General features: G+C 45.1%; 1 protein-coding gene and 1 pseudogene across 1 annotated transcript; both read left to right on the top strand.

Moving 5' to 3' along the window:
• Window positions 1-17,540: 17,540 nt before the first annotated feature.
• On the top strand, window positions 17,541-19,340 carry LOC141026804 (uncharacterized). Its single transcript, XM_073503660.1, has 2 exons — window positions 17,541-17,637; window positions 18,256-19,340. Exons 1-2 carry the CDS (start codon window positions 17,541-17,543, stop codon window positions 19,338-19,340), a joined length of 1,182 nt encoding a protein of 393 aa, XP_073359761.1.
• Window positions 19,341-37,535: 18,195 nt separating this feature from the next.
• LOC141026803 (PHD finger protein ALFIN-LIKE 3-like) lies at window positions 37,536-61,306 on the top strand (annotated as a pseudogene).
• Window positions 61,307-61,817: the final 511 nt, after the last annotated feature.

The raw sequence follows: 61,817 nt of genomic DNA, 5'->3' as shown, positions 1-61,817 counted from the left end.
CCTTGAAGATCAAACTCTTCATGTGGCAATTGTTTCGCAATAAGTTCCCGACTTCCTTAAATGTGGCCAAACGCAATGGGCCGGCCACTGGCCCCTGCGCGCTGTGTGGGGAGCCTGAGGACGCCAGCCATGCGTTCTTCAGATGTCCCCTTGCTAGATTTGCTTGGAGCGCGGTCCGGGCGGCGGCTGGTGTTCAGTGGGATCCCAGATCGGCCGCAGAGCTTACTCACCTTTTAGATACGATACACGGGAGTGCTAAACGGGTGATGTGGAGATGTGTCGGGGCACTTCTCTGGTCTATATGGCTTACTAGAAACAAATTTACTATTGAGGGTTGCTTCCCTTCGCATCCGGCTAACATCCTCTTCAAATGTAACCTTCTATTGCAGCAGTGGAGTCCGTTGGGGAGGCGCAGGGATACTGAGTTGACCAACACCGCTCAACAACGTTTGCTGCAAGTCTATGTGATGGCTAGGGAGCCTTGACTATGGTGATGTCCATGGTCCCTTTTGTTGCTTGACGAGCCTGCGTGCTCTGTACGGGCTATGCCCTGTAATGTCTTTGGTTTGGTTGAGCTGCGCATGGAACTTCCGATGATCCTTTGGCGCTGGCCGGATAGGCCTGTGGGGTTGTGTTATGACTTGTTTCACGCTGCCGTTGTGGCTTTATTAATTTAAAGCCGGACGCGTCCATGCGTCTTCGTTCTAAAAAAAAGGTCTACGTAGAGTTTTTTAGGGCTACGTAGAGTTGTTGTTTTTTTTCTTAGAATAGCTACGTGGAGCAGATTTGTTTTTTGAGAAATTCTACGTGGAGCAGATAGAAGGGGCCTGTGTACAACCGTAAAAGCATTGTTGACATGTTCAATTGGCTGGCTTTGTAATCAAAATATCTTGGGCCGAACTGAGCTGACCTCTATTTTCTAAAGCCGTGCATGTCATGCCTTCGGTGCATTTTTTTTGCTCGCAAGAATTATATGGTTAATCTAATCTGCACCATAATAACTCACAGGGCCCATCAGATTAACGGCTCATAATTACTGATTAACGTGATAATTTCTTGGGAGTCTGAAATTAGTATAGGTAGGTATAGATATAGATAGATAGATAGATAGATTAGTCAACATATTATTCAATACCAATTCAGCTTGATCAACTGTTCTTTCCCTGAAAACACAACGAGCACAACTATCCAGGTGATCTCTGGAAGCATCAGTTAGTCCATTATAGAAGATATGTAGCGACCCGACCTCAGATGGTCAAGTCTCTGTGCTTCAGTGTCATCCCTGGATCGATAATGCTGACACACACAGTACTCGAAGGATTTATAGCAGAGTGGCAATCACACACTTATTATATCGAATGTCTCAAGAAAAGAGAACTTATTACAATAAATATGGCTTAAGGCCATCTAACACGATAACAGCGGAAGGCTCGGAAGATAAAGTGAGTCCATCAACTCCAACGGCATAGCTGAGTGCATGACAACAACCTATAGCACCTTTACTCGTCGTCTGAAAAGTCTGCAACATAATACGTTGCAGCGCGAAAACGGGTCAGCACATGGAATATGCTGGCAATGTAACACAGTAGAGCAATGAACAGATAAAAGCTATCACTACATGCATATATGGCTAGTGGATGCTCTATGGTTATATGTTTTTGCGAAAAGCCAATTTTTCCCTACAACAAAGGAATAGATTTTATTTAACTATCATGGTAGTTGAAACATTGAAAATGGTACCCCCGTCTCAATCCCAATTAAAGTAATCATTAATAACCCAATATATTAAATTAGAGTGATGAGATATGATAGGATAATCCAAGTACTAGATACTTAAGATGTCCATAACCGGGGACACGGCTAACCATTATTAGATTGTACACTCTGCAGAGGTTTGCGCACTTTTCCCCACAAGACTCGATCTCCTCCGTTGGATTTCTCGCACTACATGGTGTTTGAGAAACGGATGACTAAGACACAGTCTTTCACAAGCATTAACTCTAACCCCGGGTAGACAGTACCAACCTACATCCCTCTACATCTGCTAGCCTACCACTCTTTCACAAGCATTAACTCTAATCCCGGGTAGACAGTACCAACCTACATCCCTCTACATCTGCTATCCTACCACTAGAAGAGGTCATGCAACATACTCAACTATGCTAGAGCCCGTAATAGCTTGTGGCTGCACACGGAAGTTTCTAGCATGAAATATCTCACGATCCCTTTGAGCCTGGGTGGCGGACCGTAGGATGATCACACGGATACCCCGTGATCTCCTAGGACAACACTGGATTCCCTAGGTGCCCAAACAAGCAATCCACCCAGATGTGTATTGAAGTAGCCACCTTAAGTTGAACCATTAATTAACAATCTCACATCTGTCATGGATTCACTCACCAAACGACGTCTACGAGCATAGCATTGCCATAAGCATAACGTAAAAGTGACTCCCAAGGGTTTGATAATAAAACAGGTAATAGGTTCTACCTCATCAACTACTTCCCAAAAACCCACAAGTTAATCACATCCTAATCATGCAGTGTTTGAGGATTGGAACTAATGCATAAAAACTGGGTATGAAAAGAGTATGTTCAATGTGTTACTTGCCTTGCTGACCATCCGCAAAACCTAGTGACTCGTAGTAGCACGCTTCGCACTTCGGGAATTCTATCGCAAACAAACAATAACATACATAAGCAGTCAAGAAAAGATGCACGGGTAAAACTCAAATAACAAGATCTAACCAGAAAGTTCAACTTAAGAACTCCGGTTTGCAAAAAGAATCAAATCAAACGGAGCAACGAAACACAAACTGCGAAAGAAACAAGATCCGTTTATTAATTTGGACTAAAGTCAAATTTTACAGTACCAACATCTTGTTCAAGTTGCTTAAGCGGAAAGAGGGCTTCGAGATGAAGATCTAGGCGCTTGAATCGCCTGATTCCGATAAACGAGCGAAAAGATACGCTAAAACGAAAATCGGATCAGAAATTGCGATCGGAAATAATCGCGAAAAAACCGAGAAAAAGAAAACTGACGAACAGACTAACAAACGAACGTTCACTATCTGTGACTAACGAGTGAACGGCGTTCGTTTAAACAAACGAACGTCCACAAAATAAATAAACCGTCGGAAAAACCGATCTATCGAAAATAAACCGAAGAAAAATAAAAAAACCGGGGTTATCCGTAGAAAACCGACCGGTCAACGGCGAGATCCGGCGAGATCCAGCGCGGCGGCGGCGGCAGGCAGCGGTGGGGGCGGCGCGCGACGGCTAGGGCTGACGGGATGGCGGCTGGGGTGGGCTGCGGGGTGGGGCGGCTTATAAAGGGCCGGCCCGAGGTCTCCTGGCCGGGTACAGCCCGAAGTCGGTTCCTTTTTTTTTTAAATAATTTCGGTGTGCAAAAAAAGAAAGAAAAAGAGTACTAAACAGACTTCAAAAATTCCGCAATAAATTTTCCCCGTCTTCTAAAAATAAGCCGGAGAAGGTGAACATTTATTTGGGCCTATAATGCAATTTTGAAAAACACATATTTTTCCTATGCCACTAAAATAGCAATAAAATCCAAATAAAATCAAATATTTGATTTTAATAATTTTCCTCCAATATTTCAGTTATTTTTGAGAAATCATATTATCTCCTCGCATATATTTTAATATGAAATATTTTCGGAGAGAAAAATAATTAAAACAAATGATCCTCGTTTCGATATTTGATAAAATTCAAATATGAAAACGGTGAAATCCCCGACTCTCTCCGTGGGTCCTTGAGTTGCTTAGAATTTTGAGGATCGCAAATCAAAATGCAATAAAACATGATATGCATGAATGATCTATGTATACATTCCAAATTGGAAATTTGGGATGTTACAAACCTACCCCCTTAAGATGAATCTTGCCCTCAAGATTCGGGTTGGCTAGGAAATAGGTGTGGATGGTCTTTGCGAAGATCATCCTCTCGTTCCCAAGTGGCTTCATCCTCGGCATGGTGGCTCCACTAAACTTTACAAAACTTGATAACCTTGCAGCGAGTAACTCGGCTGGCAAACTCAAGAATCTTGACAGGTTTCTCCTCATATGTCAAATCACTGTCCAACTGAATCGCTTCAGGGGCACTGTATCTCTCAGAGGTATACCGGCCATCTCTGCATGGCACTTCTTCAACTGGGAAACGTGAAACACATCATGTACTCCTGACAGTCCTTCAGGTAACTCCAACTTGGAGGCAACTTCTCCCATGCGTTCCAAGACACGGTAAGGTCCTACAAACCTCGGGGCTAACTTTCCCTTAATCCCGATTTCATAGACTACCTCCTTACGTTTTGAATCTGCATAACTCTTCTGTCGGGACTGGGCTACCTTCAGTCTATCTCGAATTAGCTTAACCTTCTCTTCAGATTCCTTAAGCAAATCCGGTCCAAACAACTGGCGGTCTCCAACTTCATCCCACATCAACGGTGTTCGGCATCTCCTTCCATACAGGGCTTCAAACGGTGCCATCTTCAAACTGGCCTGGTAGCTATTGTTGTATGAGAACTCCGTGTAGGGTAAATTTTCATCCCAACTAGATCCATAATCCAATGCACAAGCTCTCAACATGTCCTCCAGAATCTGATTGACTCTCTCGGTCTGTCCATCTGTCTGCGGGTGAAAAGCTGTACTGAACTCTAGCCTGGTTGCCAAAGTCTGGTGTAACTGATGCCAAAACTTTGAAGTAAACTGTGTTCCTCTATCCGATAGGATGGTCCTCGGAACTCCCTGCAGACATACGATCCTGGTCATGTATATCTTGGCCAACTTCGCACTCGTATAAGTGGTCTTCACTGGGATAAAGTGGGCTACTTTGGTCAAGCGATCCACTACTACCCAGATAGAATCATATCCTGATCGGGTCCTGGGCAATCCGGTGATAAAATCCATGCCAAGTTTATCCCACTTCCATTCGGGTATCGACATAGGTTGCAGTAATCCTGCTGGCTTCTGATATTCTGCCTTTACTCTCTGACATACATCACATATGGCTACATACTGGGCAATATCCTTCTTCATTCCGGTCCACCAGAAACGCTCCTTCAAATCCAAATACATCTTGGTGTTCCCGGGGTGTATCGAGTATGGCGAGTCGTGAGCCTCCTGAAGTATCAACTTCCTGATCTCCGCATTATTTGGCACATAAACGCTGTCCTCAAACCATAAGGTGTCGTGCTCATCCTCACGAAAACCTTTGGCCTTTCCTTTGCTCATTCTCTCTTTGATCTCGGCGATCTCCTTATCATCCTTCTGCACTTCTCGAATCTTTCCCAACAATGTAGACTGAACTTCCATTGCTGCAACAAAACCTCTGGGGACTATCTCCAAACGAAGTTCCCTGAGATCCTCGGCTAACTCGTTTGGCATCCCTCCACTTACGAGGGTGTTTACATAACTCTTTCGGCTCAAAGCGTCTGCTACGACATTAATTGGCCTTTCCTGGATGATAATGCAGCTGCATGTCATAATCCTTTATAAGCTCCAACCATCTCCTCTGCCTGAGGTTCAGCTCCTTCTGTGTGAAAATGTACTTCAAACTCTTATGATCCGTGTACACATCACAACGGTTTCCAATAAGGTAATGTCTCCAAGTCTTGAGCGCATGCACTACAGCTGCTAACTCTAAATCATGAGTAGCATAATTCAACTCATGCGGTCGAAGCTGTCGGGATGCATACGAAACAGCTCTTCCATCCTGCATAAGTACACCTCCAAGTCCTGAGCGTGAAGCATCGCAATACACTTGGAAGTCCTTGCGTATATCCGGCAGAATCAGCACTGGGGCTGTAGTCAAACGTTTCTTCAACTCCTGAAAACTTGCCTCACATTCTTCCGTCCATTTGAATTTGGTATCTTTCTTCAATAACTCCGTCATGGGTTTCACAATCTTGGAAAAATTCTCAATGAATCTCCGATAGTATCCCGTGAGTCCAAGGAAACTGCGGATCTCACTAACTGAGGTGGGTGCCAACCACTGAGTGACTGACTGAACCTTGGTGGGGTCTACTGTTATACCTTCTCCTGATATAACATGTCCAAGGAATCCAACTTCCTTCAACCAGAACTCACATTTGCTGAACTTGGCATACAACTGATGTTCCCTGAGTTTCTCGAGAACTAAACGCAAATGCTCCTTGTGCTCCTCTTCATTCTTCGAGTATAGCATTATATCATCAATGAACACCACAACGAACTTATGCAAAAATTCCATGAACACCTTATTCATCATACTCATGAAATAGGCAGGGGCGTTAGTCAGTCCAAATGACATGACCGTATACTCATATAACCCGTACCTTGTGGTGAATGCTGTTTTTGGTATATCCTTCTCTCGAATCTTCAGCTGGTGATATCCTGATCGCAGATCGATCTTGGAAAACACTTTAGCTCCTTGCAGTTGGTCAAACAAATCATTGATCATCGGCAATGGGTATTTGTTCTTGATCGTCACTTCATTCAACGCACGATAATCAACAACCATCCTTAAGGATCCATCCTTCTTCTCAACCAAGAGCACTAGTGCTCCCCATGGTGATGAACTTCTTCAAATGTAACCTTTCTCCAATAACTCCTTAATCTTCTTCTTGATCTCTAGATCATTTGCGGCCATCCCGTATGGTCTCTTTGATATTGGCCCAGTGCCTGGCAACAACTCTATTAAAAATTCCATATCTCGATCTGGTGGCATGCCTGGCGACTCCTCCGGAAATACATCCGGGTAATCCTTCACTACCGGCACTTCCTCCTGAACAACTCCCGTGAGAGAATTTACTTGGGTCCTCCTTGACGCATGCCTGGATACATACTTGATCCTTTTTCCCTCCGGGGTAGTGAGCAGAATTGACTTACTAGCACAATCAATTCTTCCTCCATATTTTGACATCCAGTCCATGCCTAATATCACATCCCATCCTTGTGACTCCAAAATTATCAAGTCTGACGGAAAAACATGGCTACCAATGGTTAAGGGTATCTGGTCGCACCATCGGCTGGCCATATACTCTGCTCCAGGTGAACTTACTAACAGGGGTGTCCTAAGGGCTAGGGTTGGCAACTTAAACTTGTCCACAAATCCCCTTGATATGTATGAATGTGATGCACCAGTATCGAAAAGAACAAGAGCGGTAAAAGACTTAACCAAAAACTTACCAACAACTGTGTCAGGCTGCTCCTCAACCTCCTCCACGTTCACGTGGTTCACTTGTCCCTTATTGAAAGGGTTGGGCTTCTTCCCAGCGCTTCCATTGCCATTGCTGTTCTTCAATTCCGGACAATCGTTGGTGTAGTGCCCAGTCTTCCCGCACTTGAAACAAGTAATGTGACTTTGATCCTTCTTGGCGGGTGTGGATGGGTTAGAATGGTTCTGATTGCTGCCTGCTCCATTCCCGATTCCATTCTTGGGGCCATTATGGTTGTGAGAACTTCCTCCATTGTGGTTGTGGCCTCCATGATTATGGACAAGTCCTCCCAAATTCGGGGTGAAACGAGGCTTCTGTTGGGATCCAGAATTGTACTTTCCTTGTCCATACTTCCTCTTGTGGCTCTCAATCTGTTGCTACTTCCCTTCAATCATAGGAGCCTTGTCTACCCACTCCTGGTAATTGTTGAATGTTTCCACCATCAACTGCATGCTCATCTCATCATTCAGCCCTTCCATAAACTTCTCCTGCTTCGCGGCATCTGTGGCCACATCATCAGGGGCATAACGAGATAGCTTACTAAACTCATCCACGTACTGAGCTACAGTATGGTTTCCCTGGCGTAAGTTGCGGAACTCACGCTTCTTCATGCTCATAGCTCCAGTTGGGACATGGGCTGTGCGGAATGCTTGCTGAGACTGGTCCCATGTCACGTTGGCTATGGGAAAAGTGGTTGTGTAATTCTCCCACCATGAGGCTGCTGGTCCATCCAACTGATGTGCGGCAAAACGCACCTTCTCTGCATCTGTGCAACCTGCGGTGGTCAACTCTCTTCCAATCCTGCGTAGCCAGTCATCCGCAACTATCGGCTCGGTGCTACTGGAAAACAACGGCGGCTATAACCTCAGAAAGCGGGCTAAGTTGTCAACCGGAGGCGGGTTGTTGTTGTTGTTGTTGTTGTTGCTGTTTCCTTGGTTCTGGACTAGTATCTGCATCAAGGCATTCTGTTGCTGGATCAACTGGGTGATCTCCGGTGGGAAGACAAATCCAATGTCACGTCTCGGAGGCATCTGATGGGTTTAGAGGGGAGAGATTAGAATAGAAATGAGGTCTAGTGAGAAAACACTACCCATATGCACATGAGACAAACACAAACATATCACACCAATCAATCAAGCAAGGGCATACAAACGGTCTAGAACTTATCGTCAAAAGTGCTCAGACTACTACTATATACATGGGGAAATACAACTAATCATATGGTGGTCTACTAGAAATTTTGATCGGTGGAAGACTCCATGATGTCTGCTCCAGCTTCGTCTTCAAAGTCATCATCACTGTCGTTGGGGTCGGAGTCGGTGTCGTCGATGATGATGTAGTTCTCCGGGCAAGTGGAATCGTCGTCATCTCCTCCTGGCGCGGGGTCTCCCATGAATACTCCGATCTTCTTTATCAGGTCGTCGTTCTTATCTAATAGTGTCGCGATTTCCTCCTCATATCCATCGCGTGTAGACTTGAGTTCCTCTTCTAGCTCGGTGATCCTTGTCATCGCCTTCTTCAAATTTATCATGTCTGCACACATCTGTTCTCCTAGCGTCAAATGTGCTGGTTTATCTCCTGGATGAAAGCTGCAATGGACCTGTCCTTCCTGGTGCTGATCATCTCCCATTGCTCATCTCGGCGTCCGCATATCTGGTAGATAGTATCTTTGAGATCCTTGTGGTAAACTTCGCCGATGCGTCCCATGGTGATGTGGGCTGCCATGCTCTTGCCTAGACTCCAGGTTGGGGCATCAAAGGAAAACTCTATTGGCTCAGTGACTGGCGTGAAAGTCCTTCCTGGAATTTGAACTTGAATCATCCAGCGCTCCTCTTCTGGTAAGGTGGCGTTGAAGGTCCCGGTGAAGCTTGGTATTCCTATGTTCAGGTATCTAGTAACTTCCTTATAGTGTCGTCCAAAAGGTGTATCTTCATCCGGTTGAGTGAAATTGTTCCTTGAATCTGCCATCCTAAAGAGTAGAAAGTGGAGAGAAGTCAGAAATGAGTAGAGAAAGTGATCTATGGCTTTTCTTAGTGGTCGTGTCCTACATTCAACGTGTGCTCTGATACCATCTTGTAGCAACCGGACCTCAGATGGTCAAGTCTCTGTGCTTCAGTGTCATCCCTAGATCGGTAATGCTGACACACACAGTACTCGAAGGATTTATAGCAGAGTGGCAAAATCACACACTTATTACATCGAATGTCTCAAGAAAAGAGAACTTATTACAACAAATATGGCTTAAGGCCATCTAACACGATAACAGCGGAAGGCTCGGAAGATAAAGTGAGTCCATCAACTCCAATGGCATAGACGAGTGCATGAAACGACCTATCGCACCTTTACTCCTCGTCTGAAAAGTCTGCAACATAATACGTTGCAGCCCGAAAATGGGTCAGCACATGGAATATGCTGGCAATGTAACAGAATAGAGCAATGAACAGATAAAAGCTATCACTACATGCATATATGGCTGGTGGATGCTCTATGGTTATATGTTTTTGCGAAAAGCCAATTTTTTCCTACAACAAAGGAATATATTTTATTTAACTATCATGGTAGTTGAAACATTGAGAATGGTACCCCCATCTCAATCCCAATTAAAGTAATCATTAATAACCCAACATATTAATTTAGAGTGATGAGATACGATAGGATAATCCAAGTACTAGATACTCAAGATGTCCATAACCGGGGACACGGCTAACCATGATTAGATTGTACACTCTGCAGAGGTTTGCGCACTTTTCCCCACAAGACTCGATCTCCTCCATTGGATTTCTCGCACTACATGGTGTTTGAGAAACGGATAACCGAGACACAGTCTTTCAGAAGCATTAACTCTAACCCTGGGTAGACAGTACGAACCTACATCCCTCTACATCTACTAGCCTACCACTGGAAGAGGTCATGCAACATACTCAACTATGCTAGAGCCCATAATAGCTTGTGGCTGCACACGGAAGTTTCTAGCATGAAATATCTCACGATCCCTTTGAGCCTGGGTGGCGGACCGTAGGATGATCACACAGATACCCCGGGATCTCCTAGGACAACACTGGATTCCCTAGGTGCCCAAACAAGCAATCCAACCAGATGTGTATTTAAGTAGCCACCTTAAGTTGAACCATTAATTAACAATCTCACATTTTAAGTAGCCACCTTAAGTTGAACCATTAATTAACAATCTCACATCTGTCATGGATTCACTCACCAAACCACGTCTACGAGCATAGCATGGCCACAAGCATAACGTAAAAGTAACTCCCAAGGGTTTGATAATAAAACAGGTAATAGGGTTCTACCTCATCAACTACTTCCCTAAAACCCACATGTTAATCACATCCTAATCATGCAGTGTTTGAGGATTGGAACTAATGCATAAAAAATGGGTATGAAAAGAGTATGTTCAATCTGTTACTTGCCTTGCTGACGATCCGCAAAACCTAGTGACTCGTAGTAGCACGCTTCGCACTCCGGGAATTCTATAGCAAACAAACAATAACATACATAATCAATCAAGCAAAGATGCACGGGTAAAACTCAAATAACAAGATCTAACCAGAAAGTTCAACTTAAGAAATCCGGTTTGCAAAAAGAATCAAATCAAACGGAGCAACGAAACACAAACTGCGAAAGAAAAAAGATCCGTTTACTAATCTGGACTAAAGTCAAATTTTACAGTACCAAAATCTTGTTCAAGTTGGTTAAGCAGAAATAGGGCTTCGAGACGAAGATCTGGGTGCTTGAATCGCCTGATTCCGATAAACGAGCGAAAAGATACGCTAAAACGAAAATCGGATCAGAAATCGCGATCGGAAATAATCGTGAAAAAACCGAGAAAAAGAAAACTGACGAACAGGCTAACGAACGAACGTTCGCTGTCTGTGACTAACGAGTGAACGGCGTTCGTTTAAATGAATGGACGAACGTCCGCAAAATAAATAAACCGTCAAAAAAACCGATCTATCGAAAATAAACCGAAGAAAAATAAAAAAAACCGGGGTTATCCGAAGAAAACCGACCGGTCAACGGCGAGATCCGGCGCGGCGGCGGTGGCTCCGGCTCCGGCGGGCGGAGGGGCGGCGGCGGCGGCTAGGGCGGACGGGGCGGGCGGCTGGTGTGGGCTGCGTGGTGGGGCGGCTTATAAAGGGCCGGCCGGAGGTCTCCTTGCCGGGTACGGCCCGAAGTCGGTTCCTTTTTAAAAAATAATAATTCAGGCGTGCAGAAAAACAAAGAAAAAGAGTACTAAACGGACTCCAAAAATTCCAAAATAAGTTTTCCCCGTCCTCTAAAAATAAGCCGGACAAGGTGAACATTTATTTGGGCTTATAATGCAATTTTGAAAAAAGCATATTTTTCCTATGCAAATAAAATAGCAATAAAATCCGAATAAAATCAAATATTTGATTTTAATATTTTTCCTCCAATATTTCAGTTATTTTGGAGAAGTCATATTATCTCCTCTCATATATTTTAATATGAAATATTTTCGGAGAGAAAAATGATTAAAACAAATGATCCTCGTTTCGATATTTGATAAAAATCAAATATGAAAACGGTGAAATCCCGAACTCTCTCCGTGTGTCCTTGAGTTGCTTAGAATTCCGAGGATCGCAAATCGAAATGCAATAAAACATGATATGCATGAATGATCTATGTGTAACATTCCAAATTGGAAATTTGGGATGTTACAAGATATCAAGTATTTCATTTTTCTTGAGAGGATGATGAGGCAAAGCATTAAGTAATTGAAGAAGCCTCCCCAAGCTTGTGGGAGACTCTTCTTAAATTTGCACAAAATTATATATTTCCCTTAAGGCAGCTTGTTTCTTATGAGCGGGGAAATATTTAGCAGAGAAGTAATAAATCATATCATGAGGACTAGGCACACAACCAGGATCAAGAGAATTAAACCATGTTTTAGCCTCACCCTTTAATGAGAACGGAAATAACTTAAGGATATAATAGTAGCGAGTTTTCTCATCATTAGTGAATAGGGTGGCTATATCATTTAATTTAGTAAGATGTACCACAACAGTTTCAGATTCATAGCCATAGAAAGGATCAGATTCAACGAAAGTAATTATGTCAGGATCTACAGAGAAATCATAATCCTTATCAGAAATACAGATAGGTGAAGTAGCAAAAGCAGGGTGATATTTCATTCTAGCATTCAAAGATTTTTCTTTAAGCTTAGCTAATAATTTCTTAAGATCATATCTATCATTGCAAGCAAGAAAATCTCTAGCAATTTATTCATCCATAACATAACCCTTAGGAACAACATGCAATTTATATCTAGGGGGAGAATCTTCATCATCACTTTCATCGATATTATCAGTTCCAATAATTTCATTCTCTCTAGCCCTAGCAAGTTGTTCATCAAGAAATTCACCTAATGGCACAGTAGTATCAAGCATAGAAGTAGTTTCATCATAAGCATCATGCATACCAGAAGTGGCATCATCAATAACATGCGACATATCAGAATTAATAGTAGAAGCAGGTTTAGGTGTCGCAAGTTTACTCAAAACAGAAGGTGAATCAAGTGCAGAGCTAGATGACAGTTCCTAACCTCCCCTCGTAGTTGAGGGATAAATTTTGGTTTTCTCGTCTTTCAAGTTCCTCATAGTGATCAACAGATATAAATCCCAAGTGACTCAAAGAATAGAGCTATGCTCCCCGGCAACGGCGCCAGAAAATAGTCTTGATAACCCACAAGTATAGGGGATCGCAACAGTTTTCGAGGGTAGAGTATTCAACCCAAATTTATTGATTCAACACAAGGGGAGCCAAAGAATATTCTCAAGTATTAGCAGTTGAGTTGTCAATTCCACCACACCTGGAAGACTTAATATCTGCAGCAAAATATTTAGTAGCAAAGTAGTATGGAAGTAACGGTAACTGTGACAAAAGTAACAGTAGTAGTTTTTGTAGTAGTTGTAACAGTGGCAATGGAAAAGTAACTAAGGGAAGATCAATATGTGAAAAGATCATAGGCATTGGATCGGTGATGGAGAATTATGTCGGATGCGATTCCTCATGCAACAGTTATAACATAGGGTGACACAGAACTAGCTCCAGTTCATCAATGTAATGTAGGCATGTATTCCGAATATTGTCATACATGCTTATGGAAAAGAACTTGCATGACATCTTTTGTCCTACCCTCCCGTGGCAGCGGGGTCCTATTGGAAACTAAGGGATATTAAGGCCTCCTTTTTATAGAGTACCGGACCAAAGCATTAACACTTAGTGAATACATGAACTCCTCAAACTACGGTCATCACCGGGAGTGGTCCCGATTATTGTCACTTCGGGGTTACCGGATCATAACACATAGTAGGTGACTATTGACCTGCAAGATAGGATCAAGAACTCACATATATTCATGAAAACATAATAGGTTCAGATCTGAAATCATGGCACTCAGGCCCTAGTGACAAGCATTAAGCATAGCAAAGTCATAGTAACATCAATCTCATAACATAATGGATACTAGGGATCAAACCCTAACAAAACTAACTCGATTACATGGTAAATCTCATCCAACCCATCACCGTCCAGCAAGCCTACAATGGAATTACTCACGCACGGCGGTGAGCATCATGAAATTGGTGATGGAGGATGGTTGATGATGGCGACGGCGACGGATTCCCCTCTCCGGAGCCCCGAACGGACTCCAGATCAGCCCCCCGAGAGAGATTAGGGCTTGGCGGTGGCTCCGTATCGTAAAACACGATGAATCCTTCTCTCTGATTTTTTCTCCCCGAACGTGAATATATAGAGTTGGAGTTGAGGTCGGTGGTGCCTCAGGGGCCCCACGAGATAGGGGGCGCGCCCAGGGGGCAGGCGCACCCCCCACCCTCATGGAGATGGTGTGGGCCCCCTGGTATTGATTCTTTCGCCAGTATTTTTTATAAATTCCAAAAATATTCTCCGTGAAGTTTCAGGTCATTCCGAGAACTTTTATTTCTGCACAAAAATAACACCATGGCAATTCTGCTGAAAACAGTGTCAGTCCGGGTTAGTTCCATTCAAATCATGCAAGTTAGAGTCCAAAACAAGGGCAAAAGTGTTTGGAAAAGTAGATACGATGGAGACGTATCAACCATTAAGCGTGTCACAGACGTGCTTGTCCATTATCCCTCTAAGGGCAACATGTAGTATCTGCATCATCATCATATGACAGTCATAGGACTTCATCCCACTGAACCTTTGCTTGTTCGTGTCTAGATATCTTCTTATCTTGCCACAGTAACCGGAACTAACTTTGACTCCGGTATGGCACTTAAAGAATTGATCAATCTCAGCCGGACTTAAGGTGAAGCAAGAAGGGGGGAAATAATCCTCTTCCTTTACTTTTTTGCCCTTCTTCTCCCGCGCCTCTGTCTCCGTCTCTGTCTCGTCTAACTTTATACGGGTCGGCATGTGCAGATCTTCCCTGATTTTCAAATCTTGCAAGTCTTTTCTTGCCTTCGGCCCATCCTTGGTCTTATCCGGCATGTTCATCAATGTCGCGAGCAAGCTCTCAAGGACATTCTTACAGATATGCATTTGATCAATGCAATGAGGTGTGTCGAGTTTGTGCCAGTACTCCAAGTCCCAGAACACAGACCTCGTCTTCCATACCTTCAGCAGCGGCTCCGGCGCCTTTTTCATCGTCTTTCCCGGCACAGGGCACTATTCCCAGTTTCCAATAGCTCATCGATTTCGGCGCTGCTCTGCTTACGTGGAGGTCCTCAATGCTCAGCGTGACCATTGAATACATCTCCACGGTTTCTCCATGGGTCGTCCTGATCGAGCCATCTTCGATGCCCCATGTACACAATATTCCCAGACCCGCCATCTTTCCTCGACGTTAGCTGCTGAGACGTTGTATCATCCATGCACCGCGTGCATCCGCAATATCCATGGCACACCTGGCCTGCGACATATCCATAACCGAGATAGTCGTGCACCGTCGTGATCAGCGCGGCTCTCATGTAGAAATACTCGGCTTTGCTGGCGTCCCATGTCTTGGATGGTGTTTTCCATAACGTGTCTAACTCCTCTTGAAGTAGCCCCAGATACAGATTAATATTATTTCCTGGTTGTTTCGGCCCTTGAATCAGCATGCTCATGTGAATGTACTTCGACTTCATGCACAACCAGGAAGGAGGTTGTACATCCATACAAACACGGGCCATGTGCTATGGTTGGTGTTCCGGTTGCCAAACGGATTCATGCCAACGGTACACGCGCCGAGCACGATGTTCCTTGCATCACATTCGAAATACCAATAGAAGCCGTTCAACGCCCTCCAATGGCTTCCATCCTTGACGTGTCTCAGCTTCGGATCATCTCCATCGTCGAGCTTCTTCCTCACCGCATGCCAATGCATGAGCTTTGCATCGTTGGGATCTACGAAATACCGCTGGAGATGGGGAGTGATCGGTACGTACCATACAACTTTCTGGGGAGATTTCTTCCCGGCCTTCTTGTATCAAGAAGCATTGCACACCGGACAACTTGTTTTTTCCGCGTGCTCCTTCCGATAAATTATGCAATCGTTGATGCATGCATGGTATGTAACGTGCATCAGATCAAGAGGGCACACAATCTTCTTGGCCTCATCCACACTAGTAGGACATAGATTCCCCGCAGGAAGAACATCCTTTAGGTACTTGAGATGATCATCGAGGCTAGTGTCGGTCCATTTGTTTTTAGGCTTCGTCTTCAGGAGTTGGAGCGTGAAACTCAAGCAGGTCACCTCAGGACTGCAACCATCATACAATGGAGTGTTCGAGTCTACCACCAGTTGCTGTAGCTTAGCCTCCTCTCAAGAAGTAGCTCTCTTAGTACTCGTCTCCTTGCGAAGCAGTGCTTGAACATGAGGGTCCCGCACGACTGAACTTAGTACCGACGAACTCTGCGACGTGGATTCCACGTTCTCTCTGCCGCCATGTCCGGCCCCTTCTCCTCCGCCATCTCTGGCCCCTTCTACGCCGCCATGTCCGGCCTCTTCCCCGCCGCCATTATCGATCATCTCTTTGTCTTGCCCCGTGTCGTCATTGCCTGCCCCGTTGGCGTCCTCAACATCATCATCCTCATCTTCAATTATCCACCGAGTATTGCCATCGATGAAACTAGTCATGAGCAGGTGCGCTTCGACATGACCATCGTCATAGGGGTCGAGCCAAACTATTCCTTTGCATCTTCGACACGGACATAAAACCTCTGTCAGGTTATTTTCTTTTATGTCCTGCACCGCCGACCGCAACCACCTGTCCACCATCGTTCCACTGACCATCATGAACGCTTGCACGGTAATAATAAACAAATTGATTATAAAAATGCATGCATGCATCAAAGTTATACCAAAATTCGGCATGACCTTCCCTTAAAATAGGACATACAGATCTAGAGTTTGCCCGGAATTCTCCGAAATGGAAATAAATCGACATTTCAGCAAAACATAGGCAACTCACAAGCACAATTCGGCAGCAAATCATTCCACACACACAATTTCCATCATATCGCCTGATTATGTCATATCGCACACACATACACATATTTCCATTCTTGCAAAAGCATGAATTTTTAATCACCTATCTCTCGAGATCGAGCACACGTGGTGGAGATGATGATGTAGTATGGAGATCAAAAGTGGACAAAGCTCTTCTTGACAAGGCTAGATCTAGTTAGGGGGTACATAGGTCACTTCACTAAATGCTACATCTACCTAGCTAGCTGATGTTGCTTGAAGCTACGTCGGTATTTCCCCAAATAGGAAGGGATGATGCAGCACATCGGCGGTAGGTATTTTCCTCAGATATGAAACCAAGGTTATCGAACCAGTAGGAGAATCAACCAACTATTCGTGAGGTTTGGGAGCGGCCAGTTAGGGACACTAATGCTGCCACGGTCCTTTGTCGAAAACTCAAAGCTCTTCGACACACTCTCAAAATCTGGAGTAAGAATATTTCTCGTCTTTCATTGGCCATCACGAACTGTAACGTTGTCCTTGCGGACTTAGACGAGCTGGAGAATAAACGAAACCTTTCAATCCCAGAAATGAATTTCAGACGAATCCTAAAGTCACACTTGCTGAGACTGCTCAAATATCAAAAACTCTATTGGAAGAAGCGTTGTACTATTCGTTGGATCAAATTTGGAGATGAAAACTCAAAAAATTTCCAAGCAGTGGCCACGGAACGCTATCGCCAAAACAATATCTCTTCCTTCACACTTGAGAATGGCACACTGGTTGACAATCATCCTGCAAAAGAAGCCCTCTTGTTTCAAACCTACAAAAACCGCCTGGGACGGTCTCCCCTTCAGACATGAAATTTGATCTTCCAACCATCATCCCCCGTGCCACCAATCTTGATCAGCTCACCACTCCTTTTACCCATGAGGAAATCGACAATGTGGTCAAAGGTATGCCCCCTGACCGCGCACCCGGCCCAGATGGTTTTAGTGGGGCGTTTTTGAAAGCATGTTGGCCCATCATTCGACACGACTTCTATGCCCTATGTGAGCAGTTCTATGAAGGTACGTTAGATGTGACAAGTATCAATGATGGTCTCATCACACTCATACCTAAGATCAACTCTCCAGAGACGGTCAACGACTTCAGACCCATTACTCTACTTAATTGTTGCCTCAAGTTAATTACCAAACTGCTAGCAGACGGACTTCAACGCGTCATCCTCACCCTTATCCACCGCAATCAATATGGCTTTATTAAAGGGCGCACTATACAGGATTGTCTGGCTTGGGCATATCAATATCTCTATCAATGTCAAAGCTCGGGTCGGCCAATCATTCTTCTTAAGCTTGACTTCTCCAAAGCATTCGATACTATTGCACACGAACCGATGATTCGCATTATGCAACAAATGGATTTTAACGACAAGTGGATTTCCTGGATCAAGTGCCTCTTCTCTTCGGGTCGATCGTCCATCCTTCTTAATGGGGTCCCAGGCCGACAGTTCCTTTGCCGATGCGGTGTGCGGCAAGGTGATCCTCTGTCCCCCCTCATCTTTGTCCTCGCAGCTGAGCTACTTCAAGGTGCGGTCAATGATGCTTTCCGACGTGGTGATATCAGCTTGCCTTTACCCTGCAATGGGCAAAATGACTACCTAGTGATCCAATACGCGGACGACACCCTCCTTGTTTTGCCTGCCTGCCCACAACAAGCTACCCGCGTCAAGAACATCCTTTCTGACTATGCATCCTCAATTGGCCTCAAAATTAACTTTCATAAATCCATGCTCATACCAATCAACCTGGACGCAAGTACAACGACTAGCCTAGCCGCTATTTTCGGCTGCAATGTAGGTACAATGCCTTTCACCTACCTTGGCCTACCGCTCGGCACTACAAAACCAACCATCCAGGAATTCATGCCTCTAGTTTGCAAAATGGAGCATCGCCTCACTGCCACGATTGCCATGATGTCCTATGGTGGTCGTCTCTCCTGGCTCAATGCATCTGTCACATCCCTTCTGGTGTTTGCCATGTGCACGCTCAAGTTCCCTCCGAAACTGATTGAAATTCTAGACAAGATTAGAAGGAGATGTCTCTGGACAAAGAAAACCGATCAAGGCGACAAATGTAATTCGCTAGCTTCCTGGGAGCTGGTGTGCAAGCCCAAGAGTAAAGGTGGGTTAGGAGTGATCAACATTACAATCCACAATGATGCCCTCTTGTTGAAATTTCTGCACAAGTTCTATAACAAACTGGACGTACCGTGGGTTACCATGCTTTGGGATAATCAATATGTCCACCAGGTGCCTCATGCAGTTGATTTTGTCGGATCTTTTTGGTGGAAAGACATTCTCAAGTTAACGCCCATTTACCGGGGAATCACCCGTGTCCAAGTAGTTGACGGCTCGACTACGCTGCTCTGGAAGGACCTGTGGTCAAATGATGTGCTCCAATCATCACACCCGCGTGCCTTATCTTTTGTTCTGCATGAAGACATGACGGTCGCTGAATTCTGGGCCAACACAGAGCTGCATGAAACCTTTCACCTACCACTGTCCGCTCGTGCTCTCAATGAGGTGCAAGATGTCCAACATGCAGCATCCAACATACACCCATCGACAACAATTTCTGATGTCTGGCACTACACTTGAGGTGCCGCTGAGTACAGACCAAAAGACTACTATAACAGCTTCTTTTGTGACGCAACAGCTCATCCCGTTTTTCGGCTCCTTTGGAAATCAAACTGTACGTTGAAAATCAAAGTGTTTGGATGGCTACTGCTACAGGACAGATTGAACACTCATGACATGCTGAGGAGAAGACACTATGACATTGGGGATGATTTCACATGTCTCCTTTGTGGGAAAAATACGGATGAGAATCTCGAGCATATGATCTTCACTTGCCAGTTCAGCGAAAGATGTTGGGCCAAGCTACGTATTGACTGGCCTGATTTTCAAAATAGGTTTGCTGCGTTGCAAAATGCACAACCCAATTGGCCCAATCCTTTCTTCTTTGAAGTATTCTTCACTGCTGCCTGGAGTTTGTGGAAAGAAAGAAACAATAAACACTTCAGAGGTGTCGCCCCAAGCATTGCATCTTGGTTCCATCAATTCAAAGAGGACCTGGGGCTTTTGCAACATAGAGTTAAGGTTGCACGTAGAGCTGCCTTGCTTTATTACTGTGACACACTTTGTTGAGTCCTACTTTGGATTTTTCTTTCTTTAACATATATAGAGACAAGTGTATAACAGTGATCATGGCGTAGTTGCCCACCCACGGTGGTCACACCAGGAGTGTGGTTGGATGTATGTGAGTTGTATGTCTATGTAAACACCTCATTTATATAGATATATGAAATATACAGTGGGAGTTCTCTCCCACTGTCAAGTTCCTCAAAAAAACACAACGTAAACAGCCCCTGCACATAAATAACAACATCTCGCAACGTGACATGTTAAAGGGTTTGTCAATCCCTTTCGGGTAACGGCGCTAGAAATTGCGTGTTGACGGGAGAAAGTTGTAATAGATTGAATATATAGATCGCAAATAAAAGAAAGTGTAGCAACATAGTTTTGTATTTTTGGTTTAACAGATCTGAATAAAAATTGCAAATAAAATAGATCGCAAAGCAAATATATGATAAAGAAGACCCGGGGGCCGTAGATTTCACTAGTGGCTTCTCTTGAGAAAGATAGCAAACGGTGGGTAAACAAATTACTGTTTGGCAATTGATAGAACCTCAAAAATTATGACGATATCCAGGCAATGATCATTACATAGGCATCACATCCAAGATTAGTAGACCGACTCCTGCCTGCATCTACTACTATTACTCCACACATCGACCGCTATCCAGCATGCATCTAGTGTATTAAGTTCATGGAAAAATGGAGTAATGCAATAAGAACGATGACATGATGTAGACAAGATCTATCTATGTAGAGATAGACCTCATCGTTTTATCCTTAGTAGCAACGATACATACGTGTCGCTTCCCTTTCTGTCACTGGGATCAAGCACCGTAAGATCGAACCCACTACCGGGCACCTCTTCCCATTGCAAGATAAATAGATCAAGTTGGCCAAACAAAATCCAAATATTGGAGAAGAAATACGAGGCTATAAGAGATCAAAGAAACTCAAATAACTTTCATGGATATAAAAGGATATGACTGATCATAAACTCAAAGTTCATCAGATCGCAACAAACACACCACAAAAAGAGTTACATCACATGGATCTCTGAGAGACCATTGTATTGACAATTCAGCGAGAGACAGGAAGCCATCTAACTAATAACTACGGACCCGAAGGTCTACAAAGAACTAGTCACGCATCATCGGAGAGGCACCAATGGAGGTGGTGAACCCCATCCGAGATGGTGTCTAGATTGGATCTGGTGGTTCTGGATTCTGCGGCGGCTGGATGAATATTCCGTCGACGTTCCTAGGGTTTCTGGAATATTGGGGTATTCATAGAGCAAAGAGGCGGTCCGGGGGGCACCCGAGGTGGGCACAACCCACCAAGGCGCGCCTGGGCCTCCTGGCGCGCCCTGGTGGGTTGTCCCGTCCCCGGGACTCCCCCAGGTGCAACCAGGGCCCAATATCCCCCTTCTAGTCCATAAAAAATCTCCGTGAAGTTTTGTGGCATTTGGACTCCGTTTGATATTGATTTCCTGCGATGTAAAAAACATGGAAAGAACAGCAACTGACACTTGGCACTATGTCAATAGGTTAGTACCAAAAAATGATATGAAATGACTATAAAATGATTATAAAACATCCAAGATTGATAATAAAACAGTATGGAACAATCAAAAATTATAGATATGTTGGAGACGTATCAGCATCCCCAAGCTTAACTCTTGCTCGTCCTTGAGTAGGTAAGTTATAAAAACAGAATTTTTGATGTGGAGTGTTGTTTATCATGTCATATCATATTCTTTTCTTTGTAGCATGGACATTTGGACTTTTATGTGATTCAAAGCAATAGTCTAGTTTTGACATAATAATTTAGATACTCAAGCATATCAACAAGCAATCATGTCTTTCAAAATATCAATGCTAAAATAAGTTATCCCTAGCCCATCATGCTCAAACATTGATACATTCATGAAACACACTCGAATATTAGCTACACCCAATACTTAAGTACAATCATATTGCCTCTTAGTTGGTTCTTTTGTAAGAGAAGATGGAGACTCAAATTCAAAAATAAAAATTGCATAAAGTAAAAGAAAGGCCCTTCGCAGAGGGAAGTAGGGATTTGTATAGGTGCCAGAGCTCAAAGCAAAAAAAAAGAGATAAAAACATTTTGGGAGGTGTATCCATCCCACCAACAAAAACGACTTAGAGTTCCGAACACTTTCCATGCTAGATATGCCATAGGCGGTTCCCAAACAGAAAATAAAGTTTATTCCTTTTTCCACCATTCTTTCACTTTCCATGGCTAGCCGTATCAACGATTGCCCTCCATACCAACACTTCCCAAGGAATTTACTATTTGACAACATAAAGTAAATTCATTTTTGCATTTCGGGACTGGGCATCCCTAAAACCTTTTACTTATCCTTCTTGGATATCTATCACTTTGGCACTAATTTTCATGGGTTGCTTTTCATAAGATCAAACAAGTATAAGTGAAGATCATGAGCATAATTTTTCTTTCTCTCAAAATAATTTAAGTGAAGCAAGAGAGAATTTCTTGAAAATTTTACTAACTCTCAAATAAATCTAAGTGAAGCAAGAGAGAATTTCTTCAAAAATACTAAAGCACACCTTGCTCAAAAAGATATAAGTGAACCACTAGAGCAAGTCCGTAGCTCATAAAAGATTTAAGTGAAGCATAGAGAGCGATTCTAACAAGTCATGACATAATTTTGGATCTCTCAAATAGGTGTTTCCAGCAAGGATTGATGACTTAAAACACAAAATAAAACAAGAAAAGACTCATATCATACAAGACGCTCCAAGCAAAACACATATCATGTGACGAATAAAAATATAGCTTCGAGTAAAATACCGATAGTTGTTAGAAGAAAGAGGGGATGTCACTTAGGGGCATCCCCAAGCTTAGTTCGTTTCTAATTCTTGGATAATAGCTTGGGATGCCGGGGCATCCCCAAGCTTAGGCTCTTCTATCCTTCTTTCATCCATCGTAAGATAACCCAAAACTTGAAAACTTCAATCACTCAAAACTCAACAAAACCTTCGTGAGATCCGTTAGTATAAGAAAGCAAACCACTACTATAAGTGCTGTATCAAACCAATTCATATTTTGTTTTTGTACTGTATTACAACTTTTGGATGCCAAAAACTCATCAGAGAAAACCATAGAGCCATCAAAATAAGCACACAACACAAAGAAAACAGAATGTCAAAACAGAACAGTCTGTAGCAATCTGACTTTTGCGAATACTTACGGAACTCCAAAAATTCTACCAAATTAGGACGACTAAGGTAATTTTTATATTAATCATCTCCAAAAAGAATCAGGCCAAATCTCTTTTCTGTGATTTATGAAAATTATTTTCGTGAGCACAAAGTTTCTGTCTTTTTCAGCAAGATCAAACAACTATCACCCAAGAAGATCCTAAAGGCTTTACTTGGCACAAACACTAATTAAAACACACAAAAAACACAATCATAATAGTAGCATAATTGTGTAAACACTCAAGAACAGAATGTAAAAAGCAAAAATAAATTTTATTCATTGGGTTGCCTCCCAACAAGCGCTATAGTTTTACGCCCTTAGGTAGGCATAATATTTCAACGATGCTCACACAACAGATAATAATTGAAACACAAAGTGAGCATCATGAAACATGTGACAAACACATTTAAGTCTAACATACTTCCTATCCATAGGAATTTTATAGGAAAACAAATTATCAAGACAAGAAATATCTAGCATATGCAAAGGAGAGGAATAAAACATTGACAATCTCAACACAACGAGAGGAAATTTAATAACATAAAAATTTCTACAACCATATTTTCCTCTCTCATAATAATTATATGTAGGATCATAATAAAATTCAATAATATAACTATCATATAAAATTTTCTCTTTATGGTCCACATGCATGCAAAGTTGACACTATTCCAAAATAGTGGGATTATCATCAAATAAAGTCATGACCTCTTCAAACCCACTTTCATCAAAAATTTCATAAGATTGAACATTCTCCAAATATGTGGGATTATTTTTAGCTAAAGTTGATGCTCTTCCAAACCCACTTTCAATGTTATTGCAAACATATTCTTCATGAGTCTTAAATAAATTTTCAATATCATACGAAGAATCACCCCAATCATGATCATTGCAACAAGTAGTGGACATAGCAAAATTAGCATCCCCAAGCTTGGGGTTTTGCATATTATTAGCACAATTGACATTAATAGAATTTATAGTAAAATCATTGCAATCATGCTTTTCATTCAAGGATCTATCATGAATCACTTCATAAATTTCTTCATCACAATTTTCCGATTCACGATTCTCAAGCAAAACTTCATAAAGATAATCTAGTGCACTCAATTCACTAGCAATTGGTTCAACATGATTGGATCTTTTGAAAAGATTAGCAAGTGAGGATCCATAACAATAGATTTTTAGCAAGCAAAGATGCAAGCAAATAAAAGGCACGTGGTAACACAAGCAAACAAGATTGCACGCAAAAACAGATCTGACGAGAAAACGGCGAACGAATAAGAGGGGCGAATAAAATGACAATTTTTTTGTGAAGTGGGGGAGAGGAAAACGAGAGGCAAATGGCAAATAATGTAAACTGCAAGGAGATGAGATTTGTGATTAGGAACCTGGTATATGTTGAAGATCCTCCCCGGCAACGGCGCCAGAAATTCCTTTTGATGTCGCTTGAAGGTACGTCGGTATGTCCCCAAAGAGGAAGGGATGATGTAGCATAGCGGCGGTAGGTATTTCCCTCAGATATGAAACCAAGGTTATCGAACCAGTAGGAGAACCAAGCAACACAACGTAAACAGCCCCTGCACACAAATTACAACACCTCGCAACCCGACGTGTTAAAGGGGTTATCAATCCCTTTCGGGTAACGACACCAGAAATTGCGTGTTGACGGGAGAAAGTTGTAATAGGTTGAATAAATAGATTGCAAATAAATGAAGTGCAGCAAAGTATTTTTGTATTTTTGGTTTAATAGATCTGAATAAAAATTGCAAATAAAATAGATCGCAAAGCAAATATATGAGAAAGAAGACCCGGGGGTAAACAAATTACTGTTGGGCAATTGATAGAACCTCAAATAATTATGACGATATCCAGGCAATGATCATTACATAGGCATCACGTCCAATATTAGTAGACCGACTCCTGCCTGCATCTACTATTATTACTCCACACATCGACCGCAATCCAGCATGCATCTAGTCTATTAAGTTCATGGAAAAACGGAGTAATGCAATAAGAACAATGACATGATGTAGACAATATCTATATATGTAGAGATAGAACCCATGGTTTTATCCTTAGTAGCAACGATACATACGTGTCGTTTCCCTTTCTGTCACTGGGATCAAGCACCATATGATCGAACCCACTTCCAGGCACCTCTTCCCATTGCAAGACAAAAAGATCAAGTTGGCCAAACAAAACCCAAATATTGGAGAAAAATACGAGGCTATAAGAGATCATGCATATAAGAGATCAAAGAAACTCAAATAACTTTCATGGATATCAAAAGATATGACTAAACATAAACTCAAAGTTCATCAGATCCCAACAAACACACCGCAAAAAGAGTTACATCATATGATCTCCAGGAGACCATTGTATTGAGAATTCAGCGAGAGAGAGGAAGTCATCTAGCTACTAACTACGGACACGAAGGTCTACAAAGAACTACTCACGCATCATCAGAGAGGCACCAATGGAGGTGGTGAACCCCATCCGAGATGGTGTCTAGATTGGATCTGGTGGTTCTGGACACTGCGGCGGCTGGATGAATATTTCGTCGACGTGCCTAGGATTTCTGGAATATTGGGGTATTTATAGAGCAATGAGGCGGTCCGGGGGGCACCCAAGGTGGGCACAACCCACCAGGGCGCCCCTGGGCCTCCTAGCGCGCCCTGGTGGGTTGTCCCCTCCTCGGGACTCCCCTCAGGTGCAACCAGGGCCCAATATCTCCCTTCTGGTCCATAAAACATCTCCGTGAAGTTTCATGGCATTTGGACTCCATTTGATATTGATTTCCTATGATGTAAAAAACATGGAAAAACAGCAACTGGCACTTGGCACTATGTCAATAGGTTAGTACCAAAAAATGATATAAAATGACTATAAAATGATTATAAAACATCCAAGATTGATAATAAAACAGCATGGAACAATCAAAAAATTATAGATACGTTGGAGACGTATCACTAGCAAATTTGGGAGGAGACAACTTCAACTAGTGGAGGGGGAAGGAAAAAGAGAAAGGAGATGCATTAATGGAGGTGGTGTGTAGTTAGCTAGGAGTAATAAAGAGAGAGAGAAACGTAGGTAGAAGAAGGACAGTAATGGGGGGAGAAGTAGTGAGGAAGAAGCAAAGTGAGGGAGAGAGGAGGTGGGAGGTAGGGAAAAGTGAGGAAGAAAGGATGGGGGAGGGGGAGGGGGAGGGAAAGGTGGTATATGCTGCGGCTTAGTAGTGGCGCTGGTCATAAACCGCACTACTGCTAATAAGATAGTAGCAGCACGCTTCTGGCAGACGGGCTACTGCTAAGCGGGGCCTGCCATATGGCCAGTTTCAAAATTAGCAGTAGCGTCACCCAAAAAAGTGCACTACTACTATTACTTTATCAGTAGCGCGGTTATCAAGAGCGTGCTACTGCTAAACCTAGGGTGGCAGGAACTGTCGGTCGATTTTAGTAGCAGCGTGGTTCCACCGAGCTGTGCTACTGCTAAGTGGGTAGCAGTAGCGCCTCTTTTGATCCCGCGCTACTGCTAATTAGCAGTAGTGCCTCTTCATGTACCGCGCTGCTGCTAAGATTCTGTGTATAAGGTTTTCCCTAGTAGTGAAAGCACCTCACCCGGCTTAGATTCATCTCTTTAGCCATCCGAACACCATGGAGCAAGGCCTCATACTCAGCTGCATTATTAGTACAAGGAAACATCAACCTTAAAACATAGAAAAATTTATCATCTCATGGAGAAGTCAAAATAACTCTAGCCTCCAAGCCTTCCAACTGCGTGGATCCATCAAAATGAATAGTCCAATACGTGTTATCAGGTTTCTCCTTAGGCATCTGCAGCTCTGTCCAGTCATTAATGAAATCCACAAGTGCTTGAGACTTGATAGCTGTCCAAGGCATATATTTCAAACCATGGGGTCCAAGCTCAATGGCCCACTTGGCCACCCGACCTTTAGCTTCTCTGTTTCGAATAATATCCCCCAAGGGAGCAAAACTGACCACAGTGATGGGATGACCAAGGAAATACTGCTTCAACTTACGACTAGCCATGAACACTCCATAAACCAGCTTCTGCCAATGTGGGTATCTCTGCTTAGATTCAATGAGCACCTCACTGACATAGTAAACCGGCCACTGAACCAGATATTCCTTGCATGATTCCTTTCCTTCCACAACAACCGCCAGGCTGACAGCTCCGCTGTTAGCAGCCACATTCCTTTCCTTCCACAACAACCGCTAGGCTTTGAGCCGGTTTATAAGTCGCCTGGGAGAAAAGGCTATTCCTTTATACCAGATGATGAAGAAAACAGATCACTTTGTATGGAGTGATGCTACTAATCAGGCTTTCGAGGAACTGGAAAAGCGGCTGGCTGAGCCACCAATCCTTGCAACTCCTGGCCCACAACCATTGGTCCTGGTTCGTGGCCGAAACTGGGATAGAAGGATGGCCTTTAGTCCCGGTTCCAGCCATGAACCGGGACAAATGAGTTGCCTATATATACCCCATCGCCGGCGAGCAGAGCACTCCATAGTTCTCTGTTTTTTGCTGGCCGGCGAGGGGGAGGGCATTGGGTGCTCTAGCTCACCTCCTATGCACATGAGGTGTTCGATGAAATGCCCGAGCCACACTAGTTAAGGTTTCTCCTCTCGAAGCTCGACCTCCGAGCTCCATTTTTTCCGAGATTTGTCTAGCTTTAGCTGTCCGTCATGCCCCGTACTCGTCTTCACCGCCGTCGATTGCCCGCGCCGATCTCGTCACCCGCACCACAGTGGTGAGCTTCTTGTTCTTATCTTCTTTCTGAAAGAAAAAAAATCTTACTTTAGATAGATACTTGTCTAATTTTCTTACTTTTGACACACATAATTATATATAATGCACGCAGATGAACCGGCAATGGATGTACGGTGACAGACACACCTCTGAGTACATTAAGGGCGTGCATAATTTTCTCGAAGTGGCTGAGGCAAAGAAGCAGAATGGATTTATGTGTTGTCCATGCCCTAATTGTGGGAATACGAGGTCTTACTCTGACAAGAAAATCCTTCACACCCACCTTCTTTATAAGGGTTTCATGCCACACTATAATGTTTGGACGAAGCACGGAGAAATAGGGGTTATGATGGAAGACAACGAAGAAGAGGAGGACGATGACAACTATGTGCCCCCTGAATACGGTGATGCTGCAATGGGGGAAGCTGAAGATCAAGAGGAAGCTGAAGATCCAGAGGAACCAGACGATGTGCCTGATGATGATCTCCGCCGGGTCATTGTTGATGCAAGGGAAAAGTGCGAAAGTGAAAAGGAGAAGCTGAAGTTCGATCACATGTTAGAGGATCACAAAAAACGGTTGTACCCCAATTGCGAAGATGGCAACACAAAGCTCGGTACCGTACTGGAATTGCTGCAGTGGAAGGCAGAGAATGCTGTGCCAGACAAAGGATTTGAGAAGCTACTGAAAATATTGAAGAAGAAGCTTCCAAAGGATAACGAATTGCCCGACAGTACGTACGCAGCAAAGAAGGTCGTATGCCCTCTAGGATTGGAGGTGGAGAAGATACATGCATGCCCTCATGACTGCATCCTCTACCGCGGTGCGTACAAGGATTTGAACGAATGCCCGGTATGCGGTGCATTGCGGTATAAGATCAGACGAGATGACCCTGGTGATGTTGAGGGCAAGCCCCGCAGGAAGAGGGTTCCTGCGAAGGTGATTTGGTATGATCCTATAATACCATGGTTGAAACGACTGTTCAGAAACAAAGAGCATGCCAAGTTGATGTGATGGCACAGTGAGGACCGTAAGAAAGACGGGAAGTTGAGAGCACCCGCTAACAGGTCGCAGTGGAGAAAAATCGAGAGAAAGTTCTGGGCTGAGTTTGCAAGTGACCCAAGGAACGTATGGTTTGCTTTAAGCGCGGATGGCATTAATCCTTTCGGGGAGCAGAGCAGCAATCACAGCACCTGGTCCGTGACTCTATGTATGTATAAACTTCCTCCTTGGATGTGCATGAAGCGGAAGTTCATTATGATGCCAATTCTCATCCAAGGCCATAAGCAACCCGACAACGACATTGATGTGTACCTAAGGCCATTAGTTGAAGAACTCTTACAGCTGTGGAATGGAACAGGTGTACGTGCGTGGGATGAGCACATGGGGAAGAATTTGACCTAAAGGCGTTGCTGTTCGTGACCATCAATGATTGGCCCGCTCTCAGTAACCTTTCAGGACAGACAAACAAGGGATACCACGCATGCACGCACTGCTTAGCTAACACCGAAAGTATATACCTGGACAGATGCAGGAAGAATGTGTACCTGGGCCATTGTCGATTTCTCCCGACCAACCATCAATGTCGAAAGAAAGGCAAGCATTTCAAAGGCGAGGCAGATCACCGGAAGAAGCCCGCCATGCGTACCGGTGATCACGTACTTGCTATTGTCTCTCATTTACACGTAATATTTCGAAAGGGTCCCGGCGGACTAGCTGTTCCGAATGACGCTGAGGGACGCGCACCCATGTGGAAGAAGAAATCTATATTTTGGGACCTACCCTACTGGAAAGAGCTAGAGGTACGCTCTTCAATCGACGTGATGCACGTGACGAAGAACCTTTGCGTGAACCTGTTAGGCTTCTTGGGCGTGTATGGGAAGACAAAAGATACACCTGAGTCCCGGGAGGACCTGCAACGTTTGCACGAAAAAGACGGCATGCCTCCAAAGCAGTATGAAGGTCCTGCCAGCTACGCTCTTACCAAAGAAGAGAAGGAAATATTTTTTGAATGCCTGCTCAGTATGAAGGTCCCGACTGGCTTCTCGTCAAATATAAAGTGAATAATAAATATTCCAGAGAAAAAGTTCCAGAACCTAAAGTCTCATGACTGCCACGTAATTATGAAGCAACTGCTTCCGGTTGCATTGAGGGGGCTTCTACCGGAAAACGTCCGATTAGCCATTGTGAATCTATGTGCATTCCTCAATGCAATCTCTCAGAAGGTGATCGATCCAGAAATCATACCAAGGCTAAGGAGTGATGTGGCGCAATGTCTTGTCAGTCTCGAGCTGGTGTTCCCACCATCCTTCTTCAATATCATGACGCACGTCATAGTTCATCTAGTCGACGAGATTGTCATTCTGGGCCCCGTATTTCTACACAATATGTTCCCCTTTGAGAGGTTCATGGGAGTCCTAAAGAAATATGTCTGTAACCGTGCTAGGCCAGAAGGAAGCATCTCCATGGGCCATCAAATAGAGGATGTCATTGGGTTTTGTGTTGACTTCATTCCTGGCCTTAAGTAGATAGGTCTCCCTAAATCGCGGTATGATGGGAGACTCACTGGAAAAGGCACACTAGGAGCGGACTCAATAATATGCAGGGACGGGCATTCTTGGTCTCAAGCACACTAAACAGTTCTACAGAACTCTACCTTGGTGACCCCGTATGTCGATGAACACAAGAACAGTCTGCGCTCCAAACACCCGGATCAGTGTGACGACTGGATTACATGTGAACACATCAGGACTTTCAGCAGTTGGTTGGAAACATATCTCAGAGGTGACACCACTGTTTGTGATGAGTTGTACTCGTTGTCCAGGGGACCATCTTCGACTGTATTGACTCACAAAGGATACGAGATAAATGGGAATACATTTTACACGATCGCCCAAGATCAAAAGAGCACCAACCAAAACAGCGGTGTCCGCTTTGATGCAGCAACCGAGAGGGGAAAGGGCACATATTATGGTTACATAATGGACATATGGGAACTTGACTACGGACATGATTTTAAGGTCCCTTTGTTTAAGTGCAAATGGGTCAATCTGTCAGGCGGCGGGGTACAGGTAGACCCACAGTACGGAATGACAACAGTGGATCTGAACAATCTTGGGTACACTGACGAACCGTTCGTCCTAGCCAATGATGTGGCACAGGTTATCTATGTGAAGGACATGTCTACCAGACCGAGAAAAAGAAAAGATAAGTAAGCGAATACATCATACGATGAGCCAAAGCGCCACATAGTTCTTTCAGGAAAAAGGGACATTGTGGAATATCTCGGGCAAGTAACATACCGACAGACAAAGGGAATTACGTATGTTGTCATAAAGGTTCAACCGATAAAAGATCTTCATGGAATATGTATGAATCAATATGGGCATCCAGGTCCTGCTATTGGTTATTGATCGGAGAGGTGTCTCAGTCATGACTACAAAATTCCCGAACCCGCAGGGTTGCACGCTTAACGTTCGTTGACGCTAGAGTAGTATTGGGATATTTGATGAGTGGTAACCAAATGTTGTTCGGAGTCCCGGATGAGGTCCCGGACATCACGAGGAGTCTCAGAATGGTCGAGAGGTAAATATTTGTATATGGGAAGTCATATTTTGGGTTGCGAAAAAGGTGCAGTTTTTCGGTATTGTACCCTGAAGCTTCCAGATGGTTCCGAAGGATTCCGGAAGTCCACAAGTGGGTCCACCATTACCCAAGGGCTAGCATGGGCTGCGGGGAGGCGCCCTGGCCTTATTGGGCTAGGCGCACCAAGTCTTCAAAAGCCCATGTGGCTAGGGAAGGCAAAAAGGAAGGAGTCCTAGTAGGAATAGGATTGGACTTGGAGTCCAAGTCCTCTCCCCCTTAGCTGCGCCCTAGGGCTTAGAGGGGCTGTTTCTCACACCCCTCCACCTATATATAGAGGGGAGGGGGTTCCCTAAGAGACACACCAAGCCCTTGGCGCCCCTCTCTCTCCCATTACTCCGTTGTTCCACCGCCTCGTCCCGGCCACGCTTAGCGAAGCGATGTTGGTGCTCCACAACCACCATCACCATCACGCTGTTGTGTTGGTTGCGATACTATCTACTTCTCCTCTTCCACTTGCTGGATCAAGAAGCAGGGGACTTCATCGAGCCGCACGTGTGCTAAACTCGGAGGTACCGTCTGTTCGGCACTAGATCAGTTGGATCGTGATCGGATCGCGAAGAGGACGACTACATCAACCGCGTGATAAACGCTTCCACTTAGCAATCTACAAGGGTATGTAGATGCTCTGCCCCTCTCGTAGCTATGCATCTCGATGGATAGATCTTGCGTGTGCGTATAATTTTTTTTGTTTTCCATGCAACCTTTCCCAATAAAGATTGGGGGAGAGGAGGGGGTCCGTTTGTGGATAAGGCCCCACCACCGCCATTTGTGGATAAATCTGGGTCAATAGCTCCTATGTGACATCTTTGAGGTGAATTGGAAGGAGTACGTTGTAGTTGACGAAAATATCTCTCGCACAACATTTTTGAAGCCAAGTATAGCTCCTATGCGACATGGCCCTCTTTAACCGTGAAATGCAAGACACAAGGGTTAGCGATTTGAGTTATGACACACGGGACCCACCAGTTATCCACGAAACATGGGACCCACCACTTACTCACATGCATGCAGGACCCATAACTTATCCACATAAGCATGCACGTGCTCATCAGCATGACCGGACCTGAGCCAGCCATGAGCCCGAGACAGCCCCATTGCTTTCCCTTCCCCTTTCCTTTCCCCACCTTGTTCTTCCTCTTCTCCGGCAACAAAGCGCGGCAACACCGGCCCGCGAGTGATGTCTAGCTCGACTTTGGCCTCCTGCCAATCATGGCCGCAGTACGGTCTAGTGCCGTTGACAAGATGCCCAGGTTCCCCACGCATGGAGCCTCTTAAGCATTTGACTTGTGTGAAGGAAGAAAATGGCAACCATGGGCGTGAGTTCGTGAAATGCTTGAGCAGGCCACAACCGGGGTATGTTATGGTCTAATTTCTCCCGATTTCTTTCTTTTTTCCGTCGAATTGGGGCAGTGGATCTAGAGTTCATGCGCTGTTGACCCCCGTTTTTCAGGTGAAACGTGGGCATTTCGAGTGGCTCGATGAGTACGTTGAGAGGTTAAAATTGGAGGCATCAACCCAAGAGCTCAATTTTGGGGGACCGTTTGCTATGGAACCCGCCCCCCCATTTGGCGGACAAAGCCGATCTGATGATGGACAATGCTGAACTGAAGGGGGGATTGAAGAAAATGGGCAAGCAACTAAAGCAGCTAATCGATTTTGAAGCTGCAAGCAAATATGATGGCTGGAGCATTTTATTGTTGTGTCATTGCTATGCGTTCTTTTATTAATGTTCATCAATCTCTATAAATTGTTAGAGTTTAGTGTGTCAAGCTAGTTTCAGGGGTCCCTAGTTTCAGTTAGTGTGTCTAGCTAGTAGTTTTAGTTAGTCCAAGGATCATTTGCTAGCTGATTTTGTGTGAAGCAAAACTTTCCTAAATTCTTGTAATGATATTTCCACTTACAGTCCTAGTTAGTCCATGGATTATTTGCCCCCCCCCCCCCCATGAATAAAATGCGAAGTTCGTCCCCTCTGTCGCATACACTTGCAGCTCGTTCTTCAGTTAACAGAGAGTGCAGTGCAGAGTTCAGGGTCAAACAAAAAACGTTATTGGCCCGTGGGCTGATGACTACTGTGAGAAAAAGTAGACCCAAATAGAAATCAAGCTCAGCCGCTTGGTGCACCCATGTTGCTTCAACAAAAGAAGGTCGTGCACTAAATTTTGTGATGGATCATTTTTTGATACACAATGTTAATTGAAACATTTTGTGATACATTAAATTAATTGAATCATTTTTTAAGGAGGATAGATAGATCCATTCATGCATGGCCGCGTGAACACATGTATGTATTGTATCTTGTTTTTCTTTTTGCTGTACATATTTGTTGCTTGTCCACTATTGTTTTCTCATTGTTTTTATGCATGTCTATGGCCCAATACATAGCCGTTGTGAATAACCTCTTCGATTCGGAACATTACCGGAAAGCCCCGGGGGAGGTGGTGGTAGCCGGCGGAGAGGAAGTACTTGGTTAACCCCCTTGCACCCCTCCACCTCGACATCGCCCACACCCAGAAAATATTTTTAAAGTATAACGGGTTTTCGGCCATTAAAAATGTATAAATGTTTTTGGTTCAACATAATGTGCAAACGAGCTCGGAAAGGGATGAAACTTGGTAGGTTATCTTCATCGGACGGACTATTTTTTTATAGGGTGTGGTAAAAATTTGAGATTGTTATGGCAAAAACTTGATGCACCTCATTTACAAACCAACCAACAAAGTATCAGGGTTACGAAGGAAACTTCCGCCTCCGAGAGATAACTATTTTTTTACACCATTGAACTTCAAACTCTTTCTATGTTTAATACACACCATTGGAAGTCTCATGTTCAAACGTTAGATCATTTTGAGTTGGTTTGCTATTTCTAAAAGCATTAACTAATTTTCAGCCATTAAAATGGGCAAAAATATTTTCGGTTCAACATAAGATGCAAGTGAACTCGGAAAGGGATGAAACTTGGCATGGTGTCTTCATAGGACCCTTGTAGGGTGTGTTAAATTTTTTTTGAGAACATTACAACATAAACTTGACGCACTTCGTGTACAAATTTTTTACTCTCCAGCGAAAGAAAACACTCCCTTCCACATAGACATAATTTTTTGACAACATTTCTCCTTATACACCATTGAAACGTCATGCTCAATCTTGGGACTACTCTGGGTTAATAAACATGATACGTTATAACACTCTTCCTTACTTACATGATCTGTGGTCGGTGGTGCGTAAAGCCTGACACTGCTAACAATGGAAAATGCTGAAAAGTGTGGGAGCAGGTTAGGAACGGCCCGCCACTCATGCGTCAAGATCCCGTGGCGGGCACCTAGGCCCACCCGCTACTACTCTTTCCATCCCACAGCCAATTTTGTGAAAACATAGGTGTTTCGGCTAACTATTGCCGCCCTCCACTGCTTAGCGTTTAGCAGTGGCCGACTTTTTTTTCCCACCGCCACTGGAACTTTCCGAAATACCTGTGGTGGGTTCCTTGCTCTGCCCGGGACTGATTTGAGCCGACCTATAAGCCTTTCCCATGTAGTATAAGCCCTCATGAGGGTGATGTCACCATGCACCACCGCCGTCGAGCCTAAGAGACAGATTACCGTTTTCACCACAGACCCATGGCACTGTAAGGGGCCCATAACAATGCCCCTAGAGGGAACCGACACCCGTAGGTCCCTACGTTGCTGGCGCCGAGCGCAGAGCTTTTGCTCGGACTCACACAAGTGCCGCCCGAGGACTCAAGGTTGCCAATCAACCCACGAGGTGGGGGGGGGGAGTGGGGCAGGCCTCCAGATCATAACCAAGGAATCTCCACCGCCAAAGCAACGACGACACCAGGATCACCCGCCACCCCTCCCCTCTCTACCCTCATAGTCAAGAGGAGGCGCCACCATTGCTGAAGTGCTGCTCACCATAGAGGCAACAGCATAGCCTCCCCATCTAAGGTCTCGACTCTAGTGTCCAAGAGAGACACACCACCGCTACTAGAGCAACGAACCACCGTAAAGCCCGCACCTTGGCATGGACCACTACGGAGCGGAACCCTTGTGCCATAGCACCACCTCGGTCTGACCCGGACATCTACGATGCCGACCCACACGCAAAGGGAGTTCCTGGACTCGGGCGTCGGATCCCACCTGGAAACAGCCCCTAACCTTGCCCCCTAGAAGTATGGGCGCTGATAGGCGCTGGCGCACCGGCCGAACAGCTGGGCCGGTCAACGCGCGAGCGTCCGATTCAGCATATTTCACCCGTTCGATCTGGGTCTCGCAATAGAAAAAAAGTGCATCGCGCTCCGCTTTCGATCTCGGTTCCTCCTTCCTCGTGGGAACACAGTGCTGCCGCCGTGCCTGCAGCAGGCGCTCCGGTCTTGCCGGTCCCCGCCCTTGCCACCGGTTGCCGCCCCTCGCCGCCGCAAAAACTGGAGATGGGGGTTCCAGCGAAACACACAACACGGTAGCAAAAAAATGACTGGTTCCAGCCAAAAATGAAGACCATGGTAGCAAAAAAAAATATCGATCATAGCAAAAAGAAGGCGGTTGCAGCAAAAAATCATCTTCGTCGCCGTCCTCGTCTGCAGCTCCGTCGTGATTGGATGTAGAAAATCATCTCGCCGGTTGTAACAAAAAGAGATTACGGTTGTAGCAAAATCATCATCACCAAAAATGCAGTAGAAAAACAGAGTAGCGCTCGCCATGGTCACCATGGTTGCAACTCTGACACCTGCCGGTTCCAGCCCGAGGTGACTACGGTTGCAACATCAATAGCATCATCGCCTCCGGCTCGCCGCGGGTCGGAGTGCCAAGCAACAAAAATCTTTAGTTGGTCGGTTGAAGCAAAAAATTACTAGGTTCCAGCAAAAACAAAAGCCGATTTCAGCAAAAACAAAGTCAGCAGGAAAAAGCTCCCAGTGACGATTGTAGCAAAAAAAATAGCTAGTTCCAGCAAAAACACATAGTGGTTCCAACAAAAATAAGGTTGTCGCCGGCGGCAAGGGCCCATCGGGATTTGCCGCCATGGTTCTAGCATCTGGAAGCCACGGGTTCCAACATTTCTAACCGCTGGGTGTAGCACCATAGGAGCTGCTCGATGCAATCGCCGTTGAATCACCATCGATGCAGCCCACTGTCGACGCGGCGCAGCCGCCATGGGAACTCCTCTCGCTCTTTTTTGCAGCAAAAACAACAAGGATGGGAGAGGCGAGGGGGTTCGGTGAGCGGCCATGGCTGGCTCCAAGTAGCAGCGGCCGGTGCTAAATCTCATGGAGGGGGATTTCTCTCGCTGGAGAAAGAAAGAGAGAGAGATGTGGAGGGGATGGGGGTGAAGGGAGGAAGAGGATAAGGGAGGGAGGTGGAAAGAAGAAGAGAAGACGGAGAAAAAAAAGCTGGGCGTGCGGTGGAGTCACGGGGAGTACGATTGTGGTGGGATCGAACGCTGCGCGTGGGACCAGCCCAATGTTCCGCCGGTGCCCCGGCCCCAAACGTTTCCCTAGAAGTATTCAGGAAATCAGGGACTCGCGCTCTCCTCTATCTTCCCAGTCCTCCGTAAAACGTTCAGTACCACGTCGCAGGCCAACTTTCCTCAATGCCTCACCAAGGCAACACCGACCCGTGTTGGTTTGTCGGGGTATCAGGCCTTCTCAGGTGAGGTCCAACCTAGATCCAGCCAAGGAAGGTTTCCCCATGCCTGCTACCACCAGTCCTGATTCCCCACCTGCAACCAGCATCTCCGGTCGCTAGATCCATGCTCGTCGGATGCTGCACATCACCAGCCGCCGGAACATGACCCCACTGAGCCTGAGCAACAAACAGACGGGAGATGGCCCTCATGCACGAGCCGCGAGATCAAGGCCGCGCCCCAATCTAGACGCCGACACGCCCCCTATCGGCGCACATGGAGGGTGGCAAAGGAGAGTGCGCCGTGCCATGCGTGCTCGCCGACCAAGCCTTGCCACTATCCCCGCCACTTGCCACACACCGTCCACCACAACCAACGAAGCAACGATGTCCAAGTCGCCTCACTGTAGCCCCGTGCCACTGCCGCCATGGGAGGCCTTCCTGTGCTGCGATAACACCGGGCCACCACCTTCCCGCGCCGCGGGAGGCCGGAACGATGCCTGTGCCGCCGTCGCAGAGGGTTGCCCTGTGGCACCGATCTCTCCAGGCCATTGGGGAGGAAAAGTCTCACCGCCACCCGTGCCGCACGGGCTTCGCCTGACCACGCCCACAAATCGATATATTTCTTTCCTTCAAAATTCTAGATCCGGCTGACATGAAATTTTAGATTCATTTTTGTATTAAGAAAAGAAGACTTAGTCATCAATGCTGTGGGCCAGTGGATTTATGTAACACTTCAGTCGACTGATTCGACTTTGGTCAATCGATTTTGGGGGGGGAGGGGGGGGGGGCTCGCCGGAGGGAAGGAAGAACTAGCCGCATCGGGGAGGGGGGCTCGCGGAGAGGCTACCCCACTATCTATCTTAGGGTTCAGGGTGGGGCGGTGGTTGCTTGCGGTGGGGGGGGGGGGGGGGGCGGTGGTGGGGCGGTGGCGTGGGGATTCACCGGAGAGAAAGCTCGGCGCGGGGGGCCTAGAGGGATGGCCGGGGCGCCGGCGGACCGGCGGTAGGGAGAGGTTCCGGGGAGGGCGGGGCGGCGAGGCGGTCGCGGGAGCGCCGCCGGCCGCGGGGCGGTGGTGGCACGCATGGCGGTCTGGGGAAGAAACAGATGTGAGGAAGAAGAAGGTTTAGTTGCCACACGATCTTCATCCAACGGCCCACACATCGATTGACCCTAATTGAAAAAATCAGTCGACTGAAGTGTAGCCTCACCCGAAACTTATAGGCTGATAGTTTGATCAGTTACTTTGCTTCATATATAATCATGTTTATTTTTGTATTAGCAAAAGGAAAATAAGAATTGAATTACTCGGAGTTTTTTTTGCATGCATAGACTTTCTCAATAGTCAACTGTGTGAAAACTATGCTTGTGATATTCATGGTGTGCCATGCCACGGTAACTACAGATTGATAGAAGATGCAACATAGTAGCAATTTTTTCTGAAGGTTGCCTATGTATTGGTGGGCTTCGGTATTGCAGATGCAGAATTAGGTGGATCTATCATTTTTTGTCTATTTTTCGTGAACAAAATATGATGGAGTTTGGTCTTAAGTTTCTTGCAGACATTCAACACTTGTCGCCCACAAAACCTTCAATTGTTTTTAGACCATTTGTTTTCTAGGATTCGAGCATGCATTAATATATATTCATACAATATTCATGCAAAAGTGCTTTACAGGTGTACAAGAGGGCATTCCTTTTCTCCTGGCGATGAAGGGTATCCACGCACTGTGTTCTATTTAGAAATATTTTTAATTTTTATGCCACATATATCACATAAGTTTTCAATGAACTACATCAGATAGATGATATAGTTCTGTATTTATTTTACTTATGATCAAATTTTTTAAAGTAAAATTGTCAGGAAATGTGAATTCATGCTATTTTCCAGTGGCAATGCACATATATGTATCAGTGTATGGTATATGCCATAGATACCTGTGTGCGCACATGTGATCTTTCTCACGGACAATACACAGAAGGATGGCTTAATTTTAAATTTGAAAACGTAGAGAGATGTGCATAATTTTGGCAAAAGTAGAGAGATGTGTATAGTTATCTCGCCTTGCTTAAAAGGCTAAAAGCACCGGCAAATTACAAGTCTTCAGCCAATCATATAAATCCCGCCATCACCAGCCATGCATATGCGTGTGTGCTTCATGCAAAGAACACTTAATTAATTGAAGTGACGAAATTGTACTGCCGAAATAAAAAACACACACGCAAACTAACAATCCATTCTCCATTAGTTTACAATAGACTTGTTTAACAAGTACGAAGATAAATCCTGTTTGAATAATATAACGACCCTCCATAAAATTGATGGTTTGCAGAAATGGTTTTTCTTCAAATTAGTGTAAATCTCGTATGGTGCCTCCAATTACAATTAGTAAATATAAGGTGTTGAAGTGTGCAAGTCATCGGCTGATGTAGTGGTGGGTTTCATTTTCTGGCTGCAGGTAAGGAGCCAATGCGCTTGTATGGGTACGTGGACGGGAGCTGGCAGTTAACGCTGCTGGATGAAATGGTACCGCCAGGCATGCCGAAGCCGGCACTGGGCATCAACCGCCAGTTGAGTGGCAAAAAACTCTTCCGGTACTGACTATCTCTCATTGGTCGCCCACCTCTCCGACTCGTGGCTCATGGGCGTCATCTTTTTCTTTGCCACTCAACTGGACGCCAACCAAAAGTACGTTGCTACCAAATTACTAGAGTAAAATGCATTAGCGGTCATTGAACTTGCGTCGATAGCTCAATTTGGTCATTGTACTTAAGAATACGGTCAATACGGTCACTATATATGACTGTTGGTGATTATACGGTCACTATCCCATCGTATGGCTTCGTATTTTTTCTGGTTGACCGGTCAAACAGTCCAAGTGGCGCCACATCAACTCGCGTTCTCTCACTGCCTGTGCGGGGGCAGTATGTCAGTGGGGTAAAAAAATCGTATTCTCTGCCTATGTGAATCGCCGCATGTGAGTGGGTTAAACTAAAATTATGGACGTTAGCATGGATCTCTTGCTCGCCGCCGCCGATCACGTAAACTAGCCGGTTGAGCGCACAACCTTTTTTGTGTAAAAAAAATTAGTTGATACTTAATACTCCGTATAAATTACCCACGGCGCACACAGGACGTGAACACATTGTACGCACGCACGCGCTAGCACACAGCAGTCAGCAGGCATGCACACAATGAACACCCAGCACAATACTCACACTAGTACACGCGCACACACGTCGGGCGAGTCTTGACGCACCGAGCATCATCCATGCATCCGCTCTCGTCGACGGCCACCTTCGACCAGCTCAGCTGCAGCCGCCGCCCGACAGGCGAGATACGTAAGCCCACGACCACGCGCGCTCGGCGTCGACGCCGGGGCCGTCGACCGCTGCGCCATCAGCAAGACACCGAGAAGTGATGTGCATGCATAGGAGAGTAATCGCGTGTGTCGGTGTGTGAGTGTGTGCGCGCGCGTTCTTGCACCTGTGTGTTGTGGGCGCATGTGCATGCGTGCTGGGTGTGTGCTGTCCGTGCTTTGTACTAGTAATAGTAAATACAGTAAATAATAAGAGGTTGATCCAATTTTGCATCACAAAGGTTTCCGCGCGCGCTCAATTTGCTAGCGCGTCTGGGTTGGACCAAGAGGTCCCTGTGTCGATTATTTTGTTTATTTCTTTATATCCCACTGACATGTGGGACCTGAGCTGATGAGGCACCATTTGGATTGTTTGACCAGTCACTTGGAAAAAATACAAAGCCATACGGTGAGGCAGTGACCGTATAATCACCAACAGTCGTATATAGTGACCGTATTGACCGTATTCTTAAGTACGATGACCAAAATGAGCTATCGATGCAAGTTCAATGACCGCCAGTGCATTTTACTCAAATTACTACTACTACTCACTAGTAGGAAAAGGGGCTTTTACCCCGGTTCATAAGGAACCGGGACTAAAGGGTCGTTACTAATGCCCTAGCCCTTTAGTCCCGGTTCTTACACGAACCGGGACTAAAGGCCGTCCACGTGGCCGGTGCGGGGAGCCCAGGCAGGAGGGCCTTTGGTCCCGGTTGGTGCCACCAACCGGGACCAATAGGCAGGGCCTTTTGTCCCGGTTGGTGTCACCAACCGGGACCAATAGGCATCCACGCGTCAGCACCTGGCAGGAGCTGAGGTTTTTGTTTTTTTTAAAGGGGGTGGTTTAGGAGTTTTGGGGGGTTAATCTAGGTGTTTCATATATTGTGTTAGCTAGCTAATTAATAGAGAGAAGTGTCCTCTCTTATCTCCGTGCTTGGTCGACGCTACGTACTATATACGTATGGAGAGGAGTAGACACGCTAGCTAGTAATCAAATGAAGGAAACAGAAGATCGTCATGAACATATGCATACAGAGAGAAGTGATATCGACCACCTCTCCTTCTCCGAGATATTGGTCGAACAACAAGTTCTCGTATATCTATCCGACACTACCGGCTACATATATACAATAATTATCTCTTACAATACAATCTCCTAATTATATTGTAGGAACACAGGGTCTACATAGTATTCTCCGTTTTCAGCGATCACGTGGTCAAGGAAGAATGCCGCCAATTCCTCTTGAATTCCTCGCATACGATCTTCTGCTAGGAGTGAAGGGTAACGCGACAGAAAACAAAAAAAATTCGACCTACGCACCAGCCCAGGACCACTATGGAGACTGCATACATGGTTTGATCTTTTTCGTTACCGACTTGTAGCGCAGCGGGAAGTAGAGTCGATGACGATCGGCGGTGCAGATCCCCGCAGCTAGGATTTACAACCTCCCAACCGCGAGGATGTATACCCTCATCTGCTCCTCAGACAGCCCTCTGGGAGGCGGTCGAACAGCCCCCCGGACGGTGTCGCGGACAGCCCTTCGGGAGGACCTTCGAAACTCGAATGGTCACTCGGACAGCCCTTCGGGAGGACCTTGAAACTCGGACGGTCACACGGACAGCCCTTCGGGAGGCACTCACGAACTAAGACCGAAACTACGATCTCTCTACAGAATTGCACACATACGGTGTCATCTATCCGGCAGGGCTTCGCCGTCCAGAACTAGTTCCCACCGGAACCCAGACAGCCTTTCGGCTCTACGAAACTGTTTCGCTGGGAGGGAGAGAGAAGCCAGATCATGCATGGCACTTGTATGTGAGAAGGGATGATCCTTTAGGCAGCCCCCTCCACCCCTATTTATAGGCCAAGCCCAAGGGTGGCTTCTCCAAGAAGCCAAGGGGGGAAATACCAAAAAGGCCCTCGAGGTGGCTTCTCCAAGAAGCCAAGCAAAAAGCACTTTCACTATTCATGACGACATTTTTCAGCGTCCGTTCGAACTGAAAATATTTATGTGGGCTCAGAACATTTCCAGTACCCACTAAAATAATTTTCAACGCGATCCGAAACAATTTCGGTTTAGTGATTTTCATCTGCGAAAAGCAAACAAGAATGCGTTTTCACTATTCATGAAGACAATTTTTCGCGTCCACTAAATCCGAAAATATTTCTGTGGGTCTTAGAATAATTCCAGTACCCACTAAAATGATTTTGGATTCGTTCTGAAACAATTTCAGATTAGTGAATTTCATCTGCGAAAAACAGCCAAAGCGGTACCGGCAGCTCCGAAACATTTTCGGTTTTTATTTCTGAAAATTCCAAAAAGTTTCCAGAATGATTCTGGCACCCTCCAAGAATTATCAGGCATGTGACGAAACCATTTTGACTTAATGGCATACCCCGAAACAACTTTTTCGGTTTCACCGAAACTCATCCGGTGACCTCTCTCTGCGGAACTTTTCCGCTGTCCGAAACTTTTCGGTGTCCGAAACTTTTTCGGTGATTTTCTCTCAGACTCCCTGTCTAGTATTCAGCAGATAGATGACCCTTAAGCGTGTGACCCTATAGGTTCGGTGAAGTATAGACATGACCCGGAACCCCTTCCGATCAATGATCAACATCGGAGCCGTGGACACCCATATTGACCCCTATACCCACACGAATAAATATTCGAGTGAACCTCCAGTTGCCGTGTGCTATTCCTGTTGCTTCGCGATATGTTACAAATACCCGAGGTGAGACATGTTGGCATTCCCATGGATCAACAACTTGTCCACTATGCTAGTTACCTCGTTACCGGTTTTGTTCTCTTTTCTCGTTTCGTGTTCCGGCATCCCCGTGATCAAATCACAAAGTGTCTGGCTAGACGATGATGGACACCGTAACACCGAGAGGGCCCGAGTATATCTCTCCATCGTCGGAGGAGCAAATCCCAATCTCGAGCTATCAAGTTACTTAACATACTTTCCCATGAACCCGTAAGCCGCCGTAATAGCCATCCAGTTACGGATGACGTTTAACAAACCCCAAAGTTCATGAAGCAAGCATGAAGAAACTCGATACTCTCATGGTCTAAGGAATTATGCAAACATTAACTATCTCTGTGTTATAAACCATTAACTTGTGACGAATGTATCTCATAGCATAACATCAATTCGGGTCGATTCAACACAAATGTCCTTCCTGACATTGTGCCCTCAAAGTTGCTTGGCATAGACATGCCCATGATTGGGAAAACATAATCATCATGCAATACTTGAGCTAGTCTTAGAGGCACGACTAGGAATACATTTTACCGTTTATTATTCCACACGTGCATATGGGTTCTCCCCAGAGCCTTTATGGATATACGGGCTCGGGAACCACAGCAGTTATAGCATGGAACATAAACATAATTATGAACAGGGAGATAATCAATAACATTTATTATTGCCTCTAGGGCATATCTCCCACAAGGAGTTCATCCCGCTTCCGAAAAATCTAATTTGAAGAAGGGAGTCAATACATATATATATATATATATATATATATATATATATATATATATATATATATATATATATATATATATGAATAAATGAAACTCAACACAAATGATGGTAATAAAATAAAATTGTGAATATTATTGCTTACGCACTTCATATTGTTCTTCAGTGTAGCCCCGCTCACAGGTATGGTAGCGGATGGACTCGCAAACGTAGTATCCACAGTAATTATTCCCGGGTTCCTGCCACAACCACTTTACAAGAAATAGAGGTCAATCAAACTGATAAGCAAGCATGCTAAATGGTATTGATGAAACTACCGCTTGAATCACTAGGAGATGCACGGAACATGCTACTATACTACTTACTTTCGGGTGATTAAATTGCAGCTTCTTCGGCAGTCCCGGGGCTTTTGAGGTGAATTTTCTCCAAACCCTGCCAGACAAAGAAAACAATTACTTGATATCAGGAAATGAACAAAGTTGGTGATATGGTGGATAATGATCGATTTAACTTACTTCTGGAGCATTTGAGTCATGTTCGCATAGTCCTGGGGATCTTTTCGTCTCGAGTCTAAGACGGTTACTACTCCCGGCTCAAGCTTAATCCCTAGGAGAATATAGTGGAAGCTGCGCATGCATGCATAAGTCATCAATTACATTACCATAACCTGGACTAATAAGGGAAACCGAATATGCACAAGACAGTAACACTCACTTGAAGTCTTAAGGAAAGAGTATTATATCTTTGTTTTGATTTAATACCAACGATTGTAGCAAGTTGGCCTCGGCTTCTTTGGGATGTTTTTCAACCGTATATGCATCTATGAGATTTGTGTTAATGAACCCAATATCACCGATTTGTCTTTTCTTCAATTCGGCGATCTTCAATCTGCATAATATAGTGAGGATAAGTATAAATACATGCAATGAAAGAGCTGACCTATATAGAGAGACTTAATGACAGAAGTAGTACTACTTACAGACAGTAGCAAGTGATCGTTGTTTTATCGAGGGCCTTTTGATTGTAAAACTGGAAGAAATCCTCAAATGGAACATTCAGCAGTTCAATTCCAAAGAGGTCATGCTCCGGTTTAACTCTCAGCGTCAAAGTACTCATCCCATCAGACTCTCTGCAGGTTTTCATGTACCAATCATGTAGTCTTCGCATCATCGTGCTTAGAGATCTGACATCTTTGACGAGAGGCTTCCCGTAATGGTATTTGTGTTCGTCCACCTCCATGATTTCATAATGTACATCGTCGGGCAGGTAATCTCCAAGATTTCTATAACCGGGCACCATCCTCGGATCATTAGCGACGAGATGTCTTTTGACACCTTGAGCGGGGGGCACGATTGGTTCGCTTGTTCACCGAGCTGGGCAATTTTTTTCCCAGCTCGTCGTTCTTTCATCCTTTTATCACTGACAGTACTTCCCGACCGCTCCGCTTCGGCATATGTCTTTGCAAGAACGCGCTCATAGTTGCCTATCGGCGAAGACTTTGGTGGTTTTGTCAGGGCAGCCAGAGTGCGCTTTGCTTTCACCGGATCTACCTTCTCCTCCGGAGGTGGATGTTTCTTTGCTTTCACCCCTTCAAAGAAGTTCTTCACTTCGGCTCGCACGATCTTCGCGTTCTCCTCCTCGGTCCTCTCATATGGTAACTTCTCTGGAGTCTTCAGAGAAGGACCGCATCTGTATTGCCTCCCGCCTCTAGCAGCTGTACTGCTAGACGCCGGCAGAGCAGACGGAGCGGCTGCGGCTGTCTTCTTTCCTTGCTTACGAGGCAGCGGAGAAGGACTACGACGCGCCGGAGCAGCCGCAGCGGCGGCGGGTCTCTTCCGCCCTTGCTGACGAGGCGGAGAAGGAGGAGGCTGGCTGCTCTGGCACGCCGGCGCTAGCGGAGAAGGAGGCGGAGTGCCGCCACGCGCCGGAGAAGGAGGCTGAGTGCCCTGATCACTCGCCGGAGGAGGAGGCGGAGGAGGACGCGGAGTGCCCTTACTCACCGGAGCCGTCCAGTTTGGAAGCTTGATGAGCTCCTTCCGCCATAGGCATGGAGTCTTCAGAGCTAAACCTAGCCGAGTCTCCCCTTCACCGGTAGGGTGGTCAAGCTGGAGGTCCTCAAATCCCTCCGTTATTTCATCCACCATCACCCTAGCATATCCTTCTGGAATCGGCCGGCAGTGGTAGGTTGCGCCGGGTTCAGTAGGTAAAACAGAGCCAACGGCTGCCTTGACTTTCAAGTTCTGCCATTCCGCCATAAGGTGGCAATGTTGAGACTCCGTGATAGCATCCACGGGGTGGCTAGCAGGAGCCGCATGCTCCAGCTGAGGCAGCTCGGTGGAAGCCACGCTGCTTCTCCGCTGAGATGGCGGTGTAGCTTCGGGGGCAGTTTCGGCATCTCGATTGCCGTCTCGTTCCTCTAGCGCTTGAACCCTTTCGTGCAGCTTTTGAATTTGGATCTGCTCCACTTTTTCCTCCTCTCCTGGGTTTTGTAACCGCCCGCGTCCGGAAAACCAGCCTTCCACGGAACGGAGCCTGGCGTGCCTCGTGTCCATCCAGGGTGCTCAGGATCCCCGAGGGCCATTGTGAGCTCGTCGTTCTCTCTGTCTGGAACGAACGTCCCTTGCTGCGCTGCATCGATATAGTGCTTAAGCTTCTTGACGGGTATTGCAAGTTGCTCGTCCGTCCAACGACACCTCCCTGATACAGGGTCCAAGGTTCCGCCAGCCCCGAAGAACCAAGTCCTGCAACGGTCTGGCCAGTTCATTGTCTCTGGTTCGATCCCTTTATCAAGCAGATCCCTCTCAGACTTGGCCCACTTAGGCCGGGCTTTGAGGTAGCCACCTGACCCCGCGCGATGGTGAAGCTTCTTCTTCGCAGCATTCTTCTTGTTTGTCGCTGACATCTTCTTACTCTTTTCCGATGTCTTGTGGGCCACAAATGCGGGCCAATGATCTCTGATCTTCTCATACCGGCCGATGAATTCTGGTGTCTCTTCTTTGTCGACAAACGTTTTCAACTCATTCTTCCACCTCCTGAATAGGTCTGCCATCTTCTTAAGAGCATGAGACTTGATTAATTGCTCTATAACTGGCTTCTCCGGATCCTCCTCTGGCGGTAGTGTGAAATTTGCCTTCAGCTCAGTCCAAAGATCATCTTTCTGCATATCATTGACATAAGACACCTCAGGGTCTTCCTTCTTAGGCTTATACCATTGGTGGATGCTGATCGGGATCTTGTCCCTAACTAGAACCCCGCACTGAGCAGCAAAAGCATCCTTTGTCTGGAGGGGTTCAATCGGTTGGCCGTCGCACGCGATTGTTGTGATCTCAAACCTTTCAACCGAGCGCAACTTTCTCTTCGGGCCTCGTCTCTTTACCGCAGTTGTGCTCGATCCGGAGGGCTAGAAAAAAGAAGAAAGACGAGTGTTAATTAATATGTGTACATACCAAAACAATGAATGCATCAATTAGCTAGTCAGCACAGGCTTAACTAATATATTTACCTGGCCGGACTCTGTTCGTTCACCGGAGCCGTCACCACGGGCTCCTTCTTGCACCAGCATTGGGTCACCAGAGCCATCATAATCATGTCTTTCCTCCTGCACTCTTCGATCACCGTAGCCTGCTTCTTCACCCTGTTCTTCCAGACCATCATTGTCGTTAAGATACGACAAGATATCACCTCCGGCTAAGATTATGTCCCCCAACACCGCTTCTGCTTGCTCATCTCGTCCGTGCTCCATTGTTTCTGCAAATACTACAACATGGCAATTATTACACAAACATGACAGCAGGTGGATATATTAGTGCAAACGTAGACCTAGCTTATTCCGGGTTTGGGGTGGCCTAGGCAACGCTTCAAGGGTAGGGGTGCGGCGGGAGGGGGTAGGAGACCGACATCGTTTTTTTCTAGGGTTTGGGTGTCCTCGAGAGTTTTGGTCGAGCGAGAGGGCCGGGGGGGTGCTCCCGTGGTATAAGTTATCACGGTCGAGAGGGGGTATACATATCGACCGTCCATCATGTCGAAGTTATCTGGGAGGGAGTTATATATATCGACAACGACGACATACATACACGGGAAAATAATGTTATCGGGGAGGGGGTATATCGACCCCCCCCCCCACGTGTTGAAGTTATCGGGAGGGGGTTTTATATCGACAACGACGACATACATACACGGGAAAATAATGTTATCGAGGAGGGGGTATATCGACCCCCCCTCGTGTTGAAGTTATCGGGAGGGGGTAATATCGACAACGACAACACACATACACGGGAAAATAATGATATCGGGGAGGGGGTATATCGACCCCCCCTCGTGTTGAAGTTATCCCCCCTCGTGTTGAAGTTATCGGGAGGGGTATATATCGACGACGACAGACCCGATAAAACATAAGAAAACGAAGAAGAAATAAAAAGAGGAGAAGAAGAAAGGAATAGAGGAGAGGATTGAAGAAAAAAAGAAGAAAAAAAAGAGGAGAAGAAGAAAAAATAGAATATTTTCTATTTTTTCTTCTTCTCCTCTATTCCTTTCTTCTTCTCCTCTTCTTTTTCTACTTTTTTCCTCTTCTTATTTATTTCTCCTCTTCTTCCTCTCCTCTTCTTCTTTCTTTCCTCTTCTTATTTTCTTCTTTCCTATCCTTCTTTTTCTTCTTCTTCCCTTCCTAGCTAGATATATAAAACTTTTCTAAAATTGTAACTTTTGCATATATAAAACTTTTCCATGTGGATCATCATTTCTCATATATATCGAATATATATCCATTGTCATATATAAAAACTTTCTATATATGAACAAAAAACTTTCTATGAACAAAAAAATATTTTTGACATATATATTCATACATTTTGAACATCTAGATACATACAATTTTTTTTTGTTCACGTATACATTATAGCCACATACACATATACATCACATATGAACAAAAAAATTAAACTAATAAAAATAAAAAAAATATAGCCACATATGAACAAAAACATATAGCCACATACATACACATATACATTATATATATATGATCAAAAAACAATTAACTAATAAAAAAACAGAGCCGGGGCGGCGGCTCTCACAGCGGGGGCGGCTAGGGCGATGGCGACGGCGGGGGCGGCGAGGGCGCCGGAGCGCGGGGGCGGGACGAGGCGGGGGCGGCGAGGGCGCCGGCGAGCACGCGCGGGCCGGGAAGGGGGGCTCGGGGCGCCGAGACGGCGCGCGCGAGCAGGGGAGCACGAGGTGGGGCGGCGCGTGGGGGCAGGGCGACGGCGATGAGCACCGGGCGGCGACCCGTCGAGGCAAGGGCGCGGGCCGACGGCGACGAGGAGCGGGCGGCGACGGCGAGCACGGGCAGCCTGGCGGCGTCGGGGGCAACTGGCGATGGAAATCTGAAAATTTCCTAAGTGCTGCCTTATATAGCAAAGCCTTTGGTCCCGGTTCAACGCACAAACCGGGACGAATGGCACCCTTTAGTCCCGGTTGGTGGCACCAACCGGGACCAAAGGTCCCTTTTCAGCAGCCCAAAGGGCGGGAAGCGGCGGCCTTTGGTCCCGGTTGGTGGCACCAACCGGGACTAAAGGGGGGGCATTGGTCCCGGTTGGTGCCACCAACCGGGACCAAAGGCCTTGCGCTGCCCGCGGCCAAAAGTTTAGTCCCACCTCGCTAGTTGAGAGGGGCTCGGAGTGGTTTATAAGCCCCACCGCGGCTGCCCTCTCGAGCTCCTCTCAAATGCAGGCTTACGGGCCTAATGTCACATTGTGCTGTCTGTGGGCCTATTGGGCCTTCTGCGGGCCTGAATCCTGGCCCAGGTTGGGTTTCTAGTCGTATTCAGGCCGTGGTGGCCCAATAGGTGGCAGTTTTTTAAAAAAAAATCCTGTTTTTTGGTTCTGTTTTTTGCATTATTTATTTTCTTTTGTTTTTTGCTTTATTTTTTAATTCTTTTTGCTTTTAGGTCAGCAAAATTATAAACTGTCTGTTAGTGCCATTAGTTTTAGAAAAAATATAAACTTTCTATTAGTGCCATTAGTTCTTTATGAAAATTCTTTTTGCTGTATTTAGTTTTTTTGTTTTCTTTTTTGCTATATTTATTTTGTTTTGTTTCTACTTACAACAAAAAACTTATTTATTTTATTTTATTTTGTTTCTAATTACTTATTTATTTTACTTTATGATAATTCTTTCTGCTATTAAAGTTTCTATCAAAAAAAGTTCTTTATGAAAATTCCTTTTGCTTTTAATGATTAAAAATAAAAAAGAGGCGCAATGCGCGTTGATTTGCTTCAAGCCTTTCGGAATAGTGTAGACTGCACTGCACATAGCTCGATGCAGTCTACCTTATTCCTCAAGGCTTGAAGCTAAGCAACGTTAGCATTGCGCCTCTTCTTCATCGTCTCTGCACTCAGGGCTTATAAACCGCTCCTAGTGCCTCTCAGCTAGCGAGGTGGGACTAAAAAACTGCTTAGCTAGTAAGAAACTCTATTACCGGTTCGTGCCACGAACAGGTACTAAAGGTGCTCGTGGGGCCACAGCCTCATTAGTACCGGTTCGTGGCACCAACAGGGACCAAAGGGTGGAATTGGTCCCGGTTCGTCCCACCAACCGGGACCAATGGCCTTGCACAGCGGCGTGGTGGTGAGTTTAGTCCCACCTCGCTAGCTAAGAGAGAGGCGCACCTGTTTATAAGGTGCGGTGCGCCTGAGCTGTCGAGCTCCTCTCTAAAGTAGGTTTACGGGCCTAACCTCTCTGTACATGCCTGTGGGCCTACTGGGCCTTCTGCGGGCCTGAATCCTGGCCCATGGATGGGTTTCTAATCGTATTCAGGCCGTGGTGGCCCAGTAGGTGGCATAATTTTTAATTTTTGGCCTGTTATTTTTCATGCATTTACTAATTATTTTGAGCTATAAGACCCTAAAATTGAAAAGCATTTCAAATGAACTTTGAAAAGGTTGAAAGTTGGCATGGTATCATCATTTCATCCACATAGCATGTGCAAGAAAGTTGAGAGGGTTACGGCAAAAACTAGATGCACTTCTTGTACAAAATGGACAATGGTATCATACTCGTCTATTACAAAGTTGGCATGGTATCATCATAATAGTTGCGGGAGAAAGTCTTCACTTTTTCTTCGCGTGTGTCATTTGCTTATTGCGCTGTAACCATGGATAATCTTCATCGTTTATCAGGATGCTTGGGTCAGCCTTGACTTTGAAGGGAGGAATTTCATGAAACTTTTCATAATCTTCAGACATGTCTGTCTTGCCCTCCACTCCCACAATGTCCCTTTTTCCTGTAAGAACTATGTGCCGCTTTGGCTCATCGTATGATGTATTCGCTTCCTTATCTTTTCTTTTCCTCGGTCTGGTAGACATGTCCTTCACATAGATAACCTGTGCCACATCATTGGTTAGGACGAATGGTTCGTCAGTGTACCCAAGATTGTTCAGATCCACTGTTGTCATTCCGTACTGTGGGTCTACCTGTACCCCGCCTCCTGACAGATTGACCCATTTGCACTTAAACAAAGGGACCTTAAAATCATGTCCGTAGTCAAGTTCCCATATGTCCATTATGTCACCATAATATGTGGCCTTTCCCCTCTCGGTTGTTGCATCAAAGCGGACACCGCTGTTTTGGTTGGTGCTCTTTTGATCTTGGGCGATCATGTAAAATGTATTCCCATTTATCTCGTATCCTTTGTAAGTCAATACAGTCGAAGATGGTCCCCTGGACAACGAGTACAACTCATCACAAACAGTGGTGTCACCTCTGAGACATGTTTCCAACCAACTGCTGAAAGTCCTGATGTGTTCACATGTAATCCAGTCGTCACACTGCTCCGGGTGTTTGGAGCGCAGACTGTTCTTGTGTTCATCGACATACGGGGTCACCAAGGTAGAGTTCTGTAGAACTGTTTAGTGTGCTTGAGACCAAGAATATTCGTCCCTGCATATTATTGAGTCCCCCCCTCCAAGCATGCCTTTTCCAGTCAGTCTCCCCTCATACCGCGATTTAGGGAGACCTATCTTCTTAAGGCCAGGAATGAAGTCAACACAAAACCCAATGACATCCTCTGTTTGATGGCCCATGGAGATGCTTCCTTCTGGCCTAGCGCGGTTACGGACATATTTCTTTAGGACTCCCATGAACCTCTCAAAGGGGAACATATTGTGTAGAAATACGGGCCCCAGAATGACAATCTCGTCGACTAGATGAACTAGGACGCGCGTCATGATATTGAAGAAGGATGGTGGGAACACCAGCTCGAAACTGACAAGACATTGCGCCACATCACTCCTTAGCCTTGGTATGATTTCTGGATCGATCACCTTCTAAGAGATTGCATTGAGGAATGCACATAGCTTCACAATGGCTAATCGGACGTTTTCCGGTAGAAGCCCCCTCAATGCAACCGGAAGCAGTTGCGTCATAATCACGTGGCAGTCATGAGACTTTAGGTTCTGGAACTTTTTCTCTGGCATATTTATTATTCCCTTTATATTCGACGAGAAGCCAGTCGGGACCTTCATACTGAGCAGGCATTCAAAGAAGATTTCTTTCTCTTCTTTCGTAAGAGCGTAGCTGGCAGGACCTTCATACTGCTTCGGAGGCATGCCGTCTTTTTTGTGCAAACGTTGCAGGTCCTCCCGTGCCTCAGGTGTATCTTTTGTCTTCCCATACACGCCCAAGAAGCCTAGTAGGTTCACGCAAAGGTTCTTCGTCACGTGCATCACGTCGATTGAAGAGCGGACCTCTAGCTGTTTCCAGTAGGGTAGGTCCCAAAATATAGATTTCTTCTTCCACATGGGTGCGTGTCCCTCAGCGTCATTCGGAACAGCTAGTCCGCCGGGACCCTTTCCAAAGATTACGTGTAAATCATTGACCATAGCAAGTACGTGATGACCGGTACGCATGGCGGGCTTCTTCCGGTGATCTGCCTCGCCTTTGAAATGCTTGCCTTTCTTTCGACATTGATGGTTGGTCGGAAGAAATCGACGATGGCCCAGGTACACATTCTTCCTGCTTTTGTCCAGGTATATACTTTCAATGTCATCTAAACAGTGCGTGCATGCGTGGTATCCCTTGTTTGTCTGTCCTGAAAGGTTACTGAGAGCGGGCCAATCATTGGTGGTCACGAACAGCAACGCCTTTAGGTCAAATTCTTCCCCATGTGCTCATCCCACGCACGTACACCTGTTCCATTCCACAGCTGTAAGAGTTCTTCAACTTATGGCCTTAGGTACACATCAATGTCGTTGCCGGGTTGCTTAGGGCCTTGGATGAGAACTGGCATCATAATGAACTTCCGCTTCATGCACATCCAAGGAGGAAGGTTATACATACATAGAGTCACGGGCCAGGTGCTGTGATTGCTGCTCTGCTCCCCGAAAGGATTAATGCCATCCGCGCTTAAACCAAACCATATGTTCCTTGGGTCAGCTGCAAACTCAGCCCAGTACTTTCTCTCGATTTTTCTCCACTGCGACCCGTCAGCGGGTGCTCTCAACTTCCCGTCTTTCTTACGGTCCTCACTGTGCCATCGCATCAACTTGGCATGCTCTTCGTTTCTGAACAGACGTTTCAACCGTGGTATTATAGGAGCATACCACATCACCTTCGCAGGAACCCTCTTCCTGGGGGGCTCGCCGTCAACATCACCAGGGTCATCTCGTCTTATCTTATACCGCAATGCACCGCATACCGGGCATGCGTTCAGATCCTTGTACGCACCGCGGTAGAGGATGCAGTCATTAGGGCATGCATGTATCTTCTGCACCTCCAATCCTAGAGGGCATACGACCTTCTTTGCTGCGTATGTACTGTCGGGCAATTCGTTATCCTTTGGAAGCTTCTTCTTCAATATTTTCAATAGCTTCTCAAATCCTTTGTCAGGCACAGCATTCTCTGCCTTCCACTGCAGCAATTCCAGTACGGTACCGAGCTTTGTGTTGCCATCTTCGCAATTGGGGTACAACCCTTTTTTGTGATCCTCTAACATGCGATCGAACTTCAGCTTCTCCTTTTGACTTTCGCATTGCGTCCTTGCATCGACTATGACCCGGCGGAGATCATCATCATCGGGCACTGGTTCCTCTTGATCTTTAGCAGCTTCCCCCCTTGTAGCATCATTGGGCACATCGTCTTGTTCCTCTTGATCTTCAGCAGCTTCCCCCATTGCAGCATCACCGTATTCAGGGGGCACATAGTTGTCATCGTCCTCTTCTTCTTCGCCGTCTTCCATCATAACCCCTATTTCTCCGTGCCTCGTCCAAACATTATAGTGTGGCATGAAACCCTTGTAAAGCAGGTGGGTGTGAAGGATTTTTCGGTCAGAGTAAGACTTCGTATTCCCACATATAGGGCATGGACAACACATAAAACCATTCTGCTTGTTTGCCTCAGCCACTTCGAGAAAATCATGCAAGCCCTTAATGTACTCGGAGGTGTGTCTGTCACCGTACATCTATTGCCGGTTCATCTGCGTGCATTATATATAATTAAGTGTGTCAAAAACCATTACAGAACATCATGAATAGATAATTAAGTGACCAAATTAATAGAAGCTCATCGTCACATTAAAACCAAAGTACATACATAGTTTTCATCTAACAACATATAGCTCTCCAGAGCATCTAATTAATTAAACCATACATTGAAACTATGTAAAACATTTCAATGCGAAAACAAATGCGATCATAATCGCAACCAAGGTAACAATTGATCCAACGGCATAATGATACCAAGCCTCGGTATGAATGGCATATTTTCTAATCTTTCTAATCTTCAAGCGCATTGCATCCATCTTGATATTGTGATCATCGACGACATCCGCAACATGCAACTCCAATATCATCTTCTCCTCCTCAATTTTTTTATTTTTTCCTTCAAGTAATTGTTTTCTTCTTCAACTAAATTTAACCTCTCGACAATAGGGTCAGTTGGAATTTCCGGTTCAACCACCTCCTAGATAAATAAAATCTATGTCACGTTGGTCGGCATATTTGTCATAAACAATAAATGAACCAAATAGTTATGAAAAGATAATATATACCACATCCGAATCATAGACAGGACGAGGGCTGACGGGGGCGGATACCAAAACCATCGCACTATGTAATAAGAAAGAATAATAAAAGTAACAAAATTAGACAAGTATCTATCTAAAGTAAGAAAAAAAAATCTTTCAGAAAGAAGATAAGAACAAGAGGCTCACCACGGTGGTGCTGGCGACGAGATCGGCGCGGGCGATCGACGGCGGTGAAGACGGGGACGGGACGTGACGGACCGCTAAACCTAGACAAATCTCGGGGAAAATGGAGCTCGGAGGTCGAGTTTCGAGAGGAGAAAGATTAACTAGTGTGGCTCGGACATTTCATCGAACACCTCATGTGCATAGGAGGTGAGCTAGAGCACCCAAATGCCCTCCCCTCGCCGGCCAGAAAAAACAGAGCACTATGGAGTGCTCTGCTGTGGCGATGGGGTATATATAGGCAACTCATTTGTCCCGGTTCGTGGTAGAAACCGGCACTAAAGCTCAGCCTTCTGTCCCGGTTCGAGCCACGAACCAGGACCAATGGTTGTGCGCCAGGAGCGAGGACCATTGGTCCCGGTTCGTGCCTAGAACCGGGACCAATGCCCACGAGGCCCCGGCCGGCCCCCTGGGCTCACGAACCGGGACAAATGGCCCCATGGGTCCCGGTTCGTGACTGAACCGGGACTAATGGGCTTGCCATGCCCGAACGAAAGCCCTGTTTTCTACTAGTGACTCCGGGTTTTTTCAAGGATATACACTACTATTACTTCGTTTCACAAACAGTTTTTTATGCACTTAATATTTGCGGCTTTTATATGTGCAATGAACGTCCAGAAAAAGGTAACCAATAATTTCACTGCTCATAAAGCATGTGCATGCATGTAGAGGAATGTTTGAATGCAGCAAAAAGGAAAAAACCTGTAACTTCTGTCTAACAAAACAGTATGCAATTCCTATGCTTTGAAACAAGCTTACAGAAGATTCGATTTTTTTTACATAATATGTTGCTCTCACTTTTTTTTAATTTTTATTTAACAAACTGAATGGAGAAAACAGCTTAAATAAGACGGTAGTCCTGCACAAATAATTGTTAGAGCCTCATCACTAAATAATGAGTTTTTCTTATTAGGGGCGCTCTTGATCTTGACTTTAAATCATTATTATGCTTGAGTGCTTATATAGTTCCACCATGCATGAGGAATGCTATGTGTTACATATTGCTTGCGCAGCCAATTGCTGATTTGATGATGTTGGTTTACTTTCTTTTTCAGGCTACGTTTATTTGATATGGTGAACAAGATGCCAAGTGTCTACGACAGATTCTATCTCTCTTACGGTACCCCTTGGATATCAGCATATGCGCCGCCGTCTCCAGACTTGATGCAAAATGTATACAATCCAAACAGGTATTCGAGCGCACCAGCTGAAGAGAACGTGCCACTATCTCCAGACTTAGTGGAAGATGTGTCCAATCCAAACGTAGACTATATCACACCTGCTCAAGAGAACGTGTCACCATCTCAAGACTCAATGCAAAATGTGTCTTATCCAAACAAGGACTCTAGGAAGCCTGCTGAAGACGAGGGTGCTGCCGGATCTTCCCGAGCGAGGGCCCGCCCATAGGCTATGGAGGATCGTCACGGAGAGCCGGTTAGAGCATCGCATGGAGGAGCCAACCGGCCTTCTGCACATGTGTCCGACGATGGGCCATGCCGCCGCATGACAGGTGCCGAATATCTCGCCTTGTTTGAGACGGCGGAACGGCCTATCAAGCGTCGCTGAGCACGTGGGAGTGGGTGTACAGCTCGTCCATTCAACGACGCGGACGGTCAGGAGGGTGACGCTTGGTTTTAGTAAATTTAGTGTTTTGGGGGCTGTCTCGAAAAGCGTTCTCCCCCTTGATGGACAAAATATATTTTGAGAGGATCAGTGCGATTTACTGTAATAATTTGGTTCCTTGGGACCTGCCTGAGTAGGTTGTGTTTAACGTGTAGAGATATGTTCTTGCATGAGTGCCATCTGGGGGCGAATATGAGTCACTCAGTATTCGTCAAAATAACAGGCACTCATAAGTCATAACGAGCGAGGGGTCGTTGAGCGCTGACAGCAGAAGAAAAAACTGAATGCTCAACTGTCATGTCTATGTTGAAATATACCCCGGTTCCATTAAATAGAAAACAAAAGCACGGGCAGGTTCCGGTGCCCTAGGCTGCAGGTCCTCCTAAACTGCGATGCTGTCAGACACTCCAGTTAATGAGGCAAACTAAGGAACCCCAACAGTACACACATTGCGGAATCGTCCTGAGAAAAGCACATAAAAAATTCGTTGGGTAATGGATTTGGAGCAGGGAAGGCGGCCAAACATGACACCTATGGTGCCCGGTTGGGTGTGATCGGTGCACCTTTTTCAAATAACAGGTGGGATGGTCCAAACACAATTTTCTCGTCGGGCTGGTCGGTTCCCCTTGATGCAGTAGTTGGCCTCGTAGGTTAGCATGTTGTTATAGCCTGATATCTTGTCATAAGCTAACATTGACAACACAACCATTTAATTTCATGGTTTTCTTCATCATTCTGAAGTGAATGAATTTACAAGGTCCCATGAAAAGTGTGTCATTGCAGGCTGCAATTCCATAAATCAATGAAACACATTTCATACATCCTAATTCGCCTCGCAGTTGCATTTGGTTATGTTTTTTTCTAGACAAGCAAGTGCCACTGAGCCGAGCTAAACTAGCATCGTATTGTATGTTGTCATGTCATAGACATGCGAAACCCATAGGGCAGTATGTACGCTGTGAGGCTAGCTATTTGGTGGACCCTACCTTTGCCGACCTGTCATTTTGCTGTTCCGACCCATGGACGGATGGCCCTGATGGACGTGCTTTTGCCACCTGATCTGTTGCCGCCGCGTCCCTTTGCCAGATGGTATGTTTTCAAACGTTTGCGTGGCTTTTGACTAATTTTTTTAAAATAATACATTTTTAATTAATTTTCAGAAATAATACACGGTTTTGATATTTTTCAAAAATAATACGGCCTCGTCTTCCTGGAGGACGACTGGACCTAATCCTCCTCCAGAAAGATGATTAAGCTCCAGTCGTCCTTCAGGAAGATGATTAGCTCCAGTCGTTCTCCAGGAAGATGATTAGCTCCAGTCGTCCTCCAGGAAGATGATTAGTGGAAAGAACACCTCAGGTTGCATGTTAGGTGGAAGAAGCAACAACATAGGAGTGCAACTTTCCTAAGGACTGCCCAAGAGCATACTTATTTATGGACTGAGGAAAGCGAAAACGAAGACGATATCTTCATGCCGAGCAGCAAGGCCAAGACACCTGCATCGTCGAAGGGCAAGAGTGAATCATCGTCGAAGGGCAACAATGCCTCATCATCGAAGGGCAAGAGTGCCTCGTCGTCGAAGGGCAAGAGTGTTGATCGGCGGAGGATGACGATGATGTCTTCATGTAGTTTGTATGCTGTATTATCTAAGCTAAGTCGTACCATTTAATTTTGATGTACTTGTATCTTAATTATCTGTAAAAGTGTTCTGTTATCTAAGTGAAGCCGTACCGTTTAATTTCGATGTACGTGGAGGTGGTGGAGGCGGCGTAGGCCACATATACCTGTGGGGTGCCCGAACGCTACGGGGAGGAAGCTCAGACCATTCCTGGTCATACTGTGTTTCCTGTGTGGGAGGTGGTGCCGGAGTCGAATACATGTCCATCCATTCGTTGTGCTGCGACAACTAATCAACTTCCTGGAGGATGACAAGAACTAATCATCTTTCTGGAGGACGACTGGAACTAATTATCTTTCTGAAGGACGACTAGAGCTAATCATCTTTCTGGAGGACGACCGGAGCTTAATCATCTTCTTGGAAGACGATTAGGTCCAGTCGTCCTCCAGTAAGACGAGGCCGTATTATTTTCGGAAATTATCAAAACCGTGTATTATTTCTGAAAAATAATAAAAAAATATATTATTTTTTAATCGTCCTCCAGGAAGATAAGATTAGCTCCAGTCGTCTTCCAGGATGATGATTAGCTCCAGGGGGACGATTAGGTCCAGTCGTCCTCCAGTAAGACGAGGGCATATTATTTTCGAAAAATATCAAAACCGTGTATTATTTCTGAAAATTAATAAAAAAATTGTATTATTATTAAAAAATTAGCTGGCTTTTGGACGCTGCGGTGTGCCTGACTGTCAAGTTCAGTGTGCGTGTTGCTGTACGTGCCATTTGGTCGTGCTCCTCCCCTAGATTGGATGATCGTTTCGCTCAGTATGAAAAATGCACTAGGATGTTAATCCCTTTTATGCGCCTTATTCACTACCAGAAACTACACTTTTCCTTAGGGTGACCTATTTTCCTGTGAGGCCCGAAGTATCTCACAGGAACAATAATTTTCCTGGCGGGCTTACTTAAGCCCTGAGGAAAATAGTTCATTTATTGTAGGGCAGTATATAACACACAGGAAAATGAATTGTCCTGTGAGGCTAGCCCACAGGAAAGTACTCAGGCCAGCCCATTGCGTGACAAAATATTCGTGCGCGCGAAGGCCCATGCGAATTTCTTTTTCCCTGTGTGCTGCGGCCCACGGGAGAAAACAAGGCGCTTCGAGACAAATGGAAATATTTGATATGCAGTAGACGTGCTTTATAGGGTCATCCTTTTGAGTCCAAATACATACACTGTAGGTCCTATTTTGGGTAATGAAACTAATACTATTAAATACAGTTCTCTTGACTTATCCGTTGCATTGGGTCTTTCCACCAGGGGCCCAGGTGCCCTTTATGTTGTATTTATTGGTTGTAGTCAGTCTTTGTGCCAATGGCACAAGGGGTCATCTATTATACATGTGTATGATATTTGTCATCAAAATCCAGTGCTGTTGCACGGGGTAGCGTAGTTCTGTATTGAAACACAGGGGAGTTTAGGCCAATAGTGTGATCAGTTACTTTCAAACATATTCCTTTGGGAAAAAGGTTATTTTCAGATATATGACCGTGTTTATTTTTGTATTAGACAAAGGAAAAAGAGTATCGAGTTATAAACAACACCGTGCATTAGTGGTTGTATTTTTTGCATGCATAGACTTTTCCAATTGACAAGTGTGTGAAATCAATGCGCGTGATATATATTCTTGGTGTGCCATGCCCCAATAATTCCAGATTGATAGAAGATGTAATATTATAGCAATTTTATGAAGTCTGCATGTGTACTGGTGGGCTATAGTATTGCAAATGTGAAATTCTTTGGTGGATGTATAATTTTGTGTCCTTTTATATCCTAAAGAAATATGATGGGGTTTGGTCTTAAGTTTATTACAGACATTGGACACTTGTCGCCCACAAACCTTCAACTTTTTTAGAACATATATTTTCTAGGATTCGATCATGCATTAATTTTACAAGAGTACATGAGGGCATTCATTTTCTCCTGGCAATGAAGAGTATCCATGCACTGTATTCTATATTGAAATATTTGTAATTTTTAAGCCGTATATATTACATACATATTTTTTTCACTAATTAAACTACATCAGATAAATGACATAGTTTTCTATTTATTTTAGTAATGATCAAATTAAAAAAACAAAATTGTCTGGAATATGGATTCTAGCTATTTTCCACTGGCAATGCACAGTGTACATAAACATATATACTTGTGTGTGCACATGCGATCTTTTTCACGGAAGATATAGAGAGGGCCGGCTTAATTTTCTAAATTCACCAAAAGTAGAGAGATGTGTATAATTTTGGCAAAAATAGAGATCTGTATATTTATCACGCCTCGGAATAGGATTGAAGTACCGGGAAATTCCAAGCCTGCAGCCAATGGTATGAACCACGCCAACACCAGCCATATGCATGGCATGGGTGCTTCATGCAAAAAACTGTTAACTAAAGTGACAAAACTGTAGTGCCCAAATCTAAAACAAACACGCAAACTAATAATCCAATCTCCAGCATTTTTTTTACAATAGACTTGCTTGACTCTATCACACCTGCTGAAGAGAGTGTGCCACCATCTCAAGAGTCGATGCAAGATTTATCTGCTCCAAACAAGGACTCTAGGAAGCCTGCTGAAGACAAAGAAAATGATCATGAAGTTACATACTTTTGTGAAACCTGTAGTGCTCAGTACCATGCCAACGCCTTTAGGATATGCAGTGACATATGTGACCAGTGGTTCGATGCATGGCAAATATGTGAACATAACTGCCTCTGAAGCAAAACATCTCAAAGAATTCAAGTGTGCTGAGTGCATCCACGAAGAGATCGGAGAGTAGGATATAATATGCGCACGCTTCCTTCATTGTTGCGTATGCAGTCACCGGCCCTTTGTATGAAAAATGCTTAACTACAAAGGTAGTGAGAGAGGCATTACATTCTTTTCGCATTTCGTTGGGATATATTCAAGAATTCATGTTACAATGTTAACCGGATAATGTAAGAGAAGTATGTTTTTTTAAATTAGCCCAGATGAGCGCTTCTATGCTCTTTTAATATTTGTTTGCACCAATCTTGAAGTGCTCCGAGGCACTTAATTGCTGCAAGAACAAACTTCCACTTGTCAAATGTAGTGTAGACGTGTATAACCTGGACTTAAAGCTCCTCAAATATAAAAAATAGATTATGTGAGCTTTAGAGAAAAAATGAATGAATAATAGTAACATAAATTTATTAATAATGACAAAAACAATTCATCGAACAGTGACTATATGAGGAACAAATGTCTGCGCAACGTGTGAAAAAGCTTGCAGGGCCTAGAACTTCACCGTCTCATCCACAGGGTAAACA

Source organism: Aegilops tauschii, chromosome 7 (assembly GCF_002575655.3).
Source record: "Aegilops tauschii subsp. strangulata cultivar AL8/78 chromosome 7, Aet v6.0, whole genome shotgun sequence".
Lineage (NCBI taxonomy): Eukaryota > Viridiplantae > Streptophyta > Magnoliopsida > Poales > Poaceae > Aegilops > Aegilops tauschii.
Note: the sequence above shows the minus strand (reverse complement) of the source record. Positions and strands in the feature narration are given on the sequence as shown.

Coding starts and splice junctions, on each gene's coding strand:
- LOC141026804 (XM_073503660.1), top strand. CDS start 17,541: ATGAAATTTGATCTTCCAACCATCATCCCCCGTGCCACCAATCTTGAT. Junction 17,638..18,255: donor AATCGACAATGTGGTCAAAG/GTATGCCCCCTG, acceptor TTGTCCTCGCAG/CTGAGCTACTTCAAGGTGCG.